Source organism: Quercus suber, unplaced genomic scaffold (genome assembly GCF_002906115.3).
Source record: "Quercus suber isolate HL8 unplaced genomic scaffold, Cork oak 2.0 scaffold_51, whole genome shotgun sequence".
Taxonomy (NCBI): Eukaryota; Viridiplantae; Streptophyta; class Magnoliopsida; order Fagales; family Fagaceae; genus Quercus; species Quercus suber.
This window is the reverse complement of record NW_027069516.1, coordinates 1,365,819-1,423,275: the sequence shown is the minus strand read 5'-3', so window position 1 is coordinate 1,423,275 and position 57,457 is coordinate 1,365,819. Positions and strand designations below refer to the sequence as shown.

Sequence of the window (57,457 nt, the reverse complement as noted above, 5' to 3'; positions counted from 1 at the left end):
AAAATTAATCCAAAAAACAGTATAATGTAAAAAAGTTGAACAAGTAATATTTAATTAATTTTTAATATTAAAAAACCTACTCTTTTTTTTTTTTTTTGCCGTAATCCTTAAAATGTATTAAGTTGGCCATAATTGTAATCCAGTGATACATCTCATATGCCGGCGGCCCCCACCCCCCCCCCCCAAAACACCCCAAACTCACACTGAAAAACACTTATTTTACTAATGCATTGACAGTTTGACACACGAAAGTCGGGAAGAATTTCCATCTCTCTCACAATCCAGGCCAAAAAGAAACTGGGAAGTAAATTAGGGAGATGGAGATTCTTCAACTAAACAGAGAAATAGAGGCCCAATGGTAATATTATGAGCCGAAGAGTTAGTTTATTTGGCTACTAGCCAATGTGAAAGTACAAGAGAGCAATGAATAATTGAATAGGGTTAATGATATTTAGAGCATTGCCTTCTAGAATATAGCTAGTCAGGCCCTCTTCAAACATAAGTTCCACAACAAAAAGAGTTTGCCTTAGTTTCATGGATCAATATAAAGGGACCATAAGAAGAGAATTCCAACCCTATGATTATTCATCGCACAATTGAAAGTATAACAAAGGTATATCTAAGGCTGTTGCATCAAAATTTACTTTCAAAGCCTCCTCTTATTTAGCTTACCATCAAGAATTAGGATTTTTTTTTAAAAAAAAAAAATTTAATGATAGAGACCTGTGAAGTATATACATGGGTCTTAATAATTAATAGCCAAGTGATATTTCTTTTTGGACAGTTTGGCTACAAACTTTGTTGTAATTTAAGACTACAATTGTTATTAAAAAAACTAACATGACTACATATTTTTAAAATTTAACTATTGAATTATATGTTTTTTATGTTCTTAAAACATGTGTCAAATTTTGTGTTAATCAAATGTTATTTACTATATGATCCATAAAATTATTTTTTATACATAATTTTATACTACAAAAATTTGTAATTTAAATAATTGATTGATGACATAGCTACTAATTTTCAATTTTCTAGAAATTTTGCAAGCATAAAGGATACAAGAAGAAAATGTAATCCAATTATGGATTTGTTTAAATTCATATTTAATAAAAAAAATATTAAATGAAATTGTAGCCTTAAGTTACAATAAAGTTTGTAGAAACTTTGTCCTTTCTTTTTTTCTTTGTGAGAAGGCATTGGGTTCTATTCTACCCCTCATGAATTAAAATTTATGTGGTTTGTAATTCATCTATGACTTAATAAAATATTTTTTAAGAAATATATAAGAGCCATATAAATTGTTTTCCAAAGGTAAAAACCAGTAAATTTCGTTGAATAGATTACTTCTTTGATAAAAATTGAAGGTGATTTCTTGAGAAATTCCGGCAAAGTGGAATGGTGGGAAATGGTATAGGCTTAATAACATCAATTGTTTAAAGGCTGAACATTGAAAACCCCTAAAAATAATCTTAAAAAAAAAAAAAAAAAAATCATGAAAAAGGATCTCCAAAAGGGGAAGCTCCGAATACACATTTGATGGTTCTCCTTCCAAGCAACTACTTGAAAAGAAACATATATAACCAATTGAGCTACTTTTTGCCTACAGATACAATAATGGCTCATTGTTTCAATTAAAGACAATTTAAAACGCACATGTATTAGAATGCTGCCTAGCTTTATGAGTTGATAAAAATTGCATAACTTTGACGCTTCACTAATCACCATAACAAATTTCCTTTATAGGGTTAGGGTCACTTTTTATGTTTGATTTGTTTAGGTTTGGCCATGAACTGGATACCATATATACATTGGGTTCCTTTACCATCCCGGCCGTGATTAAAAACCAAGATTATTCTATTCCTTCTCCAATGATCCAAACAATGCTTTCTTCTTCTCTTCGTTTTTGATGGGTACTTATGATAGTTAGAATCTTTTCAATGAAGGAAAATAAACTTTAATTCCCTTTATTGCCTCAGAAAGTCAGAAGTTGATTTAACCATGCGTGCAATGATTACCAGTATTCTGTGTATTCCTACATTGTATGCAACGTTTGTAAAACAAAATCTGTATAGAATATTATGTAAAGTTTAAGCACAAAGACTATGAATCACTTGTTATTTATTGTGTTTGCTTTGTTTAGGCTAGCCATGAGTTGGATACCATATACATTGCATTGGCTTCCAATACCATCTTAAACATATATGGATCCTTCCCCACAACAATCTCTCTCTCCATTGTCATATGTTAATATGCCTATACAGTGAGTTAATAGAATATGGTTCAGTAAAATTTACAATTATAATTTAGTAGTAGAAGCTCCTTGAACAAAGCCAAAGGCAAGGAAGTAGTAGATCCCTTCAATCATTGTCCAACACTAATCAACATTCACCAATCAGTACTTGACAACGTCTTCAAAGGAGAATCCTACAGGGGTTGTGCTTTGTTCACGTTCGAAGAGAATAAATTTAAAAATGTCAATGTATCTTTGCCTATTGGAGGATGCATATATGGGGTGCTTACCGCTTGCCCTATGGTCACGTTCACACCATTCCAAGAAGGAAAGAGTACTATAGCGTCTAAAACTAATAGTTACTTTTGGTCAAAAGAAAATTTTAACTGTACACTGAAAAAATATATAAATAATACTGCAATTTTATGTTTAAAAGTTGCTTCGGAAGATTGTACAAATAAAATTAAAAAAATCAAATAAACTTTTAATTTAATTGCTACTTCTGATTTATTTTCTACTGCCTGAGTGGCATAAGTTGCCAAAAAAAAAAAAAAAACTTGATATGTGGCCGCTTAATACGATTATGTAGCACAAATGCTCGTTGGATCCATATCGACTGCATTCATTTGATGTTCACTAACACTATCATGCCATTCACTAATTTAGCTTGTGCTCAATGGGAATAAATTGTTCATATATGCGGTTATTACAAAGATGTGAAATCCCAAATCAACTTCAAAATCTCATAAACACCATAACATTTGAGATTTGCATCCTCTGAAATTCTTACAGTAGTAGGTACATNCCGCCAAAAAAAAAAAAAAAAAAAAATCCTCTTCTCCTCTCTTCTTCCACAGTCCAGACCCAAGTACTTTAAGACAAGAAAAACAAGGGCACATGCATATTCCTAAGAACAAAAAATCACTCAGCAGCATAATGGCTTAATCCATGTTAGATATATATCCATGTTAGAAAGTCCAGGACATAAGGAGACAAGGGTGAGGCACCTAATGCCATGAAATGAATTCATCCCAAACCTTTCCGTTATCTTATTGAATACCACTTTGTCCCACATGGGAGATGGATTCATAACTGAAACAATAATAAATTTACCTGGGAGTGTAAAAGAATAATAAGTAGAGAAACAATGTGGTTCCCCTCTGTGACAGACACCAAGAAACTCATGAAAGTACAAATGCAATTTAACAGTTAATTTATTGCATAGAACACAATAATATATTTGAAAAACTCTATGTAATATGTTACAATAAATTTTGCTTCTTGAATGAAAATCAATGTTGTAGTGGGCTACCTCACCGGACATTCTATTATGTGAATTTACATGGTGCCTCGTAAAACTTGCTTTAGGCATGAGAATGAGATGGAGGAATGCCAACCCCGTTGCAGAATAGTTCTAAAAAAGAAGAAACCATATTTTTTGATAAATAAATCTCAATTTCATATTTTTTGATAAATAAATCTCAATTTTTCAAGGTGAAAAAAAAAATCTAGAGAGGGAACTCAAGAAAAAATCTTATGCTAGAAAGAGACAGAGGTCCAATTGATGACAAACTATACCACTGGATAAAACACAAAGGAGTCTAAAGAATTACAAAGAAAGAGTATTATGTACAGAAAGGCAACGACTAAAATCCTCAACGGAGTTGCTACTAGTGAAACTCCACGTGCAAGACCAAAAAAAGGTTAGACCAAATCATAAAAGAACTAACTTAAACAAAGATCTGTTCTTTCTCAAGTTAGACAACTAGCCCAGGCATGGATCAGAAGAAGGTTAGGGTATTTGGTGTGCTTAGATAAGTGAAGAAACTAATCAAACCTGACCCTTCTTTTTTATTAGATTAAAAAAAACAAGTAAAGCAAACAAAAAGAACAGACTCAGCAGCTCAAATGCGTAGTTGTTTCCACCAAGAGATTTAGAGGGTTCTAGCAGCACTTTTTTGATTGTTATATCAAGAAAATATCTTCTTAAGAAATTATTTCACCACAAAGAAACTTGAGCTTAAGTCCAGGAAGCATGTTACACTCAAGCATGAAAACAAGAACTTAGTGCTATGGCAGAATTGTATATATGCTATTTTCTAAGATGTCAATAATGATTCACTTAAACAAACCGATATCATGAAAATAAGTTCATTTAATCGCCGCAATCAGCAACACCCACCATCATGTCTATGATAATACTTGAATAATTTTTACCAACTAGCATAAGAACAATGCAAACCATTGACAAGTAATTATAACAGGCAGGACACAAAGGTATAGCACAAAACAAAAGTAAATCTCCATAATTTCCTTCTTCCTCTCAGTAAGCAAATTCATGTTAAAACACCAATAGAGCACAATACAAGTCCATATGAAATCAATAAACAAAGCACTTAGATAGGATCCTATGAAACATATTGCATAAGAGCTGTTCAAACATATGTTGCAATAAATTTTTTTCTTGAATGAAAATTAAAGTTCTAGTGGGCTACCTTACCAAACATTCTAGTATGTGAATTTACACGGTGCCAGCCGAAACTCGATTTAGAGAAAATTGTAGGACAGAGAAGGAGCTACATGAGCTTGGAGGAATGCCAAACACATTACAGGTATAGTTCCAAATATATATATATATATATATATCTGTTGATAAATCTCAATTTCTCAACCAAAAATAAATTCTAGAAAGTGAAAACAAGAAAGAATCTTATGCTAGAAAGAGACAGAGGTTGAATTGATGATAAACTTTACCACTTGATATCACATAGAGGAATCTAAAGAATTGCAAAGAAAGATTTTTATGCAAAAAAGGCAATGATTCTATAAAATCTGAGATGGAGTTACTACTAGTTAAACCCATGCATGAGACCAATCAAAGGTTAGACCAAACCATAAAAGAATTCACTTAACATAGCTTTGCTCCTTTTCAAGTTAGCCAACTAGACCTAGGCATGGATTAGAAGATGGTTAGGGTATTTGATGCGCTTGGATAAGTGAACAGACTAATCATAAACTTATGCCGGCGGCCCCCACCCCCCCCCCCCAAAACACCCCAAACTCACACTGAAAAACACTTATTTTACTAATGCATTGACAGTTTGACACACGAAAGTCGGGAAGAATTTCCATCTCTCTCACAATCCAGGCCAAAAAGAAACTGGGAAGTAAATTAGGGAGATGGAGATTCTTCAACTAAACAGAGAAATAGAGGCCCAATGGTAATATTATGAGCCGAAGAGTTAGTTTATTTGGCTACTAGCCAATGTGAAAGTACAAGAGAGCAATGAATAATTGAATAGGGTTAATGATATTTAGAGCATTGCCTTCTAGAATATAGCTAGTCAGGCCCTCTTCAAACATAAGTTCCACAACAAAAAGAGTTTGCCTTAGTTTCATGGATCAATATAAAGGGACCATAAGAAGAGAATTCCAACCCTATGATTATTCATCGCACAATTGAAAGTATAACAAAGGTATATCTAAGGCTGTTGCATCAAAATTTACTTTCAAAGCCTCCTCTTATTTAGCTTACCATCAAGAATTAGGATTTTTTTTTAAAAAAAAAAAATTTAATGATAGAGACCTGTGAAGTATATACATGGGTCTTAATAATTAATAGCCAAGTGATATTTCTTTTTGGACAGTTTGGCTACAAACTTTGTTGTAATTTAAGACTACAATTGTTATTAAAAAAACTAACATGACTACATATTTTTAAAATTTAACTATTGAATTATATGTTTTTTATGTTCTTAAAACATGTGTCAAATTTTGTGTTAATCAAATGTTATTTACTATATGATCCATAAAATTATTTTTTATACATAATTTTATACTACAAAAATTTGTAATTTAAATAATTGATTGATGACATAGCTACTAATTTTCAATTTTCTAGAAATTTTGCAAGCATAAAGGATACAAGAAGAAAATGTAATCCAATTATGGATTTGTTTAAATTCATATTTAATAAAAAAAATATTAAATGAAATTGTAGCCTTAAGTTACAATAAAGTTTGTAGAAACTTTGTCCTTTCTTTTTTTCTTTGTGAGAAGGCATTGGGTTCTATTCTACCCCTCATGAATTAAAATTTATGTGGTTTGTAATTCATCTATGACTTAATAAAATATTTTTTAAGAAATATATAAGAGCCATATAAATTGTTTTCCAAAGGTAAAAACCAGTAAATTTCGTTGAATAGATTACTTCTTTGATAAAAATTGAAGGTGATTTCTTGAGAAATTCCGGCAAAGTGGAATGGTGGGAAATGGTATAGGCTTAATAACATCAATTGTTTAAAGGCTGAACATTGAAAACCCCTAAAAATAATCTTAAAAAAAAAAAAAAAAAAATCATGAAAAAGGATCTCCAAAAGGGGAAGCTCCGAATACACATTTGATGGTTCTCCTTCCAAGCAACTACTTGAAAAGAAACATATATAACCAATTGAGCTACTTTTTGCCTACAGATACAATAATGGCTCATTGTTTCAATTAAAGACAATTTAAAACGCACATGTATTAGAATGCTGCCTAGCTTTATGAGTTGATAAAAATTGCATAACTTTGACGCTTCACTAATCACCATAACAAATTTCCTTTATAGGGTTAGGGTCACTTTTTATGTTTGATTTGTTTAGGTTTGGCCATGAACTGGATACCATATATACATTGGGTTCCTTTACCATCCCGGCCGTGATTAAAAACCAAGATTATTCTATTCCTTCTCCAATGATCCAAACAATGCTTTCTTCTTCTCTTCGTTTTTGATGGGTACTTATGATAGTTAGAATCTTTTCAATGAAGGAAAATAAACTTTAATTCCCTTTATTGCCTCAGAAAGTCAGAAGTTGATTTAACCATGCGTGCAATGATTACCAGTATTCTGTGTATTCCTACATTGTATGCAACGTTTGTAAAACAAAATCTGTATAGAATATTATGTAAAGTTTAAGCACAAAGACTATGAATCACTTGTTATTTATTGTGTTTGCTTTGTTTAGGCTAGCCATGAGTTGGATACCATATACATTGCATTGGCTTCCAATACCATCTTAAACATATATGGATCCTTCCCCACAACAATCTCTCTCTCCATTGTCATATGTTAATATGCCTATACAGTGAGTTAATAGAATATGGTTCAGTAAAATTTACAATTATAATTTAGTAGTAGAAGCTCCTTGAACAAAGCCAAAGGCAAGGAAGTAGTAGATCCCTTCAATCATTGTCCAACACTAATCAACATTCACCAATCAGTACTTGACAACGTCTTCAAAGGAGAATCCTACAGGGGTTGTGCTTTGTTCACGTTCGAAGAGAATAAATTTAAAAATGTCAATGTATCTTTGCCTATTGGAGGATGCATATATGGGGTGCTTACCGCTTGCCCTATGGTCACGTTCACACCATTCCAAGAAGGAAAGAGTACTATAGCGTCTAAAACTAATAGTTACTTTTGGTCAAAAGAAAATTTTAACTGTACACTGAAAAAATATATAAATAATACTGCAATTTTATGTTTAAAAGTTGCTTCGGAAGATTGTACAAATAAAATTAAAAAAATCAAATAAACTTTTAATTTAATTGCTACTTCTGATTTATTTTCTACTGCCTGAGTGGCATAAGTTGCCAAAAAAAAAAAAAAAACTTGATATGTGGCCGCTTAATACGATTATGTAGCACAAATGCTCGTTGGATCCATATCGACTGCATTCATTTGATGTTCACTAACACTATCATGCCATTCACTAATTTAGCTTGTGCTCAATGGGAATAAATTGTTCATATATGCGGTTATTACAAAGATGTGAAATCCCAAATCAACTTCAAAATCTCATAAACACCATAACATTTGAGATTTGCATCCTCTGAAATTCTTACAGTAGTAGGTACATACTAATTGGTAATTCAAATGCATTCTGTAATTTACTTAATTTAGTCAATCATCCAGTTGATTCACTTCTTGAAGGAGGAGGAGGAGGAGGAGGAGGGAGGGTTCAAGAGGGAGTGCAACCAAAAGGAGAATTAGGAGTTCGACTCTTTGTTGGATTTGGATAAAGAAGGAATTTTATTCCTTTTGGATTATTGTTGTTTGAAGTTATCAAGCTCTATTAGAAATCTAGTCTACTACTTAATTTGAAATTCTTTTTGGAATAGGAGTGATTCTCCTTTTGTGTATGGAAAAGAAGTTTAGTTCTTCTTGGTTTTGGATATGCTAACCGACTGAAGTCTCCTATATAAGTAGAGTGTTGCTGCGGCAAATTCAGAGATTGGGTGTGAGAAAAAGAGGCTCTCTTTTGTTTGGTTTTTTGATATTTTTGGGTTGCAATTTGGAATAATGAGAGAAGTTTGTTGCCGTTTGGTTTTGGTTCTACGGTTTGGGGATTTGCTCGCTTTTGGTGTGTTGCAACTTTTGGATTTGATTTGTGCCTTTCTCTTTGGTTTATACTCAATTCGTATTTAGTATTTGATATTCGTATTTGGTATTTGTGAATCTTTGGTTCTTTGATTTTGTATTTATGAGAGAGAATTATTTGGGTGTATTTGAGATTTGGGATTGTGAGAGTACCTCTACACCAATTTGTATTATCCCAAATTTGATATAGTGAAATTTGTTCGTCGTCACCCAAAGATATAGGCTATTGCCGAACCACGTAAATTCTTGGTGTTTTATATCTATTTTCTTTTGGATTAATTTTCTTTATTTCTATTGTTAATTTGAAGATCTTTCATAAGTCTAAAATATTTTCACAATTAATTTAGGTAATTTGAGCTTCCGCTATTTTATAACAATAAGTACTAAGTGTTTTTAAACGGAACTGCAGCCCCTTGTGCACATAATTTTGGCCGTAAAGATACAAAGAGATGAGGCAGTTTTTGGTTCCATTTTCTATAAATGTACCTCGCATATAACTATATAGAAGAAGTGCAATTAGATAGACTAGTATATATTATGGTATCAAAGGATCATATTGGTCTCAATCAGCTCCATATTATATATCAGGTTTATCACCTTATATCAAGGCTTATGAAAAGAACCAAGAATCCAAATATAGAGAAATCTAAAAATAAAAATTAATAATCATACTAACAAGGCATGGCTTGAAGAAATAAAGAAACTGGTTATGGCATTGAATAATTAGTCATTAGGATAACTCTATAGATTAGGATGCACAACTCAAATAAACTATTACAAGAGAATGGAAAAAATTTAAAAGCAAGACAAAAATAAAAAATTGGGAAGCATTAGCTGCTCTGAATGACTTGCCACAAGACAATATAGGTATTCATATGAAACTAGCCACGAGCTGCATAGAATCTGTCAATGAGTTCTGTGGCTTTGCGGTCAATACCAGGTTCAGCAATCCAAAGTCCTCTGTCTTCATCACTAGGACAAATTCTTCTAACATAGCCACTTTCATCCCAATACTCTTCTCTGCTGCTTCCACATGAGAAACATACCTTGAATATGTTGCATATTGAGAATGAAGATGACTTTCTACCCATCTCTCTGGTAGTGATGATGATCTTCCTTTCTAGCTGTATAGGAGTGTATGTTTTAGGATTTTTGGGTATCTATTACAAATGTATGAGTCTGAAAGACACTATTTTTCTTAACAACTAGGTTGTGTGTAAGCAATAAGCTATAGCTGTGAGTGTGAGGTGGGTGCAAGAGCATGAAATATCTCACTCTATTTATAGTGCTGTAGAGGACAGACATTCCCGCCAGTTGTTGTTGCGTGCTTAATATTAAATGGACAGTCGAGATCCACTGAGATGACAAGAACACAAATCATGGCTGTAAAAACTTAAAGACGAAGGCATAAGTTTTATGGTCCTCTCACTCACCTCTGCTTTTGAATTGACCCAAACAGTTCTCTTTAATTGGTGGTACCGTACCAACCTTTTTTCTTTGTTCCTATTACTTTTCTTTGCAAAAAAGATGCCCTTCCAGACCTTTTAAAATAAAGCCTACGGAAATAGATTACTTGTACTACTAATTTTTGTGTGAATCTTTATCTTTGTGAATATAGTTGTACTTGTACTCCCCCTTTCATTTCATGTGGGTGGGTTTTTGTTTTTGTAATATATGGGAAACATTTCATGTGTGGGGGGTTTTTGTTTTTTATTTTTAATATATGTTTCCCATGGAAGGAGTAGAAAAAAAGGGAATAACAATAATGATTTTATGTATCAATTATGTATCGTTTATTGTATAGGTTCTATAACTGTGTGAAACTCACATATTGTAAGAAAAATAATACGTATATTTAATATATAAAATATCTTTTAAAAAAAAAAGAGTTAACTCACTTATCTAAAATTATTAGCATATGATGTCTCGTTAGCTAGATTACCCTAATTGGTTTTTATTCATTTCTAGTCAAATATATATATATATATATATAATTCTCATGAATCAATAAATCTAGTGACAAAAATTTTAATTTATATATGATTGATGCTTAGTAAAAATAGTCGTGTTGATAGGCTTGTGTGAACATAACATTACTTCAATCACAACTTAACATATTAATGAATTGAAAAAATGTGTGTCTAATATTGTTCTTCACTAATTGATTTCTCTAGAACCCCTCATAGATGCTCTCTAGAGGTCCATTAATTGCTTTGTTGATGCCAAGCTATGATATTTAACGAATCACCTGAATCATGAGACTATAACTAGATGCAAAGAATGATTTGAAGGCCACAACTTGGTCATAAAAAAAATAAATTGCATATATAAATATATAATAGTAGTAGCTAGAGAAACTAAAGTTTCTCCGCGTACTTTCTACCTAAAAGTTTTCTTTGCCAAGAAGAGACTTTGGGAAGATCAAAGATGGAAGTAGAAAATTCAAAAGCATTCTTTTGTTGGTTCTTTCAGTATTTCTTTTTCTTTCTTTATGTATTTATGTAGTTGGGTTCTTTTTCCTTTGAGCAAACTTTTGCAGAAGGCATTGGCTGTTAAGGGCCATGATTTTCGAAGAAAGTCCCCACCTCTTCACTCCTAGCAGTGCATTCAAGCTGTCTAGCTTTTAGGCATCTAAAAAACCTTCACTGAAGCTAGAGTTTGGTTGGTATGCACCTCCTATACTTTAATCAAGGCACAAAATCTGTCTTTGCCTTTAGCGATTGTTTCATTAATCACTACTATATGATTTCAAGCTAGTTGTAATCACATCTCTTATACTATTATTTTCCTTCTGCCATTCACTAGAATAAAAATTTTATAAAATAAGAGCCTAGTATTATTGTATCAACCAAAATGATCTAGGAAAGATCATAAGCAATACTCTTTGAAACGTGTCAACTGATTATAATTCATGCATCATGATGCATAGATGATACTCATAATATATTAGACTAGTTTCAATGATACTCGTCTCTCACCAAATATCCTCCAGAAAGGTTTGCTTTCACATTGATTTGGACAAAAAGCATTTGATTGTCCATTTGTACCGGGACAAAGTTTAATGTATTGCTATTCCGCACATAGAACATTGCACACTATAGACCGCAGTCACCCATAGTTTAAACTCCAAATAACCACTGCTGGATTTTCTTTATTATGAATTGGTGAATGAACCAAACTGAAAAATAGAAAATTTTGCTTATACCGGTACAACCATACTAGCAGCTAAAGCTGCAGAGAGAACTCACAAAGTCACACTGTTTACACTATAATTAAATTACCATCATTCAACATGTGACATCTATGTTCAACAATTGATCAACAAGGACATCTAAACCATGTGCCTATTACGTAACAGTTAAGTATTGGTTAAAAAGCTAATTTTAATCATTTAAAGGGTTTATTACACTTTACCACTTTAACGTTTAAATTATATCTCAAATTACACTTTATACCCTAAAATTTAAAAATGCATGGTTAGTACTCTAACTTATAACTCGTGTTATACTTTGAACTATGTCGTCAATTATGTCATTATCTTGAATAGAAAACCAAAGTTTAAGGTACAAAGTGTAATTTAGGATATAGTTTAAGATGATAAAGTGTAATTTTTTCTATACTTTTAAGGAATTGAGAAGAGAGACAATTGAGTCATCACACACTAACCACATCACACGTGCTGCACATGCGATAAGGTTTTTTTTTTTTTTTTTTGGTTTAGTGTCATAATCTTCCATTCACTAATCTCTTTTCATGCATTGAAAATCTGTGGTGAATTTGAGTTTGTTAAATCCTTAGAAAATTTTCTTTTCAAAATAAAAAAAAAAACATAAAAGAAGGGAGGAAAATATGGTACCCCTATTTAAATTTCAAAAAGGATTAGAAATAAGAGGAATATAAATTGTTGAGAACATAGGTTTAATGAAAGGTTTTAAATTGTGAGCATTTATTTTATGAATTTTTTCCCCTTATTTGTAAACTTGTAAGTGAGCTAAGATTATATATTTTCGAATAGAGATTAAATTCTATAAAGATGTGGTGTAAAATTCATGTTTTATCCCTCCAATCCTAACATGGCACATCATTTTATCACATATTTAAGAATAAACACAATCACACTCAATCAATTCTAATACCCATATATAAATCAAACCAAATTGGGAATCTATTGAGATGTTATTAGGTATGATAGGATGTATTGAATTTTAATAAATTTTAAATAAAATGCTAATGTGGCAATCACTTATTGAATGGTGTAAAACATAGGTTTTACACTCCATCCTTATAGAATTTAATCTCTTTCGAATATTTAAGAGCAATTGCATCAATATATGCAAAATAGAAAAAGTGGTTTTTTTTTTTTTTTGAGAAGCAAAAATGGGGGTCTTTATGGTCATATTACACCCCCGGGCAGGGAGCCAGTAACCTCGATCAGGGAGTCCGTAGTCGGTACCCATTCTGTACCCTCTGTGTGAGAGTCACCTCACATTTTTGTGAGTACACCTCACCACTAACTTTACCCACCAACGAAAGCCTGCGGACAGCGGAACTCGAACCTATGTGTATTGCACGAAGCGTCCAAGCCTTACCCACTCAACCAAGCCCTCATTGGCTAGAAAAAGTGGTAAGTTTTACGCAATTTTACTAAAAAATTACACACATCAACCTTTGTATAACACTGTATATATTCATTTTTGCTACATAGTTATACATATTTTGCATTTTATTTTTTTTAGTATTTCTCTCTCTTCACCTCTCTCATTACTCATTAGATTCTCTATCTTCATCTCTCCCAACCGATTCTCTCTCTTCCTTTGTCAAACTCATCCTAATCTAAAACTCAAACTCATCAAATTACCCGTATACAAATCCACAAAGAATCATCAAAAACCCATATTGCAAAGAAGAAGAAGTGAAGAAGAGGAAGGAGGCAGAAAAAGAAGAAGTGAAGAAGAATAAGGGAATTTAGGTCAAAGCATTGTTCAGGAATGGGTTCTGTTGGATCAAGACCAAGTGCTCTCAGATCGTCCGAGGTTACTAGGTTCTTTCTACAATCGGGGAATCAACGGTTCAGATTACGCCACGTCATGTCTTGTAGGACCCATTTGTTGGTGTGGCCAGTGGTTCTTGCAACATTTTTGACGGAGAGCTGTGTGGAGGAGATATTTTGGGTCAAAAAGATTGGAGAAGGGAATGCATTTTTGTCTCTTCTTTGTTATTTTATTTTTTTTTTTTTCTGGGACATTTTCATATTATTGATAGAAGAAGCAGAAGGGAAGAAGAAGAAAAATCTGCAAAGAAGAAGCAGCAATAGTGGCATAGAGAGAGAGAGCCTTTCAGATCTGATGAGAAACGAGAGAGAATCATTGAATGAAAATAATAAAAAATAAAATAATTATTTAAATGAAATAAAGTGGCTATAGATTTAACGTGAGCGTTTTATAATTCTGACTGTGTGGAATAAAAAAAGTAAGTTTTTTTTATAAAATATATAAGAATTTTTATACGTGAGTGTTATATAAAAGTGATCGTGTAAAATAAAAAAAATAAATTTTTTTTATAAAACATACAAGAATTTTTACACCTCTTAGAGTCAATGGCTTGAAAGTTAGCTCAGAAGCCGTTAAATAGTAATATAGAATAAATAATATGACTTTAATATTAGCTATTATGGTCATACTCTTAACAAAAGGCCTGGTGAGGTCTCTTGTATCAATTTCTTTTTCTTTATTTCTTTCTCTCTTCTATCAAAAAAAAAAAATTGAATGCGTCTCTCGTATCAATTTCAAAGCTGCTTGATTCTCAATAATTAAAAAAAAAAAAAAATCAAAGCTGCTTGCAAAGGAAAATTATTGCAACCCTTTACACATGTTGTTAGTGCTAAATCTTCCATGACAGTTTTTAAAACGAGCTGGGCTCAATGGATTTGACCCCTTAGGTATGCTAATTGAGACCAATAAGTGGTTCAGCATTTCGTGGATGTTAAGGACATAACTCATTGAACAAACTACCGGGCCCATGACAGACGACTTTGTTTACCAATTTCATATAATGAAGCCCAGAACCCATTTGTAGTAGACACCCCGGCCCATCAACACACCCTACCCAATTTACCAGGATTTCTTGCCTTTCAAACAATGTCACTTGTGTTAATTATATGACTAGTGGCTCCCCATATTCATATTTAAAAATAACATTTGTTGGATTATACATTCTCATTATTCTCAACATGAATGCCAAATTTCATGTTATTTACCATTTGATATATAAACTCATTATGGATGGATATTAAAAAAAAAACCCTTGAAATTTGGCATGAAAGGAATTGAAGAAAATGAAATTTGGATGAGAGAGTTAATTTTCTTAATTAATCTTTAAGTTTTACAAGTATGGAAGGGATTGAAGAAAAAAATAATCTAAGAATGAATTTGTTAAAATACATATCCAACACAAAATTATTGATCAATGTAGATGTGCATGAAATATATACAATAAAGTACTCACATATCTACATATTTAGCTTTACTTTTATGGTATTTTGTTACTGATTATATAATATCTTTGTGTTGCAAGTAACAAGGGCTTTACATGCAAAGTGGGGCTAGACAAATTAAATTCAAATCCAATTGGAGCAAGAAATCAAAGGAAATTTGCACCAAATCTAAGTCCAATTCGGATTAGGATTCTAGCTTGCACATCAATTAGTATTTTTAGCATAACTTTCGACTCAGATATCCAATTGAGATGATTCAAATTGGGCTGGAAAGTTAACTTAAAGGGCTACAACTTTGTAGTTTACCAAAGTCAGAATTATGAATTTAAATAGGCCAAAATCGTCAGTTAAATGAAGCCTAAAAATCTGGAATTTTCTCCAAACGGGAATTCAACTTGTAATAGGATTCCTTAACCTATTTAAAAGCTCTTTAGGATAAAAAGAAGAGGGGAGAAACCTGAAAGGAAAAGGAAGTGCGGCATAGAAGAATTTGCTTTTGGGAGTCTTTCAAAAGAGGAGTATCTGAGCACAAAGGCGAGAGCTTCATGTTGATCAACAAATTCAGATGAAAGACATAAGTTTTATTTGTTTTCTTTTCAATTTTATCATGAACTAAATTTTATTTTCTAGAGTATTGATGTAGTCTAGCAATGAACACATAATTTATTTTCTGAGTTATTTTTTTTTAATATCTTCATGATTGAGTGTTTAATTCTTGTTCTTAATGCTTACTATTTTTTTTTACAAATTATAGTTTGATCAATTGAATTACAATGAGACCGAGAGGTGATTTGTAATTTTAGTTCTAGAATTAAACACCATTAGTTGAGCGAAAGTAGAGATGCTTTACCGCAATTAGTGTGATTTTTCAGAAAATTCAAAGTACGTAATGAGTCTCCAGTTAATTAAATTCGCATAGAAATATGGAATTGTTAGTTGAAGATATTTTTGATATTATTCGAGAGAAGATATTGAATAGTTAAGGAATTTTTAATCATCAACGGGAGATTATTAGAATTTAATAATTGGGAAAAATAAATTGTGTAGGATTTGTTAGGTGAAATCAACTGCTCTAGATCCATTCTTATCATATTTTTACACTGTTAGAGTTTTATGCTTTGTTAATTCTTTTTATTCCTAGATTTATTTTTATTAAATAGTTTAATTTAATTTAGATAGTAGAACATTCCATTTGTTTTCAAATTTCCAAATAGTAATTTATTTAGTGAATTTTGGTATTCAATAACATAGTTAATCCTTGTGGGTTCGACATTCGTTTTCTAAAAACACTTTACTACTTGTTACGATTCTGTGCGCTTGCAGATTATTTTACGTGAACAAAATTATCAAAAGTTATACCAATTATAATTTGAATCTAACCCTAAATTTAGCTTAGATCTTATTTCATGATAAATAAGATTGTGTTCGTGTAATGTTTATTCTACGCATGTACAATTGATGGAGCTTGGGAAGGCTTGTTGTAGGTAGCACCTCATCATGTTGGAAATTAATGTAGCTACGAAACTAGACTTAAGACTATGTTTGGTAACTCTAATGCCAAAATGCATTCGTCCAGTATGGCAACATGTAATCCTCTAAAAAATTTGTGTTGGTATATTATACTGAAACTATTATTAAAAAGTAGTATGCAATTGTGAAATTGTGTTTGTTTATGTAATTTGGAGAATACTTTTTTTCCGTTAAATAATAATTTTACTATTAGAATATTAACCAATAACCCAAACACACACACACACACAAATCTATACACAAACGAATTAATTAATATATTTTTTATCAAATAATTTTGTACCATAAAAACCATATGATAGTAACAATTTATCCAATCTCTATACAAATTCAACAAGTTGTACAACTTCTCTATAATTATCTACAATTTTCCACTATTTCTTTACAAATCTCATATATATGCACAAACCATTTTCCTCAAAAAATTTGAGAAATTGAACACATTACACAAATCCGTTTGGCCACCCAGGTCGGCCCTTCCACTAGGTCAATTAGGCCATTACCTAAGACCCCCAAGTAGAAGGAGGGACCTAAAATTTTGGAACATAAAAGGTAGAAGGAAAAAAAAGAGATTTCTAGATGAAATCCCAAAAAACTGCTACATCCTTTTAACTAAAGAACAAAGAAGAAAATTTTTTGCTCTAAACAAAATCAATTGTCTCAAAAATAACATCATTAACCTCTAAACAAACCAAAATTCAATCAGATAAAATACAAATCCAGTCTAAAAATATTAGACACAAAACAATCACAAATTAAAACAAATCAAAAATCTCAAATCTCTAAAATTTACCCACCGTCTCTCTCTCTCTCTCTCTCTCTCTCTCTCTCTCTCTCATCACATCTGAGGACCTGATCTGATCTGAGGTATAGTTTCACTCTTGCCCTCTTTAAAATCTAATTTTTCTATTTTCCTCCTGCACTGTGAAGACTTCATGCGTGGTTTTTGTTTTTGTTTCAATTGAGGTGGTGGTGGACATTTGTGGGTTGTGACTGTGCTATAGGCTTACTATACTAATTGGCTTGTGAATTTTTGGGGTTTTTTTTTTTAATCTTGTGTTTTTAAATTTTTATATTATTTTTTGTTATTGGATTTTTTTTATAGACTTTTTATTATTGGATCTGTTTTGTAACTTTTGCTATTTATTAGTAGAATAGTAGTACTATACTATATACTACAGTGTTACATAGAGCAAGCAAAAATATAATTAAAAAAAAAAAAAAAAACCAATCCAAAAAACAAAAAAAGTGTTACATAGAGCAAGCAAAAATATAATTAAAAAAAAAAAAAAAAACCAATCCAAAAAACAAAAAACTTGTAACTTAGAATAAATATATATAATTTTTATTAGTGTTAATTCTTTGAATAATATAATAAATATGTTTTTATTTATGCAAGTTGAAATTGCTACATACTTATTGTGGGGTTAGGATTTGTGGCCCAAGCCCAAAACAATGAATTTGTAGAGAATGAGTGAAAGAGCTAGACCGACTATGGAATTAACAACAATTAATTACAACCTCCAAGTATAAATCAGCATGAAGTTACACATAAAAAACGGAATCAATTGGTGCCCGAAGAGGCATATCATTGATTATATAATGGTTACAGTTCTTAGAGCTACAGTAAAGTTTTCTTTTCTTTCCTATTGCCTTCTTTCTTCCCTCCCCCTTCTTTCAGGAGCCTTCTTCCTTTATATATCCTCTTTTCCCATCATCTCCGTCGTCCACTTGTGCTTCATCTGTGAGCCTACTTGAGTATATGTCACGACAAGCATCTCCTTTAGCTCTATGTGAGTGGCGGTAGGTGAGGTTACACTGTTCAAGAGTCTTCTCCACATAAATGCGGTCAGAAAAGTTGCTGTAGAGCCTTAAATACGGTGGTAGCAGCTTTTTCTTTAGATATTTCTTCATGCTTATTGTCTCCAAGTATACTCAGAGCTTATTTTGATAAGGAGGAATGCTCGGAAGATCATTCTGACCTTTTATACGTTCAATTGATACGTATTATTCGCGTTCGAGGAATAAAAACTCCTCGGACGGACAGCGGTCTCCTCGGACTGCAACTATCTTTATTTCTGGGGATCCTTTTTCTAGATGGGCCTTGCCCTTACCATCTCCTTCTCTTCAGACGCACAGTAATCCTCACATGGGGCTCTAGGCCCACTATGTTACATTGGGTCTTTTCCCCCCACACTTATGATTGCTCGCTGAAGCTATATTAGTACTTTTTATATATCAAGTTCTATCGCTCTACACTTGAAAACTATTTTTTATTCCAGTTATTATAAATATATTATAGATGGTGTTTGATTTATTTGTAAATATAGTTTGATTAGTAATGTCTACTAGAAAATATGCATCTAGATATGAAAAACTAAAAAAAAAAAAAAAAAAGATTTTAAATGAAATATATTATAATATATAGTTAATTGGCACTGTAGCTACAGTCTCTAAATTTTTTTAAAAAAATATTTATGTAAACTGATATATATATTGTTATACTAACGCATAAAAAGCGGCTATGCCGCTACAGTGCTTCAGCATTGTGCACTCAGTGTATTTGCATTGTGCAAGCACTGTAGCAGCAACAGTGCTTGGTTTCGTGAGTCTTTTTTTTTTTTTTCCCTTCTCCGGTTTGTTTTGTGCTTTTTGTCTTTTCCTTCTTCTTTATATATAATGCTTGTGGTATAATTAATCGGCACTGTAGCTACAATCCCTAAATTTATTTATTTATTTTTTAGCTGGTATATATATTGTTATACTTCTTTAATAAAAAGCACTTATGCTGCAACAGTACTTCGGCACTATGCACTCAGTGTGTTTGCACTGTGCAAGCACTGTATCGGCAACATGCCATTTTTTTTTCCCTCAGTTTGTTTTGTGCTTTTTGCTTTTTTGTCTTTTCTTTCTTCTTTATATACAATGCTTTCGGTTTAGTTAATCGGCATTGTAGCTACAGTCCCTAATTTTTTTAAAAAAAATATTTATGTAAGCTGGTATATATATTGTTATACTGACGCATAAAAAGCGATTATGCCGCTACAGTGCTTCAGCATTGTGCACTCAGTGTGTTTGCACTATGCAAGCACTGTAGCGGCAATAGTGATTGGTTTCATGAGTCCCTTTTCTTTTCTTTTTTTTGCTTTTTTTTTTTTTTCTTTTCTTTCTTCTTTATATACAATGCTTTTGGTTTAGTTAACCGGCACTATAGCTATAGACCCTAATTTTTTTAAAAATATTTATGTAAGCTGGTATATATATTGTTATATTGATGCAACAAATTTCACAATATTTTCACAAGTATTGACCGAAATTATAGTTACAGTGCCTAAAGTTTTTTTTTTTCCCAGTAATCGGTTTGTATTTTTTTTCTTTTAAATATTTATGTAAACTAGTATATATATATATATATTGTTATACCGATACAACAAAGCGCATGTACTGTAGCTACAACAGTGCTTTTGGTTTAGTTATCGACATTGTAGTTACAGTGCCTAAAGTTTTTTTTTTTCTTTTAAATATTTATGTAAGCTGGTATATATATTGTTATATTGACGCAAAAAATTTCACAATATTTTCACAATTGTTAACCGACATTAGCTACAGTGCCTAAAGTTTTTTTTTTTGGTTTGTGTTTTTTGTTCTTTTAAATATTTATGTAAGCTGGTATATATATTATTATACTGACACAACAAATTTCACAATATTTTCACAATTATTAACGTGTCAATTTCTTACAGACAAAGTTTAGCTACAAAATTGGTTGTAGTCTTAGGCTACAAACTCACTCAATAAAATAAATATTACTGCATATTTTGAAAATCTAACTGTTGAATTATATGTTCTTTACACTCTTAATACACATGACAATTTTTGTGTCAATCGGATATTATTTACTATATAATCTATAATCTTATATTTTATGCATAATTTTAAATTACAAAAACTTGCAATTTGAAAATTTATTGATGACATAGCTATTGATCTTTAATTTTCTTGAAATTTTGCAAACATGAAGGATATAAGAAGAAGATATAATCCAATGGTAGATTTGTCAAAATTCACCTCCAATAAAAAGATATTGAGTGAGTTTGTAGCCTAAAACTACAATCGATTTTGTGATTAAACTTTATCCATTTCTTACAAATTAAAATAAAATAATAAAATATGAGATTGTGACCAACCACAACTAAAATTAAATGTTTTGAGAAAATGTTACAACACTTATTATGTAGTGCTTTTGCTTTATCGCAAATGCGCTTATGCATGGTAGTTACAGTGCTTTTGTTTTAGTTAACTGGCACTGTAGTTACTATATATAAAAGCGCGAATGCGCTAAAGCATTGTAGCTACAGGGCTTTGGTTTCGTGAGCAACTTTTTTTTTTTTCTTTCTTTCCAAGTTTTGAACAATAACTATAGTGCCAAGTGGCATTATAGTTACAGTAGTTACAGTTTTTTTTTTCCTTTTAAATATTTATGTAAGTTGGTATATATATTGTTATGCTGACACAACAAATTTCATAATATTTTCACAATTATTGATGTGTCAATTTCTTACAAGTCGAAATAAAATAATAAAATATGAGACTTTCACCAATCACAACTAAAAATAAATATTTTGAGAAAATGTTACAACACTTATTGTGCAGTGCTTTTGGTTTATTCAACTGGCACGATAGCTATAGTGCCTAAAGAGTGTTTTTTTTTTTTTTTTTTTTTTTTGATCTTGAGGACCTGCAAAGCTTATGTGAATAATTTTTCAGTCTTCTTTCTTCTTTTTAATTGAGAAAATCAGTGGACTTAATTTTTGATACAATATAGAAATTCTTCTCTAGCTTAACGTAAGTGTATGTATGTGAAACTCTCTCTTAAAAACTTGAATTCCGATCTTTACTCCCTATACCTCATAAGCATTTATATTTGTAGAGTGATTACCGCACCACACCGCACCAAGAGTGTGCGGTGGCTATGAACATAATTTTTAATTATGGGAGCATTGAAATCTTTGAATTTTTAGTAATGAAAATTTTCAAATTTTAAAGCCTCTGTGTATTCTTATCCCTTTAAATTTTTTTTTTTTGATAACACCTTTAATTGTTTCTTTGTTTTAAAACAATTCCCTTTTCTTTTTTCCTTTAATTGTTAATAAAGCAACATAATACTCTAAAAGTATATAGTATATTTTTTCGCTGAATAATTCGTCTCCTCCTCAGTCATCATACTTTTCCCATGTGGCCAAAACTTTGCAAAACAAAAGTAACATAAAATATCTATTCAGCAAAAAGAAGCGTGGCACCGAATATCTTTTGATTTAGACAAATCATTTGATAAGCTAGTACGTTATGGTAAAGTTCTCTGATGTGCACACCCTCACTAGTCACTACTCACGCATCGTTTGATGCCACCTCAACCCTCAACGATCAGAATGGAACACAATTATGACTTTAAGGCGACCCATCGAATTTCAAAATCTTTTTTTGCAATTTGGTGACATGACAAATTATAATTTGTAGTATGTAACCGTTTCATAATTGATATCAATTTAAAAAAGAGTAATTATACAATCATAAATTATTTTATAATATATTTATAAATTGTTGTTGTGGCAAACTTTTTATTGGTTTTTATCTAGCCCCACTAAGAACATCTCTTTTTTATTTACCAATAATTTTTCCTGACATTAGTAGTTTGTAAAAGTTTTTGTAAAAAAATTTATATTCCTAGCATTTAAAATATATATATATATATCTAAATTGGTAGTTTATTTTATTGCTAAACTTTCCATTGCTCTTAAAACTGGTTTCTCTTATAATAATTGCAATGTAGCTCTTGCGGTTTTGAAATTAGTGATGTGCTGCTTCATATTTTTAATGAAATTGTAGTTAAAAAAAAAAAAAAAAAGGAGACAACTTTCACAAGGCAAAGTTTATAGGCAGTGAAATTGACTTTTTATGTCATTGTGCTATTTCAACTATTATCATTGTTTTGCTATCATATATAATTTGGCAAAAATACTAATGACATGTTTGGATCGAGGGGAGAGAGAAAGGGAGTGGAGGGGAGTAGAATAGAGTTAATCAAAAAACTGTTAATTTTTAACTAACCCTACTCTATTCTACTTTTCATTTCCGATCCCTTAATCCAAATAGTCCATTATTAGGTGGTAGGGTAATGGGGCATTTGTGTTGAAGCTTTTATAAGGTTCTACACTACCATTTAGGGGAAACCTTTGGTAACTTTATACTTTCTCCATTTTGGCCAAGAAAAGTATCTGAAAAACTTTCTACGTATCTCATCCTGCCGCAATTAAAGAATAACGTGCAAACAAATATTTTAAAGCTGCAATAATATTTGAGAAAATATATCATCTTCTGTGATTTTTTTTATTAAAATATTTAAATACTACTTTTTGTTGAGAAAGTAAATATTACTTATAAATAACTTTTTATAGAATTTTCTTTTAATATGATTCACCATTTGTTTTATTCCAAACGTTTGCAAAATTTATATAAAAATAATAATTTGATGACTAAAACAAATATTTGCTTTTACAATTTAGCTTTAATTTAATAAAATAGGATTCTCATTTTTTTTTTAAATAAAATAGTGTTCTACGTTCTTTTATAGTACTAAAATATTTATAATTGATTATATATTAAGTTTCCTAGTAATCTCTTTTTCTTTTTATATACATATTTAATGAAATAATCAATTTGCATGTAATCCTAAAGTTTTGCTTTAGTAGTGGCAATGGTTTAAAGTATTTGGTCTCAAATCTCAATCCTCTTTTTTTCCTTAAAAAAAAAAAAAAATCTCAATCCTCTTTTACTGATATGGAAAATACCTATTTTCTTAAATTCAAAATTTGAGTTTTTTTATTTGTAATAAGTAATATCATATTTCACTAAAAATAGCGCAATAATTTCTAGATCTTAAGCACCTTTTTCTCTTAAAATATGTATTAATTAATGGGTGATAGTTCCCTCATAATTTACTTATACCTGAAACACAACAGATTAATTTTAAAAATTAATTATATATTAAAATTAAAAGATTTGTGAAGCATGATGTACTTTTAAATTACTTTAATCATAATCAATGTTCTTCAAAAGTTGAGGATTTTTCTTTTAGAAGAGAGATAATTTTAAAAGGGGATTTAGTAATTTACCAATTAAATACTGATAAAATATAATAAATAGATTAACAATAGAATAATGTTAGAGATACACACTATTTTACAAAAAATTTTACAAATTGTTGATATGGTGAGTGATTATTGGTAAATGAAAAAATGATATTAATGGTGGATTTAGATGAAAACCAATAAGAGAGTGATCACATTACACATCCTTAATATGGGGAAAAAAAATTCAATGCATTTCAGGATTTATTATAATAAGTTTGGATTTTTTTTCTTCTAAATATTCATATGTAAATTGGTGTAATTAGGAATTAAGAAGTATTTTACTTAGAGCATGTGGAGGACATTTATAATGATGGTTAAATTAATACTCAAGCGTTGATGTGATGGTCACTCCCATAAGTATAAGTGCTTTTGGAGTATGGAAGGGAGCAGAGGTCAAGGTTTAAGACATCAAGAGAGAATTTCACTAACATATACACTTGAATTTCACACACTTGTATTAAGTTATAGTAGAATTTCTATCTTGTATTAAAAATAAAATAAAAAATACTCACGCGTTCCTGAAAAAAAGAAAATAAAAAATATGAATAAAATAAGATCTAGCAAAGAGGACGACAATTAAACGTGTGTGTATATATATACTATATATTATAAGATGCATATACAATCTTATCTAAAATATAGTATAGTGAATTATTATAATAGTACTTGCATGTTGCTAACTTGCTATTGGTGTTAAAAAAAATTATAAATTTGCTGGCTATTAAGGACCGCACAAACTTTTTATTTGTTGTCGGACGAAAAAAAAAAATTGATACAATTTTTTATTTGTGCCATAAATCCAATTTATTGTATTTAGGAAAATTGAAAAAAACGACGTGTAATGATTTATTTAGTTATTTATTTGTTGATAGAAGTCGTGTAATGATTGTGACAATGGAATACTTTTCCATTTCCAGGACCTTCCTATCATTTTCTTGGTCAAGAAATAAAATAATTAAATCTTTGAAGCCATTTAAAAATATATATATATATATATATATATATCATAAATGTGGATAAAACCGTAAAATCATGTCCTCATAAAAGTTTTTATTTTTATTTTTAATTATCCGATTAAGACACTAATTGAGAGTGAACTCAGATCTCGACTCTACTCTCAAAAGACTTTATCAATGGGAGAAACTCGTTGCCTTTTAGAAGTCGAGTACGTAGGGCGGTAGAGGAAATTAATTAATTAATTTTAAAAAAAAAAAAAAAAAAAAGGCAGAGAGATAGGCTAAGGTGTGACGTGTAGGATATTACTTTATTTGAATTGAGAAAAAAGCATGGTAGAAACGTGTAGGGTTTGCTAGTTTTTAGTCCTATATATATAAACCAACGCTCCTCTCAGTTCTCATATAACACCATACCCAACCCAACAACAAACCAATACTAAAACCAAGAACCTCCATTACCCTCTCTCTCTTTTTCTTCTTTCTTCTTCAAAATTTAAGGTATCAATTTTCTTCTTCTTCATCTTCTTTTTTATATATATATATTTTTTTAGTTTGAATTTAATTTTCCATTTATATTGTTCTCTGCGCCTTCTGTGGTTTTTCTAAGCTTTGATTTTCTTTTGCATCGTCTTTGATTGCTATTGCTAGTAGCTTTTATTATTTGGATCGTATACTAGTTTGATGCAACGATGTTACTTTGTTCAATCGGAACATAACTGTTACGTTTTTCTTAATTAATCTTCTTCGTTTTTTTTTTTTGTTTTTTTAATTATTATTGGAGTTGTCGTAGATCTTTGTGCAAATTTAATTATTTTTTGAATTTAGGGTTTTGATCTGAATCTGGATCGTTGATTATTGTTTTCTGCTTGACTTGGATCTAAAAATTTGGATTTGGAGTACTAAACAGTGTTGTTTTATTGTTGAGCTTGGTATTACCTATAGTTTTTCCTCTGATGTATTAAATAATATTGCATCAAATTTATTGAATAATTTGAATTTAAACATTACTTAAAGTCTTAATCCCCTGTTTTTTTATCCATGGTTGTATCATCTTTAACAAAAAATTATTGATAATATTTGGGCTGGGTTGAGTGAATTAATGCTAAAATACTTTTTATTTAAATAAATTTAGTGCCCATAAAGATTTTCACAGCTTTGTTTTGGCAATTACTGATGTGAATTGGTGCCTTGTAGCTCAATCGGCACCTTCTAGTGATTCCAATGCAGACCCACCTCCCCATATACGGAATTAAGAAGAAAAAAAAAGCACTTAGTTTGTGTCTCTAACATTTCCCCTTATCACTTCTATGTTGTAAACTTGTCTTTTTAAAATAATAATAATAATAATTAAAAAGTAATGGGTTCTGAATTCACATTGCTTGCCACATGATATTTTCAAATAACCTGTTTTGATTCTATGATTATTGTTTCTATTATGTTTCTTGCCACATGATATTTTCGAACAACCTGTTTTGATTCTTTGATTGTTGTTTCTATTCTGTATGATTAGGTTTTGACATGAAGTAGTTGGAAATATATTGGTTGGTTTTGATGCTTAGTTCATTGGAAGGTTTTTTGCCTGCATTGACGTTTTATTGTTCGATTGGTCTAAACAGTGTCGTTGGTTATGTGCGTGTTATGTTTATAAATCTGTTTTGGGCCTTGAACCTGTATGCCTGCTGGTATGCATGGAAGCTTTACTATTTTCAGATATGAGTTTGTATTGCTATTTTCTTTGAACTGATGCTCCATTGAATTTATGAGAAACTGAATTAATAAAATGGTGCATGAATGAGAGATATAGACTTAATTGTATTATACATTTGGACTTTTTAGTTCACAGTGACAAATAAATTGCAAGTTGATACTTGTGATTAATTCAAATTGTGTTTTGGGCTGGATGAAATATCTTTTAGGCTTGCTATGAGTTTTGTTTATGTTTGTAATCGTACTCTGTATCAGTTCAAGAATCCTATATAACTTTGTTATTTTCTCAGGAAGTTGGCAATTTTGTCTGCTATTTCTGCAGCTCACCAAAGTGGAGAGTTTAAAGTTTGAAGCTTCTTTTATGTCTGAACGGGCTACTCTCTTTTTGTCATCAATTGGCTTGCTTGGGGAGTACTGTCCAAAATCAAGAAAAAAGAACAGACATACAGCTGATAAAGTTGGCTGCATGCATCTTGGCTTATCAGAGGGCTATAACACACACTGTTTGGGTAGCCAGTTTTTCCGTCCTTTTCCAATTGCGAATTTTACTGGTAAAGGAGAATCAAGAAATACTGCTGCTGCTGACTTGTGCATCTTCTGATAAACTTAATCCTGCAGTTTGACACTGTTAGTAACAAGATGGCATTGCAAAACATTGGTGCTGCAAACCGTGATGATGCCTTCTACAGGTATAAAATGCCAAAAATGATAACTAAGATTGAAGGTCGTGGAAATGGCATCAAGACTAATGTGGTTAATATGGTTGAGATTGCAAAGGCCCTGGCTAGACCTGCTTCTTACACGACAAAGTACTTTGGGTGTGAGCTTGGAGCCCAATCCAAATTCGATGAGAAGACTGGAACTTCCCTTGTTAATGGTTCCCACGAGACTGCAAAGCTTGCTGCACTTCTTGAGAACTTCATTAAGAAATATGTTCAGTGCTACTACTGTAAGAACCCTGAAACTGAGATATTGATCACTAAAACGCAGATGATAACCCTGAAATGTGCTGCATGTGGAGCTATTTCAGATGTTGATATGAGGGACAAACTGACTTCTTTTATTCTCAAGAACCCGCCTGAGCAGAAGAAGGGATCAAAAGACAAGAAGGCAATGAGGAGGGCTGAAAAGGAGCGGCTTAAGGAAGGGGAGGCTGCTGATGAGGAGCAGAAGAAGCTTAAAAAGGAGGCAGTGAAGAAGAAAGGTACCTCTGGTGGTTCAAAGGATGTTGCTTCCAAAGCATCAACAAAGAAGAAAAGCAATAGCTCTGATGAGGATCACTCCCCAGCCCACAGCCAGGCTGGTGAGAATGACCAAGCAGACGACGACGACGATGATGTCCAGTGGCAGACAGACACTTCATTAGAGGCAGCTCGGCAGCGCATTCAGGAGCAGTTAAGTGCTGCTACTGCTGAAATGGTCATGCTTTCTACCGATGAAGAGAAACAAAAGTCTGCAAAGAAGTCTCCAGCACATGAAGTGAAGACCGAGGTCAATGGACACAAGGACGGAAATGGTCTTGCCACTGCCCATGGAAGCCTTGTTGATGAGATTAGGGAATACATGAAGAAGGGTTCCTCTGCAGGTAAGCTGAAACCCTTTTTGGGTTCACTCTCTGGGACTCCCCAAGAAGTCATGGATGCCCTATTTGAAGCTCTCTTTGAGGGCCTTGGAAAGGGTTTTGCTAAAGAGGTGACCAAGAAGAAGAACTACCTTGCAGCAGCCACTCAAGAAGAGGGATCTCAGAGGTTTCTTTTGCATGCTATAGAATCTTTCTGTGCTAAGGCAAGTCCTGAGGCTGCTAAGGAGGTAGCACTTGTTCTTAAAGCGCTTTATGACCATGATGTGTTGGAGGAGTCGTCTATAATGGAATGGTACCAGCAGGGCTTGAGTGGTGGCAAAAAAGCCTCTCAAATTTGGAAGAATGTCAGACCCGTCATCGATTGGCTCCAGAGTGCTGAGTCTGAATCAGAAGAGGAGTGATTCTCAATGCCTTTACTTCACTTAGTTTGCTACTAGTCTATAAAAATAAAATGTTTCAAGTGGTTCGGTTTTGTGTTTGATGTTTAGTTGTCAATTTGGTTTGGTTTCAGTATTATGGTACACTTACTAGCATTGGGATGGCTTTTATGGGCCTTTAAGCTGCCCAATGTTACGCTCTTTTCGTCGTCTTTACTCTTTGGTGTTTTGTTTCTTGTGTGCAGGCACGTGTATTTTACTTAAAAAGAGTTAAGACAGTGAATGCTTGTATTGTATTGTGTTAAGTAGAGTGTTTGTTGTCTCGGCTAAATTTGCTTTTATATCTTTTTGTGTGAATTTTGCTTTGCGTCAAATGATGGTGATTTTAATTTTTATGTTCATTCTCTCGCGGCAATCGAGAAACTCTGAAAGTTATGATCTTTGACTTTAATCTTGGGTAAATGAAGGTGTCTATGCTCCTAACACACACTGACGCATTCGCCCTTAAAAATTGTGGACCAACAACACTAATTAAAGTTCGTATAAGCTAGTAGAATGTTGGGAAAGGATCACCTTCAGTTTTAATACCTCCAGTTTTCTTCCATTTTAATCCAACGGTTTGAAAAAGAAAAACTCAACAGTTTCTCATCTTTCTCTTACCTCTGCTTTCACCGTCTTTAGAGCCAAACTAATGTACCAAACATACCGCCGTTCAACTCAAGACTACCGCTACCTTCACCACCTCCACAAGGCCTCTTTGCCATTGCATCCATGCTATGAAAAGCCACAGCCGTCACACCATTAGTTCGAGCCTCCCTTGAGATCTGTTAGTTTTTCTCCATCCTTTCGCAAAATCGACGTTGCAAATCTCTTCTTTGGCCTTCGATTTGCAAAACCCAAGAGTTCGATCTCCATTTTTGGAGACACGCACTACCACACGCGGTGGCTGTCAACCCACGCGCTATCACAGATTTCTCGTTGATTGGTGTTTCATGAAACCAACACCACGAATCTCTTTTTTGGCCTCTGATGTGTAAAACCCAAGAAGTCAACGTCCATCTTCAACCTCACGCACCTCCACGCGTGGCCTGAAGTTTTGTGGTCGACCCAAACGTTGTTGAAGACCGTCGTTGACTGTGTTGCTTTGATTCCAAAGAACCCACTGTTGGTTAAATCTGGTTTTGTATCTCATACAAAACACATAGCGGAAGCAATAAACAAAGATCTATTTCATTCATGATTGATAACTTGCATTATGTAAATTTCAGAATTAGCGTACCTTGGTGCGGTGAAATTCAAAAACAAAAGATTATAAGTCCTTGGGAACACTTTCAATCTTCACTCCAATTCCACTTTACGCCCAAGAAGTGTGGTCTCTCAATCAATTTCCAAGGGAGAATAATTGAGTGGTTTCACTCGCACATACACACCACTTCACAATGGTGTCTCACTTTTTCTCTAATAAAAATTCTGTATGTCTTTCCCTTTATATATAACTGATTATCTAATTGGGCCGGCCTATTGGGCCTTTCCAATTGGGCTTTAATGTGTGGCTTGGAGTGGGACCAAAAGGACCAATAAGACACTAGCTCCAATGGGCCTTGGGCTTTTCTGTCAACTCTTGACAAGTCCAAAGTTACCATTAATTATATTTAATACCACNTAGTTAATTGGCACTGTAGCTACAGTCTCTAAATTTTTTTAAAAAAATATTTATGTAAACTGATATATATATTGTTATACTAACGCATAAAAAGCGGCTATGCCGCTACAGTGCTTCAGCATTGTGCACTCAGTGTATTTGCATTGTGCAAGCACTGTAGCAGCAACAGTGCTTGGTTTCGTGAGTCTTTTTTTTTTTTTTCCCTTCTCCGGTTTGTTTTGTGCTTTTTGTCTTTTCCTTCTTCTTTATATATAATGCTTTTGGTATAGTTAATTGGCACTGTAGCTACAGTCTCTAAATTTTTTTAAAAAAATATTTATGTAAACTGATATATATATTGTTATACTAACGCATAAAAAGCGGCTATGCCGCTACAGTGCTTCAGCATTGTGCACTCAGTGTATTTGCATTGTGCAAGCACTGTAGCAGCAACAGTGCTTGGTTTCGTGAGTCTTTTTTTTTTTTTTCCCTTCTCCGGTTTGTTTTGTGCTTTTTGTCTTTTCCTTCTTCTTTATATATAATGCTTTTGGTATAGTTAATTGGCACTGTAGCTACAGTCTCTAAATTTTTTTAAAAAAATATTTATGTAAACTGATATATATATTGTTATACTAACGCATAAAAAGCGGCTATGCCGCTACAGTGCTTCAGCATTGTGCACTCAGTGTATTTGCATTGTGCAAGCACTGTAGCAGCAACAGTGCTTGGTTTCGTGAGTCTTTTTTTTTTTTTTCCCTTCTCCGGTTTGTTTTGTGCTTTTTGTCTTTTCCTTCTTCTTTATATATAATGCTTTTGGTATAGTTAATTGGCACTGTAGCTACAGTCTCTAAATTTTTTTAAAAAAATATTTATGTAAACTGATATATATATTGTTATACTAACGCATAAAAAGCGGCTATGCCGCTACAGTGCTTCAGCATTGTGCACTCAGTGTATTTGCATTGTGCAAGCACTGTAGCAGCAACAGTGCTTGGTTTCGTGAGTCTTTTTTTTTTTTTTCCCTTCTCCGGTTTGTTTTGTGCTTTTTGTCTTTTCCTTCTTCTTTATATATAATGCTTGTGGTATAATTAATCGGCACTGTAGCTACAATCCCTAAATTTATTTATTTATTTTTTAGCTGGTATATATATTGTTATACTTCTTTAATAAAAAGCACTTATGCTGCAACAGTACTTCGGCACTATGCACTCAGTGTGTTTGCACTGTGCAAGCACTGTATCGGCAACATGCCATTTTTTTTTCCCTCAGTTTGTTTTGTGCTTTTTGCTTTTTTGTCTTTTCTTTCTTCTTTATATACAATGCTTTCGGTTTAGTTAATCGGCATTGTAGCTACAGTCCCTAATTTTTTTAAAAAAAATATTTATGTAAGCTGGTATATATATTGTTATACTGACGCATAAAAAGCGATTATGCCGCTACAGTGCTTCAGCATTGTGCACTCAGTGTGTTTGCACTATGCAAGCACTGTAGCGGCAATAGTGATTGGTTTCATGAGTCCCTTTTCTTTTCTTTTTTTTGCTTTTTTTTTTTTTTCTTTTCTTTCTTCTTTATATACAATGCTTTTGGTTTAGTTAACCGGCACTATAGCTATAGACCCTAATTTTTTTAAAAATATTTATGTAAGCTGGTATATATATTGTTATATTGATGCAACAAATTTCACAATATTTTCACAAGTATTGACCGAAATTATAGTTACAGTGCCTAAAGTTTTTTTTTTCCCAGTAATCGGTTTGTATTTTTTTTCTTTTAAATATTTATGTAAACTAGTATATATATATATATATATATTGTTATACCGATACAACAAAGCGCATGTACTGTAGCTACAACAGTGCTTTTGGTTTAGTTATCGACATTGTAGTTACAGTGCCTAAAGTTTTTTTTTTTCTTTTAAATATTTATGTAAGCTGGTATATATATTGTTATATTGACGCAAAAAATTTCACAATATTTTCACAATTGTTAACCGACATTAGCTACAGTGCCTAAAGTTTTTTTTTTTGGTTTGTGTTTTTTGTTCTTTTAAATATTTATGTAAGCTGGTATATATATTATTATACTGACACAACAAATTTCACAATATTTTCACAATTATTAACGTGTCAATTTCTTACAGACAAAGTTTAGCTACAAAATTGGTTGTAGTCTTAGGCTACAAACTCACTCAATAAAATAAATATTACTGCATATTTTGAAAATCTAACTGTTGAATTATATGTTCTTTACACTCTTAATACACATGACAATTTTTGTGTCAATCGGATATTATTTACTATATAATCTATAATCTTATATTTTATGCATAATTTTAAATTACAAAAACTTGCAATTTGAAAATTTATTGATGACATAGCTATTGATCTTTAATTTTCTTGAAATTTTGCAAACATGAAGGATATAAGAAGAAGATATAATCCAATGGTAGATTTGTCAAAATTCACCTCCAATAAAAAGATATTGAGTGAGTTTGTAGCCTAAAACTACAATCGATTTTGTGATTAAACTTTATCCATTTCTTACAAATTAAAATAAAATAATAAAATATGAGATTGTGACCAACCACAACTAAAATTAAATGTTTTGAGAAAATGTTACAACACTTATTATGTAGTGCTTTTGCTTTATCGCAAATGCGCTTATGCATGGTAGTTACAGTGCTTTTGTTTTAGTTAACTGGCACTGTAGCTACTATATATAAAAGCGCGAATGCGCTAAAGCATTGTAGCTACAGGGCTTTGGTTTCGTGAGCAACTTTTTTTTTTTTCTTTCTTTCCAAGTTTTGAACAATAACTATAGTGCCAAGTGGCATTATAGTTACAGTAGTTACAGTTTTTTTTTTCCTTTTAAATATTTATGTAAGTTGGTATATATATTGTTATGCTGACACAACAAATTTCATAATATTTTCACAATTATTGATGTGTCAATTTCTTACAAGTCGAAATAAAATAATAAAATATGAGACTTTCACCAATCACAACTAAAAATAAATATTTTGAGAAAATGTTACAACACTTATTGTGCAGTGCTTTTGGTTTATTCAACTGGCACGATAGCTATAGTGCCTAAAGAGTGTTTTTTTTTTTTTTTTTTTTTTTTTTAGTAATCGATTTGTGTTTTTTTCTTTTAAATATTTATGTAAGCTGGTATATATATTGTTATACTGACGCAAAAAATTTCACAATATTTTCACAATTATTAATTGGCATTATAACCACAGTGCCTAATTTTTTTTTTTTTTTGCTTTGTGTTTTTTTTTTTCTTTTAAATATTTATCTAAGCTGGTATATATATTGTTATACTAACATAAAAATTTCACAATATTTTCACAATTATTGTCGTGTCAATTTCTTACAAGTCGAAATAAAATAATAAAATATGAGACTGTGACCAATCATAACTAAAAATAAATGTTTTGAGAAAATGTTAGAACACTTATTGTGCAATGCTTTTGGTTTATTCAACTGGCATGGTAGCTGCAGTGCCTAAAGAGTGTTTTTTTTTTTTTTTTTAGTAATCGATTTGTGTTTTTTTTTTTTTTTAAATATTTATATAAGCTGGTATATATATTGTTATACTAATACAAAAAATTCACAATATTTTCACAATTATTAACCGGCATTATAGCTACAGTGCCTAAAGTTTTTTTTTTTTTTTTTGGTTTGTGTTTTTTTTTCTTTTAAATATTTATGTAAGCTGGAGTATATTGTTATATTGACACAACAAATTTCACAACATTTTTACAATTATTGACATGTCAATTTCTTATAAGTCGAAATAAAATAATAAAATATGAAATTGTGACCAATCACAATTAAAAATAAATATTTTGAGAAAATGTTACAACACTTATTATGTAGTGCTTTTACTTTATCGCAAATGTGCTTATGTACGGTAGTTACAGTGCTTTTGTTTTAGTTAACTGGCACTGTAGCTACTATACATAAAAGCGCGAATGCGCTAAATTACTGTAGCTGATTGTGCTAAAGCACTGTAGCTACAGGGCTTTGGTTTCGTGAGCAAATTTTTTTTTTTTTTTTTTTGGTTTCTTTCCAAGTTTTGAACAGTAACTACAGTGCCAAGTGGCATTGTAGCTACAGTAGTTACAGTTTTTTTTCCCCTTTTAAATATTTATGTAAGTTGGTATATATATTGTTATGCTGACACAACAAATTTCACAATATTTTCATAATTATTGACGTGTCAATTTCTTACAAGTCGAAATAAAATAATAAAATATGAAATTGTGACCAACTACAACTAAAAATAAATGTTTTAAGAAAATGTTACAACACTTATTGTGAAGTGCTTTTGGTTTATTCAACTGGCACGGTAGCTACAGTGCCTAAATTGTTTTTTTCCTTCAGTTCTCGGTTTGTGTTTTTTTTTTCTTTTAAATATTTATGTAAGCTAGTATATATATTATTATACTGACACAACAAATTTTACAATATTTCACAATTATTGACATTTCAATTTCTTATAAGCTGAAATAAAATAATAAAATATGAGATTATGACCAATCACAACTAAAAATAAATGTTTTAAGCAAATATTACAACACTTATTGTGTAATGTTTTTGGTTTATTCAACTAGCATGGTAGCTATAGTACCTACAGTTTTTTTTTTTTTTTTTTAAAATATGTATGTAAGCTGGTATATATATTGTTATACTGATACAACAAATTTCACAATATTTTCACAATTATTGACATGTCAATTTCTTACAAGTCGAAATAAAATAATAAAATATGAGACTGTGACCAACCACAACTAGAAATAAATGTTTTGAGAAAATATTACAACACTTATTGTTATCACAATATTTTCACGATTGTTGAGATCTCAGTTTCTTATAGATCAAATAAAAAAATGCTAAGTCCACAATATTTGAACATTAATTTCTACAGTGCCTAAAGTTTTTTTTTTTTTTTTTTTTTTTCCAGTTATCGGTTTGTGTTTTTTTTTTTCTTTTAAATATTTTTGGAAGTTGACATATCTATTAACTATATAAAAAGAGCCAAAGGCTTATGAATAGTGTTTTTTTTTGTTTATTCAATTAGCGAGATGCACTTTTTATTTTTCTTTTTTTCCCCCTTCAAGTATGCCAGTTGGTTTGAGCTTTGTTTTTGTTTTTATTTTTGTTTTTTTTTACGATTTTTATATGTTTACTTTGTACTTGCAATGCAAGTTTACATTGTAATACTTTTAGAAGTCGAGTACGTAGGGCGGTAGAGGAAATTAATTAATTAATTTTAAAAAAAAAAAAAAAAAAAAGGCAGAGAGATAGGCTAAGGTGTGACGTGTAGGATATTACTTTATTTGAATTGAGAAAAAAGCATGGTAGAAACGTGTAGGGTTTGCTAGTTTTTAGTCCTATATATATAAACCAACGCTCCTCTCAGTTCTCATATAACACCATACCCAACCCAACAACAAACCAATACTAAAACCAAGAACCTCCATTACCCTCTCTCTCTTTTTCTTCTTTCTTCTTCAAAATTTAAGGTATCAATTTTCTTCTTCTTCATCTTCTTTTTTATATATATATATTTTTTTAGTTTGAATTTAATTTTCCATTTATATTGTTCTCTGCGCCTTCTGTGGTTTTTCTAAGCTTTGATTTTCTTTTGCATCGTCTTTGATTGCTATTGCTAGTAGCTTTTATTATTTGGATCGTATACTAGTTTGATGCAACGATGTTACTTTGTTCAATCGGAACATAACTGTTACGTTTTTCTTAATTAATCTTCTTCGTTTTTTTTTTTTGTTTTTTTAATTATTATTGGAGTTGTCGTAGATCTTTGTGCAAATTTAATTATTTTTTGAATTTAGGGTTTTGATCTGAATCTGGATCGTTGATTATTGTTTTCTGCTTGACTTGGATCTAAAAATTTGGATTTGGAGTACTAAACAGTGTTGTTTTATTGTTGAGCTTGGTATTACCTATAGTTTTTCCTCTGATGTATTAAATAATATTGCATCAAATTTATTGAATAATTTGAATTTAAACATTACTTAAAGTCTTAATCCCCTGTTTTTTTATCCATGGTTGTATCATCTTTAACAAAAAATTATTGATAATATTTGGGCTGGGTTGAGTGAATTAATGCTAAAATACTTTTTATTTAAATAAATTTAGTGCCCATAAAGATTTTCACAGCTTTGTTTTGGCAATTACTGATGTGAATTGGTGCCTTGTAGCTCAATCGGCACCTTCTAGTGATTCCAATGCAGACCCACCTCCCCATATACGGAATTAAGAAGAAAAAAAAAGCACTTAGTTTGTGTCTCTAACATTTCCCCTTATCACTTCTATGTTGTAAACTTGTCTTTTTAAAATAATAATAATAATAATTAAAAAGTAATGGGTTCTGAATTCACATTGCTTGCCACATGATATTTTCAAATAACCTGTTTTGATTCTATGATTATTGTTTCTATTATGTTTCTTGCCACATGATATTTTCGAACAACCTGTTTTGATTCTTTGATTGTTGTTTCTATTCTGTATGATTAGGTTTTGACATGAAGTAGTTGGAAATATATTGGTTGGTTTTGATGCTTAGTTCATTGGAAGGTTTTTTGCCTGCATTGACGTTTTATTGTTCGATTGGTCTAAACAGTGTCGTTGGTTATGTGCGTGTTATGTTTATAAATCTGTTTTGGGCCTTGAACCTGTATGCCTGCTGGTATGCATGGAAGCTTTACTATTTTCAGATATGAGTTTGTATTGCTATTTTCTTTGAACTGATGCTCCATTGAATTTATGAGAAACTGAATTAATAAAATGGTGCATGAATGAGAGATATAGACTTAATTGTATTATACATTTGGACTTTTTAGTTCACAGTGACAAATAAATTGCAAGTTGATACTTGTGATTAATTCAAATTGTGTTTTGGGCTGGATGAAATATCTTTTAGGCTTGCTATGAGTTTTGTTTATGTTTGTAATCGTACTCTGTATCAGTTCAAGAATCCTATATAACTTTGTTATTTTCTCAGGAAGTTGGCAATTTTGTCTGCTATTTCTGCAGCTCACCAAAGTGGAGAGTTTAAAGTTTGAAGCTTCTTTTATGTCTGAACGGGCTACTCTCTTTTTGTCATCAATTGGCTTGCTTGGGGAGTACTGTCCAAAATCAAGAAAAAAGAACAGACATACAGCTGATAAAGTTGGCTGCATGCATCTTGGCTTATCAGAGGGCTATAACACACACTGTTTGGGTAGCCAGTTTTTCCGTCCTTTTCCAATTGCGAATTTTACTGGTAAAGGAGAATCAAGAAATACTGCTGCTGCTGACTTGTGCATCTTCTGATAAACTTAATCCTGCAGTTTGACACTGTTAGTAACAAGATGGCATTGCAAAACATTGGTGCTGCAAACCGTGATGATGCCTTCTACAGGTATAAAATGCCAAAAATGATAACTAAGATTGAAGGTCGTGGAAATGGCATCAAGACTAATGTGGTTAATATGGTTGAGATTGCAAAGGCCCTGGCTAGACCTGCTTCTTACACGACAAAGTACTTTGGGTGTGAGCTTGGAGCCCAATCCAAATTCGATGAGAAGACTGGAACTTCCCTTGTTAATGGTTCCCACGAGACTGCAAAGCTTGCTGCACTTCTTGAGAACTTCATTAAGAAATATGTTCAGTGCTACTACTGTAAGAACCCTGAAACTGAGATATTGATCACTAAAACGCAGATGATAACCCTGAAATGTGCTGCATGTGGAGCTATTTCAGATGTTGATATGAGGGACAAACTGACTTCTTTTATTCTCAAGAACCCGCCTGAGCAGAAGAAGGGATCAAAAGACAAGAAGGCAATGAGGAGGGCTGAAAAGGAGCGGCTTAAGGAAGGGGAGGCTGCTGATGAGGAGCAGAAGAAGCTTAAAAAGGAGGCAGTGAAGAAGAAAGGTACCTCTGGTGGTTCAAAGGATGTTGCTTCCAAAGCATCAACAAAGAAGAAAAGCAATAGCTCTGATGAGGATCACTCCCCAGCCCACAGCCAGGCTGGTGAGAATGACCAAGCAGACGACGACGACGATGATGTCCAGTGGCAGACAGACACTTCATTAGAGGCAGCTCGGCAGCGCATTCAGGAGCAGTTAAGTGCTGCTACTGCTGAAATGGTCATGCTTTCTACCGATGAAGAGAAACAAAAGTCTGCAAAGAAGTCTCCAGCACATGAAGTGAAGACCGAGGTCAATGGACACAAGGACGGAAATGGTCTTGCCACTGCCCATGGAAGCCTTGTTGATGAGATTAGGGAATACATGAAGAAGGGTTCCTCTGCAGGTAAGCTGAAACCCTTTTTGGGTTCACTCTCTGGGACTCCCCAAGAAGTCATGGATGCCCTATTTGAAGCTCTCTTTGAGGGCCTTGGAAAGGGTTTTGCTAAAGAGGTGACCAAGAAGAAGAACTACCTTGCAGCAGCCACTCAAGAAGAGGGATCTCAGAGGTTTCTTTTGCATGCTATAGAATCTTTCTGTGCTAAGGCAAGTCCTGAGGCTGCTAAGGAGGTAGCACTTGTTCTTAAAGCGCTTTATGACCATGATGTGTTGGAGGAGTCGTCTATAATGGAATGGTACCAGCAGGGCTTGAGTGGTGGCAAAAAAGCCTCTCAAATTTGGAAGAATGTCAGACCCGTCATCGATTGGCTCCAGAGTGCTGAGTCTGAATCAGAAGAGGAGTGATTCTCAATGCCTTTACTTCACTTAGTTTGCTACTAGTCTATAAAAATAAAATGTTTCAAGTGGTTCGGTTTTGTGTTTGATGTTTAGTTGTCAATTTGGTTTGGTTTCAGTATTATGGTACACTTACTAGCATTGGGATGGCTTTTATGGGCCTTTAAGCTGCCCAATGTTACGCTCTTTTCGTCGTCTTTACTCTTTGGTGTTTTGTTTCTTGTGTGCAGGCACGTGTATTTTACTTAAAAAGAGTTAAGACAGTGAATGCTTGTATTGTATTGTGTTAAGTAGAGTGTTTGTTGTCTCGGCTAAATTTGCTTTTATATCTTTTTGTGTGAATTTTGCTTTGCGTCAAATGATGGTGATTTTAATTTTTATGTTCATTCTCTCGCGGCAATCGAGAAACTCTGAAAGTTATGATCTTTGACTTTAATCTTGGGTAAATGAAGGTGTCTATGCTCCTAACACACACTGACGCATTCGCCCTTAAAAATTGTGGACCAACAACACTAATTAAAGTTCGTATAAGCTAGTAGAATGTTGGGAAAGGATCACCTTCAGTTTTAATACCTCCAGTTTTCTTCCATTTTAATCCAACGGTTTGAAAAAGAAAAACTCAACAGTTTCTCATCTTTCTCTTACCTCTGCTTTCACCGTCTTTAGAGCCAAACTAATGTACCAAACATACCGCCGTTCAACTCAAGACTACCGCTACCTTCACCACCTCCACAAGGCCTCTTTGCCATTGCATCCATGCTATGAAAAGCCACAGCCGTCACACCATTAGTTCGAGCCTCCCTTGAGATCTGTTAGTTTTTCTCCATCCTTTCGCAAAATCGACGTTGCAAATCTCTTCTTTGGCCTTCGATTTGCAAAACCCAAGAGTTCGATCTCCATTTTTGGAGACACGCACTACCACACGCGGTGGCTGTCAACCCACGCGCTATCACAGATTTCTCGTTGATTGGTGTTTCATGAAACCAACACCACGAATCTCTTTTTTGGCCTCTGATGTGTAAAACCCAAGAAGTCAACGTCCATCTTCAACCTCACGCACCTCCACGCGTGGCCTGAAGTTTTGTGGTCGACCCAAACGTTGTTGAAGACCGTCGTTGACTGTGTTGCTTTGATTCCAAAGAACCCACTGTTGGTTAAATCTGGTTTTGTATCTCATACAAAACACATAGCGGAAGCAATAAACAAAGATCTATTTCATTCATGATTGATAACTTGCATTATGTAAATTTCAGAATTAGCGTACCTTGGTGCGGTGAAATTCAAAAACAAAAGATTATAAGTCCTTGGGAACACTTTCAATCTTCACTCCAATTCCACTTTACGCCCAAGAAGTGTGGTCTCTCAATCAATTTCCAAGGGAGAATAATTGAGTGGTTTCACTCGCACATACACACCACTTCACAATGGTGTCTCACTTTTTCTCTAATAAAAATTCTGTATGTCTTTCCCTTTATATATAACTGATTATCTAATTGGGCCGGCCTATTGGGCCTTTCCAATTGGGCTTTAATGTGTGGCTTGGAGTGGGACCAAAAGGACCAATAAGACACTAGCTCCAATGGGCCTTGGGCTTTTCTGTCAACTCTTGACAAGTCCAAAGTTACCATTAATTATATTTAATACCACTATATAAATATAATTGCACTCTAGGCCTTATTAATAAATTATATCCCAAAACTTTATTATACATGCAACCCTTTCATAAAATATTCGTAGTAATTCAAAATCATAAATACAGACTGTCACTTTGAAGATTACTATGTTTTAATCCTTGAGTACCCGGTTTAATTCTTTTAAGTTATTCATTATATATTTATGAAATCCAATTTCATAAATATATACTTTAGTAATTTCTTACCAAAGTGGTTAGGCCTAACTCTCTGAATAACTAAACCCATTAAACTTATCTCAAGGGAATATTTTAAATCTCTATTAAGAGACTATGAATTCCATCTTGAGAATATATGTTCCATCAACACGAAATGTGGTTGCCCAACATACTGAGGTTTTGACCGTTAGATCTCAAGATCTCACTCCTGATATATCAAAGCAACCTACACTTCATGATTAGGTCCATTATTCTCTCAGGATTAAGAGTTCATGCAAATATAAGTTGTGAGATTTATTATTCAATTGACAGTCGTTAGAAGAATAATAAATCTCACAGCGGTCCAGTTCAATATGTCTTAACTCTTAAAACATATTAACACATCAACTAGAAGTCTCCACTTCCATGATCAAGACAAATCATCATAATTGATATGTTATAGTCTTCGCAGATGAAATGCCCAATTTTATCAAAGACGACGAATTAAAATTCTGAGTTTACAAATAACTTGTGACTTATATCTTCTGTGACTAAATCACATAAATCACATACTATGCATTTCATGGACTATATGATAATGTCCAAATATTCTTGTTACCATTATTTCAGATAATAATAAAACAACTTTATTAATCACAACATTAAGTCATACATAATGTCATACATAGCATCATACAATAGGATTTAAGGGCATTAATCCTAACACCCACGCCTTCTTCCTATACTTTTATCTTAAAAAAGGTTTAATTTTGCTTCTATTTTTGAAAACACAAATTGTTAAGTTCCTAACCGTTGGATCATTGTTTTTACACGTCACTTATCTACTTTAAAATGGGAGGAAATTGAAGGTTTTGAAACTGGAGGTGATCCTTTCCCTAGAATATTTTACTAGGGAATTAGATGTTTCTATCCTCTTCTCATAGTTTGTATAAATAGTAGAATTAATGCTTAGAAAAAAAAAAAAAACTAACAGAATTAAAATTAAAAAAATAAAATAAAATAAAATATTCTATTAAAGAATGAGAGACTATTAAACATGGATTTTACACCTCCTCCTTACCAAATTCGAACTCAAAATGAGATTAAATTTAGTAAGAATGTGGTGTAAAACTCATGCCCTTTACCCCTCTAATTACAACATATCATATCATCTTATCACATATTTAAGAATAAGTACAACCAATCAATTCTAATATCCTTATATAAATTCAACAAAATTGAGAGTTTATTGAAATGTAATTAGATATAATAGGATGTATTGATGATGTGACAATCTATTATTGAATTGTGTAGAACATGAGTTTTAAACGTGAGACATTTAAAGGATATTATTAGTTATTCGATGTATTTAGTATTATTTAAACAGATTCAACAACAATGTGAATGTGTGCCATTGGTGACCTACTAGTAAGTAGAAACAAGACATTGCCCCAACATTGGTCTTCAACTCCGTTTCCCAAATATTGTCTCTAATTCAAACCTTGGGGCCTTACTGTAATACCAATGGTTGTGGTTCTGTGCCACCAACTTGTCCAAAACCTATTCAGCAAAAAAAAAAATAAAAAAATAAAAAAACCTTGTCCAAAACCTACGCCCCACACCTTCTTTAGTTCTTTGTCTTTAAAATGTGGACAATAAGTTTGGAGAGGGAAGGGCCCTGAATCCATTTCAAAAAGGAGCCCAATTGATAAATGTGTCCGGTGAGCTTGGGTTTGACTTTGTCAGGTACATGCTAAATTTGATAGGAGTCAAAAACGGGTCCACCTAAAACATGTTGCGAAACCTAGCCATGACCTTTACCCAGTCTTTGATAGGTGATCTCAATCTCATATGTTCCAATTTGCTTGGCCCAAATAATATAAAACATGGTTATCAGAAAGACTAATTTGTACTTTACACCCTTCAAGTTTGAAATAGTTTTCATTTTATCTTTTAAAGTTCCAAATTTGGATTCTTACCCTTAAACTGACGTGTGACATTTGGATTTAAGCCCTTTCATTCATGAGTCATGATAAGGTGTCTGTTAAGTGTCATCTTAACTCAAAATTACGTAATTTAATGAATTCAAAATTTGAAACTTTAAGAATAAAATTTCCAATTGCCACAAACTTTTAAGGTGTAAATTGTGAACTAATGATTAAAATAACGTACTTTTGGAAAAAAAAAACAATATATATTTTTAGCTTAGTTAGCACTTAATAGACACCTAATCATGACCAATTAATGGAAAGACTTTAATCCAAACGATAAATAATGTTAGGAGTACAAATCCAATATTTGAAACTTTACGTGAAAAGATTAAAATTTTCTCAAACTTTATTGATTCAACAATTATATATATATATATATATAACGAAGATAAACTATGAAAATTGAGATGATATTCAATTTAAATTTAACGTTTAATATGCAAGTATACCAAAGATTGAAATTAATAGAATATTATTGTTCAAATATTTTTTTTATATATAGAACTTAATTTTTTTTAATATATAAATAATGACTAAAATAGGGAACTTGAATTGATTTTTTTTTTTTTTTTACCATTTACATTTACATCAAGTTTAAAAGCAAAAGGCTTAAAAACTCATGAATGAAATAGCAAAATTGGATGAAAGTATCGTTATTTGATAAAAAAAAATTAAAAATAACTCAACATTAAAAAATCGGAGAATAAAATTGTATGGTTCTATATTTTTCTAAAAAATCGCCGGTTTTTCATGGTATAATAAGTTTTTTAGGAAATTCATTATTATCGTCATTAGAGTAGTAGTTGTAGGTGCAATAGTAGCAATTCCTACAAGTAAAAATTAGAAGTTTTTAGTAAGTTGTTAACACAAATCTACAAGTAGTGATATTCATAGCTAATGTAATGAATAATGATAGCAATTGATGATTTTATCACCGCGTTAAGTATCGAAATGGACGTTCTTGCAATAACTGGGCTCAGTGTCTCTTGCAGTCAGTTCCTACTTCCTAGTTGTATATCTTTTTTTGGTAATAAAATATTTCCTGATTATCAAAAAGAAATGAATGTTGTTGTGGTTTCATAATTGCTACACGGTGATTTATTTTTATAATCTCACTACACAATGATTTTGCTACATTGCTCAAAGATTAATGTTACATGTTATCTAATGTCCTCAATTGATTATGTGAGAATATTATAACCTAAATTTGAGTTTTTTTTTTTTTTTTTTTGAGAAGGACCTAAATTTGAGTTGTTTAAGGAAAATTCCAACAAATAGTTTTCCCTTTAAAAATCTGTAGAGAAATGCACATTTGTTATTTGGGATGATACTTCTTTTCCCGAATTTTAGCACAAATATAATATACAAGTAAAAAAAATATAAAGTTTTTTTTTTTTTTTTTATATTAGAGGAGATGGGGTTAAATAATCTCATCATTGAACTGGATGCCTTAAGTGTTGTTTTGCTTTTGAACAATAATACTGCCAACTTGTTAATGGAGCCATTGTTAACTGATTGCAGGAACCTGGTGAGAGAGATTCCCAACAAGCAGATAATTCATATCTATAGGGAGGCCAATCAATGTGCTGATGCGTTAGCCAGACTTGATGCTACTAGTTTAGCTTCTTTTGCTATCTTTTTGAATCCACCGCCTGTGGTGGATAGTATATTAGCTTCTGATAAAGCTTGTCTAAGGTGTAATAGACTTATTAACTCCTACGTTTAATGTTATATCGTTTGTTGACCAAAAAAAAAAAAAAACATTGTTACTTTCGCAGCAAATCTCAATTTTAAAAAGTCAGCATCACCAATTGACGGATAAAGCATCGCATTGCATTGCAAAAATGTAATGCCAAAATATTGTAAACATATTACATTCCAAAAATAATGTTGAATGACCATTAATGCAAAGCAAATCATTGTTACTTTCGCAAAAAAATCTCAATTTAAAAAAGTTAGCATCACCCATTGACGAATAAAGTATCGCATTGCCTTTACCAAAAAAAAAAAAAAGAGTATCGCATTGCATTGCAAAAATGTGACAATCCACGTCTGGAAGTTAAAACTTAAAAAAAGAAAAAAAGAAAAAAAAAGAAGATCAAATTGCGTTGCAAAGAGTGCCCCCCACCCCCCCCCCCCAAAAAANAAGTTTTTTTTTTTTTTTTGGAGATAATATGTGAAGTTTTTAACAAGTCATTAACACAAATTTTCAAGTAGTAATATAAAATTCATAGAAAATGATAACACTTAACAAATGTCTCCTACTGTATACATATCAACACAAATCTTTGCACAAGTTAAATTATTCGTGCCGTTTTATTGACCCAAAAAAGAAAAAGAGGAAACTAAAACCTTACAGTGAGTCGTAACTCAATGTGACTTGTGATTGGAGAAAAATGCTAATTGAGTGATGCATAGAATTTTTGTAATCATAGGTGGTTAGTTGTTGTTGATTTAAATTTGAATCTAAAACTAATATTACTTTTTTGCCCTAACAATAACAACCAATAACAACTTGCCACTTGAAATTTGTTGTAAAATATTGTGAAAATGTTTTAAACATGTTATTTCTCTTTTAATAAATGAAAGAGTTGAGAGAGGGAGCGGGATTAGTTAATAAAAGTTTAAACAATGATTAAAGTATAGTGAAATGTTATGTCATGTTGACAATATTTTCGAAACAAATTCTAGATGACAGATTATTATTAGTAGATAAGAAAATAATTTCAATGGTAACTTTAGATTAAAATTTAAAACCAGTAATAACCTGACTTATAATTTGTTGTAAAAATATTATAAACATATTATTTTTCAAAAATAATGTCTAATGACCATTAATGCAAAGCAAATCATTATTAAGTGAAGCATTAAAGATAGTGTTGAATTTTTCTTAGTCGGGTTGAATGCTAAGTTGCCGAAAGCTAAAGCTATGATTGAAGTGGGTTGGGAAAAGCCTCCAATGGGGTGGGCATAGCTTAATTCAGACGGGTTTGCATTTAGCAATCTTGGGTGTGCAGGAGGAGGTGGTGTTATTAGAGACCATGATGGGCGTCGGTTGAAAGGCTATGCAAGGCCTCTTGGGTGCTCTAACAGCTGCATGGCAGAGCTGTGGGCCCTAAGAGATGGTCTTTTATTAGCAAAGGAGATGGGGTTAAATAATCTCATCATTGAACTAAAAAAAAAAAAAAAAAAAAAAAAAAACAGAAGCTCAAAAAATTCACCGCCAAGTTTGATGGTCCAAGTATCGAATTTCATTCTTACATTACATGGTAGTTTTTTTTTATTTTTTATAGGACATTACAAGGTAGTTGGTTGGCTTGCCATGTGACCGTGTAATTCGGCATTGAAGGTACCAAATTCCTAAAAGAGCAATACTAGAGAGACCTATAATTCACCCTTATTTTTTACAACTTGTAGGAGCATTTTTAATATTAAATAAATAAAATAAATAAATGTAATAACATAAATGTAAAGATGTGGGAGTAAATATGGGAGATGAGGAGTTAGTGTAAATGTTTAATCCCACATTGAAAAGGAGATAGACTTTTTTATTCTTTTTAATTGTGGTGATTAATGGGTTAAAATGTATTGACTCAGATATTGGGCTAGATACGTGCGCAAGGGGGAGGTGAAGAGTGGAGGTATCAAAATTGGAAATGAATCAGCCTCTTGGATCCTCAGCGAGTGCCGCGCCTCAGTCCAAATAGTGTTGTGTAATTTCTCTTTACGTTAATAATATTCAGAAGTATTTTCAGTTTCTCTTTGTGTTATTTCTATTACCATTGTATTTGCACCAACACAACTTATTTACCAAATGCCTAAAAGCGCGAATGACAACTTATATATTTGTAATTTGATTAAAATTTAAGTTAGTTATTTATAATTTAAAATTTGACATTTCATCCACTTGAGATTAGTTCAATTAGAGTTTTGTAACTCACATTTATTTAAAACATGGCTAAATATGTAATTTTGCTCAATTTTATGTTTCTCTCTTCCAAAAACACAAAAGACATAAAAATACAAGATCAAAAGGAATCCAATAGGATTTCAAACTACGAGTAGGTAACTTAAATTTTGGTTAAATTTCAAGTGCATAAAGTGTCAAATTTCATACTATAGGTAGGTAACTTAAATTTCGGTCAAATCACAAATAGGTAAGTTGTAATTTGCCATTCCTAAAATATATAAATAAATTAACAAGGGAGATAATGTTTCATATATTCCTTATTCACTCATAAAAAAGACAAGAAAGTATAATTGTCTCATATTATTATATAATTTAAAATGACTTCATTTTTATTTATTTAAAATTTAACATGCGCATACATATTATATATGACAATAAGATCTAATTATTTAAATTATACAAAAAAGTTAATATAAAGAAGTAAATTGAATATCATAATAGAAATATGAAAATATTAACGTTTAACATAAATTGTGAAAGACAAACTAAAAATATGTATTTTGATCATCTTATTGTTTTACATAACGATAGACTCATAGACCTTTATAAAGTAAACGGTAATATATTGTCATTTTTAAGGCACAATTATACTGTCATTAAAGTATTGAAATCACATCAAGTTGAAATATTTTTAGGGAAAAATTTTATGAACGCTGCCTCTAAGGGCATTGATTTATAAACTATTTTTAGGGATTTTTTATTTTAAAAAAAAAACTAATTTTTTGACCCTTTTAACATTTTCATTAAAATGATGTTATCACTTTTCTAAAAATGGCCAAATAACAAATTCTCTAAAAGCATGTATTAACAAAACTCGTATTTTTATAGGTTTAATTATAAAACCCATTTTTTTCATAATATTTTTGTTTAGTACACCAACCAATAATTTTTTTTGAGGTATGCACATACATAAAATACAAACATAATTCAATCTAATCAAAAGCTACCATCGTACACATTTGGTACAACGGTCACTCCACAAGTATAAGTGTTTGTGAGATGTAGGGGTAAGGGTTGAGATTCAAGTATCTAAGAGAGAGTTTTGCACATATATACACTTATATTAGGCTAGAATAATCAAAATATAAGAATTAAGTTGTATCTAGTTGCATCGATTACATTTATATACACTTAAATTAAGTTAAAAGAATCAAAGAATAAGAATTAAGTTGTGTCTAATTTCACCAAACTCATTCATCATTGCTATTTTTTTTTTGGGTTTCTTCTACAAGGGATGCACAAAATCTTGGTTCACACTCTCTATCAAAAAAAAAAAAAAAAAAACTTGGTCCACATCCTTTGGGTACTTCCGTACTTGTCGGAACCAAACCAAGTTTTTATTTTTTATTATTTTTTTCAAAAAAAGGAAAAAAAAGAAAAGAGTCCTGTCTGCACAAAACAAATAACGACAGCACAGCATAATAATCCGGTCCGTGCTAATGTGCTATCGCATTCGGTTTTCAAAATCAAATTTCCTCTCCGATTTTCATTCCCCCATAAACGATTTTCTCTCTAACGATTTTACATTTAACAGACAGTCAACAACAACAACTCTTATTAACACCAAATCTCAACCACCTGATTCGTTGACTTCTCTCCATCTATCACTGCTTTCATTATCATTCATTGATATTTTTATTTTTTATTATTGATAATTTTTTTTTTGTGTCTCATTTATTCCATACACTACTGTGACTGCCACTAATGCCAAGTGGCACTAAGGATAATTCTATCAATGGGACAGGGGCTTCAAAGTAATTTGGATAATAGACATGCGTATGTTTTCCTCATTATTATGAGATCTCTCGATATCATCGTCAGCAGATAGGGCCGTATCGTATAGCACCATTCTGTTCTGTTTCTGTTTGTACCCTCTAAACGGTTTTTACTACTCTATTATTCTCACGTATCTAAATATTCCCTCACAAATATACACACACTTTCCCATCCCACTACATTGGAAGTTGTGCTTGGACCCCAAAAAAATAACACAATTTTGTACTACAACTAAACATGTGACAAGTTGTGATTATACCCTCCAAACGGTTTTTACTACTCTATTTATTGTTCTCCCAGATCTAAATATTCCCTCACAAATATACACACACTTTTCCATCCTACTACATTGGTGTTGTCTAGGATCATAAAAAATGATACAATTTTGTACTACAACTCATTACGTGATAAGTTGTGATTGGTGAATATGTGTCCCCACATGACCCATGGACACACCTTCACCAATTACAACTTGTCACATAGTGAGTTGTGGCACAAAATTGTGCTATTTTTGATAATCTCAGCATTTTCCTACTACATGGTACTTTCTTTTATTTTTTGTTATGACAAAGCTCGAAACAAAAATTTAATACCACCAACTTTATGAAAAAGGAAAAAAAATAATTTTATTTTTTGACTTTTTTTTTCTTCATAGAAATTGTATTAAAACTTTCATAAAATGATACATTGGTTAAATACACATATTTCCCTTCTAGATTGTTATATAAATAGTTCATTGATTATTTTACAATCTACATTTATTTTGATAGATACGATAAATTTTTAACTTATGACATCTTGTGTCTGATGATTGCTCATAATCATTATCAGACACCAATTAGTTGAGTTAACTGGAACTTACAAAATTTATTTGTTAATTATCTTCACCACTCATTATTATCAGACACCAATTAGTTGAACTAACCAAAACTCAAAAATTTATTTATTACTTATCTTCATCTCTCATTATCATCATCAGACACAAATCAGTTGAGCTAACTGATACTCACAAATTTATTTACACTATTTATCTTCTTTTTCTTTTTTTTTTAAGTCCAAAAAAATTAGTAACTTTTGACCCTCAAATTTAGTTTTAAAAAAAAAATAATTAACTTGATTTGTAAACTAGATTATTTTAGATAGATCATACTGACTTGTGACACCCCAACATTTGATCTCAAATTATTTTATTGAATTCTTTTTATACAAGATAAAATTTATACTCTAACTTAATCTAAATGAATATGTGTGAAGTTTTTTTGAAAACTTCACTACCAACCTTTATTTATATGTGTGACCACCAAAAGGATATTTTCTTAGATCTTTATTTATCACATACGTAGTGTACGCGAAAATAGTGTCAGGGTAGCGTTAAATAACATAAGCGATATATACTTAAAAGAATAAAAAAGGATAATTATTGCACAGAGTTACACTTACATCTGAACTGCATCTAGTACAAAGCTTACCGTATTTGTTAGAAACGCGTAAGGAAAGCGCGCCTGAGGATGAGAGTGGGATTATGATATAGTTACGATGTCGTGGCTAAAACTGTAATTTCCTAACCAATCAGAGGGTATCCTTTTAATTTGCCACTACTACGACTCTCTCCCACGGCTTTTGCTTCTGTGCCCGTCTCCGACCCATTCACATACACTCACTCACGGCACTCTCTCACAGCTCAGACACTTTTTAGAGAGAGACGGACACAGTTTTTAGAGAGAGAAAGACACACTCACAATTACACTCACACTCACACTCACTCACACACACAATCCTATTCACACTCATTCTCTTTCTCCTTCTTACACTCGCACTCGGAGACTTTCTTTATGTATAAATTCGTCGTAACCCCAAATCCAAAACCAATACAAACATTTTTATTTTTGCTTCTTCAAATCTTTCTTCCAAATCCCTAGAAGAAGAAAAAAAAAATAAGATTGAGATTTTGCGAGATGCCACCTCAGCTTCACCCACCTTCGCCGCCGGGCAATCTCCGCCGCCTCGACTCCAAAATCTGGCGAGCCTGTGCCGGCACCTCCGTCCAAATCCCCATCGTTCATTCTAGGGTTTACTATTTCCCTCAAGGCCACGTGGAGCAATCCTCTCCTCCTCCGACTTTTCTCTCCCCTACCGTTCTCTCCAGGCCTCTCATTTCTTGCCGAATCTCCGCCGTTGATTTCCTCGCCGATCCGGTTACCGACGAGGTTTTCGCCAGGCTCCTCCTCCATCCTATTCACTCTCAACAGAGCTTCGTCGACTGCCCATCGGAGCCTTCTAGGAGCCGAAACGACGTCGCCGCCGCTGCGGGTGAGGATAAAATCTTGTCCTTCGCGAAGATTCTCACGCCGTCCGATGCCAACAACGGCGGCGGATTCTCCGTCCCGAGGTTCTGCGCCGACTCAATCTTTCCTCCGCTGAACTACCAGGCCGAGCCGCCGGTGCAGACCTTGTCCGTCACCGACGTTCACGGCGTGGTCTGGGAATTCCGCCACATCTATCGCGGAACTCCGAGGCGCCACTTGCTCACCACCGGCTGGAGCAAGTTCGTCAACCACAAGAAGCTCGTCGCCGGCGATTCCGTCGTGTTCATGAGGAACACGAGGGGCCAGATGTTCGTCGGTGTCCGGCGCGCCGTGCGGTTTAACAATGACTGCGCCGCCGCCAGGTGGAGCTCGCAGATAGGCGGCGGGACTACGAGGCTGAAGCCCGAGGACGATAATGCCTGTGCCAGAGACGGATTCTCGAGGATCGGGATGGGGAAGTTAACGGCAGAGGCGGTGGCGGAGGCGGCGGAGTTAGCGGCCCAGGGCTTACCATTCGAGGTGGTGTATTATCCGAGGGCCGGGTGGTCGGACTTTGTGTTGAAGGCAGAAGTGGTTGAAGAAGCCTTGAATGTGTTCTGGACCTCTGGGATGAAAGTGAAGATGGCAATGGAGACTGAGGATTCTTCCAGGATGACGTGGTTTCAGGGAACGGTTTCGGCTGCTGTTGTTCCGGATGGTGGGTCATGGCAGGGCTCTCCTTGGCGCATGCTTCAGGTATAATACATACATACACATACATTCATTTGTTACATTGTTTTTTGTACTTATGTGTGATTGGTTTGTTTCTGATTTTTATTCCAAAATTATTGAATATTGATAGAGGCTGTGCTGTGTTTAGAATAGTGTGATTTAATGTCCTTTGTGGTCTGCCCGCCTACACCATTGGCGTATTGGTCCGACGAAAATGAGCAATAATCATGGAGTGGGCCATAGGTTCAAATCTATCATACCTATCGAAAAAAAAAAAAAAAAAAAAAAAAAATTTTTTTTTTTTTTTTTTGGGGGGGGAGGTGGGGATATTTTTATTGATGAGGATTAAATTGCTTTTGTGTTTGGATATTTGACAACGATGGGCTGTTTTTGAATCTTCCAATGCAATGGCGGAGGATAAAATAAAATATTTATTGTTAATTGCACATTTCCTGTTTACCTTATGATTTATGTTTGATGTGAATAGACGTTGTAAGGGAATGAGACTGTTTACATCCTATAGAGTTCTCTTTTCCTAGAATGAAGCTGATTGGAGTTATTTTTGCATTAGCTGCAGTCAAGATTAGTTTATAGGTCCTGGATGAGCATTACAAGGTCAAACAGTCGTTATAATTATGATCTAGATTTGGGGATGTATTAAGTCTTTATACATGCATATACATTTGTGCTTCTGTGTGTGCTTGTGTGAACACTGTATAACTATATTTTTGAGCTGTTTGTGTGCGATATTATTATATCTTGCTGATTACCTTTTGAGATTTGGAAGTTTGCAAGCTTTGTTGCACTTTTACAAACCTAACAATATTGGTAGATTAAACATACACTTGTAGTGTTTATGCTTGACATTTATATGCTCTGATTATCTGAATTTATGCTTCTGATTTATAAACTATACAATGAAAGTGAACTAATGTTGATGGGGGTATTCCTTTGCTGCCAAAGTTTGGTTTTTAGAATGGTTTATGATGCTGCTAGTGTCTCTGCAAAAGTTTCTTTGGTGCTTAGTGAATGGTCAAGAGCTTTGGCATCCTGCCAGATTAGATGACTTAGTTATGGTGCAGGGAAAGACTTAATGAGATTCAACTGGTGGGGAAGGATAAGGCAGAATGGTTGACACCTACAAATAAGGTGTTTAGTTGTAGTGTGAAAAGATCCTGTGTTGTTTGGTGGAGGCTGGTTTGGTCTCCTAAAGCTATTTCCAAGCATGCTTTTCTATGTTGACTAGCTCTGAAAAATAGGCTTTCCACTAGGCAATGGCTTGCTGGTTGGGGATATAAAGGAGATTTGTTATGTGATTTTTTTTGTAGAAGTAGAATTGAGCTATTGAACATATTTTATTTCTGTGCTCGTTCTCTAATTGGATATGGTGTGCTGTTTTAAAATTTTCTTCTCAACAGAAGAATTGGAAGTTGGCTTGAGGAGATTCATTGAGCTGTGAAAGAGCTTAAAAGGAAAAGTTTTCAAAAGTTGATTGGGAGGGTGGCATGGCTTGCTGTGTTAAACCGTATATGGATGAAGCATAATGCTAGAATTCATACAAACAGTGCTTGTTCTGAATGTGAAATTCTTAAAGATATTTAAGAAGGATGTTAGATACAAGTTAACAGTGAGTAAAGTTTTCTAGTGCTCTATTCAGAATAAGTGTCTTTGTAGCTTATGGAGAATTCCTTTTTCTGTTTTTGATAGGGGGAAGTTTGTTTTAGCTTGTTTCTGGTTTCCAGATTGTTCTCTTCGTAGCTTTTTTTCTGCTCTGTTTTTTGATGAATGAATTTTGCTTATTCATTAAAAAAAATGTTGATAAGGATACTGGCAACTTGCTTCTTTGCTTTATGCTGTGAAACTTGGTTTCAGCAGTATAATTGTCTTTCTAAGTTAATAATATGGGTATGTGTGTCTGTATTTAGTTACTTATATAAAAAAAAAAAGGTGTATTTAGTATGGTTGTGGTGACATGTAGATTATGACTTTTGATATACCTCTTACTCTCTTAGAATTATTGAGATAATATTGTAATACTACAACAAATCACAAAATTTCTTACCTGCTTTACGTATTGACTCATTCAGTTTCTGTAATCCTTTCTCTATATTATAGGTCACATGGGATGAACCTGAAGTTCTGCATAATGCCAAGAGAGTGAGTCCTTGGCAAGTTGAGGTTCTTTCACCAACAGCACCTGTCCACACTGCATTACCCCCCACAAAGAAATTCAGAACCCCTCAGAGCGCTGGTCAGCTAACTGACGGAGAGGGTGATCTTTTCTTTCCTTTCTCAGGATATACTAATTCAACAATGGGACACATGAGCCAAACATTGTTGAATTATAACAATTTTCCTGCTAGCATGCAGGGAGCCAGGCAAAATCTATTCAGCAAATCCAGTTTATCCAACTTCATATGTGAAAACAGTATGTGCATTGATAATTCCTTTGGCAACAACATGGTGCCAAAGTTGAAAAGTGTGTCTACTGAGCTGAATATTGGAAGTTCACAGTCTGAAAACTTATCTCCTGATAGCCAGAGTAGTATGCACTCCTCCTTTGGAACTGAATTCGTTGGAACCCAATACTGCAGCTCACCAAAAGTTGGTACCGGGTCCTTTCAGTTGTTTGGTAAGATTATTCATACCAATCAGCCTGTTGAAAGTGGGTTCGATGACATTGGTTGTGCAGAAGATGATGGCAGTAAAGGGTACAATGAAACTGATGATGTAAACAACCCACTAGATCATTCTTTGAATTACACAAAACTGCTTGACAGGCTTGATGTTCAATGCCAGAGAGCCTCAGCTGTTGGGGCATGTAATTTGTGAACTAGTGGTTGCATCTATGTCATGCAGATAAATAGCTGTACAGGTACGCTATTTGCACACTGGACTTGACTAACCTGTAGGTTCACATTTGAAATCAATTGGTGCTAGTACCCAAAGAAATTTTGTACAATTAGTTGTAGTATCAATCTTCTCTAGTTTTGTACATGTCCTTTTGTGACAGCAGGTACATGTGGGTTGTTACTAACTTAGTGTCATATTAGGGCTACTAATAATTGTCCATTTTAAATATTTTACTCGGTGTTTATAATTTGAATATTCTATCACTTACTTCTGGCACTACGTGTTACAGAATATGCTTTCCATACTATGCCCATCTAGAGCCTGAATTTTGTGCAACAGAATACTGTAATTGCTTAGTGAAACTGTCTGAATACAAATTCATTTCCAATGTTACATACTTAAGAAGTTAAATTGAGTGTCTTGTTCAATGCACAGAAACTCAGGTTCATTTTAATTTATGGTATATAGATGGATATTATGAATTACTAAACAGTGGAAATATCATGCAATAAAGTCATTACCAGCTACCTGTTTGAAGTCCAAAAAAGTTGGCTACTCCTTCCAGAACTTAAAATTGTCTTGGCTTGTCCTTAAAACATTTTAGAAACTAGCATGTAAGAAATTTGACTGATACTTTAGTGTGAGGATCATAAAGTACAGCTGTTGAAGCCTTACTGATGATTGGCTTTGAGGTCAGTTTATCCTTTGATCCAAATTAGAGTGATAAACTAAATGTTGGAGCTCATAGGTTTTAGAACACTCATAAATATGTTTGGGTTCATCAAAAACAAAAAAAGAAGGTTTGGGTTAGAAAATTCACTTTCAAATAATAAGTAAATCTCCTTTACCCCTTATATATATATATAATATATTAAATTTTGGTGTGTTGAGTTTAAAAGTTGACACATAAGTTGGTAAAGCCTATGTAGTAAAATTTGCAATATCCATAGCATTACTCAACGGTTTTGGTGACCTATATTTTTTTTTCCCTCTTTACTGCAGGTACTTAAGGCAGGCAGGAGGAAGCTGATTACCATTTGACTCTTCCAGTGGTCACTTCATTATGTTGGTTTATTTTAGTTTTGCTTTGTTGGGAACTTGAAACTGTGGTAGACTTGGTTTTGGTTGTTTAACTCAAGGGTTAGATGTCAGTGTGAGAGATGTTATGCAATATATCTAATTGTGGTAGTTTGCCGTATTTGTGGTTATTTGGTCTTATATGGTTGTGAATGGTAGGGATTAAAGCCTACTATTCCTTAACAAAATGCATTCGAGAGTAATTCACATTTCAGTCATGTGAATATCATTTCATTAGGCAAATATGTCATGTCAATGCATCCAGAGTAGATCTGCTTGCGCTTAATAGGAACGTGTTTTCTTTCTCGTTACTGTCTACCACATAGTATTTGCATGTTCTGGAATGGAAGCTGTTTTCAAAATTGTTATTCTGGAGGACATGGTTTACTGGATCTGTAAGTCGCCATGCGATGGTTTTGAGGAATCACCAATTATTTGACAATTCATAAATCATAACGCTGCTTATTAAATTGGATAAACTAATCATATGACTCATTTAATAGGCCATATGATTTAAAATACATATGGATGGTTGTTTGAATCACCACATAGTGGATTTTGGATGTATTTTCCTTTAAACCAATCTAAATTAACTTTTTCATTGATAAAGTATTGAGAAGAGGGCAAGTCCGCATTGCTTGGGTAGTTGGGAGGACTGTTTTGAATCATGATTTGTAGAAAATTGTATTAGGAATTATTAAAACTTCGAGAGAGCCAGAGCCAATTCAACCCGATATTTGGCAGGAATGGAGTAGAGAAAAGGGGGAACAATTAATAAAACTTTGTGTAATTCCATATAAGTAATTTATTTCGATTTGTTGGTAATCACTTTCTCACTCTTAAGCATGCGTTGCTTTCTCTCTCTATCTCTTTGTTGAATGGTTGCAACTTGATTTACGATGAACAAGTCATAAATGAAATACAAAGTTTAATCAAGCGCTTTGTTTTAGTTACCACTGCATACTCTTGTTGCGATTGTCACTCCATAATTATAAGTATTTGTGGAGTGTGGGGGGTAAGGGCCGAGATTCAAGTTTCTAGAAAGAAGCTTCATACACATATACGCTTAGATTATGTTAGAGTAAAATTTCTATCTTGTATAAAAATAATAATAAAATAAAAGAAAAAAAAGAAAGAAAAAGAAGCTTTGTTTCGGTTAAAAAAAAAAAAAAAGAGTAATAGAATGAATAGTGTATGGATGAAAGGCCTAGACAAGGATATTGGGTCGTGGGCCACACTCGAGGCCGTTAAAGATCTTGACGACAGACAAGTTTTAGTGAAGGTAAGTTAGTTATTGGGTCGAGGAAGAGGCCTGGTCATAATAAACAGGTGACGTTGTCCGAGGAGCCTCCTTTCCTCGGCCAACAGAATGGAAGCCTGAAGTTTGACCACCCATCAAGTACTTGCCCAACCGTGCTTAGGAGGACAAGCTTCAGAGAGAAATGAGTCAACAGAGAATTGAGAAATATCTGGAAAGAAAGCTGCTACCATTACATTGAATGCTTTGCACCTAACTAAATGACTGTATTAATGTGGAGGTGATACCTGAATAGTGATTTCTAATCTCACAGCTACCCACAAAAATTTTAGGAAAGTGCTGATGGGACAAGTATCAGGGAGATTAACAATTTGATTTACATGTGGACGGCTAAGATGAAAGAAGGAAATGAGATAGAAAAGGAGGAGGATTCCATCACAAGGGGGATCATCAGAAAACCAAAAAAGAAATTACTATGTAACCAAGAATTTGAATATTTGTATAAGTTTAAGAGAAATATATAAGAACATACCATCCTTGGGCCTGACCAAGGAGCATTTTTCTTTTCAAACTGTTTGTCTTATTCATTTTTACACCAACTAGCCTACTGTGATCTATACTTTAACTCATTGAAAGTTCATTAATAAGCTCACTCTCTAACAAACTTATTGTTTTTGGCTTATTGGGCCACTGTCCAAATCTCTTAGGCTATGGATCAAAATGCGTCCTTACAAATAGCATGGAAGCATAAAGGCCTTAAGATTGAAATAAGTTCATAGTTTGGAAATTTAATTGAAAAAATTGAAAACCTAAGACCTAATATGAAACATGATATAAACT

The 57,457-nt window shown here is 32.7% G+C and overlaps 3 protein-coding genes across 5 annotated transcripts; all 3 read left to right on the top strand.

Moving 5' to 3' along the window:
- The first annotated feature begins 25,192 nt into the window (after nt 1–25,192).
- LOC112025047 (probable eukaryotic translation initiation factor 5-2) lies at nt 25,193–28,830 on the top strand. 2 transcript variants are annotated; one of them, XM_024057700.2, is made up of 2 exons: nt 25,193–25,321; nt 26,853–28,830. In XM_024057700.2, exon 2 carries the CDS (start codon nt 27,170–27,172, stop codon nt 28,511–28,513), a length of 1,344 nt encoding a protein of 447 aa, XP_023913468.1. In that variant the 5' UTR covers nt 25,193–25,321; nt 26,853–27,169; the 3' UTR covers nt 28,514–28,830. The 2 variants fall into 2 exon arrangements, with proteins under 2 accessions (XP_023913468.1, XP_023913467.1); XM_024057699.2 differs by having other exon boundaries at nt 26,821–28,830.
- A 6,705-nt stretch (nt 28,831–35,535) lies between these two features.
- Nucleotides 35,536–39,173, top strand: LOC136066898 (probable eukaryotic translation initiation factor 5-2). Of its 2 annotated transcripts, none has more exons than XM_065771935.1 (2): nt 35,536–35,664; nt 37,196–39,173. In XM_065771935.1, exon 2 carries the CDS (start codon nt 37,513–37,515, stop codon nt 38,854–38,856), a length of 1,344 nt encoding a protein of 447 aa, XP_065628007.1. In that variant the 5' UTR covers nt 35,536–35,664; nt 37,196–37,512; the 3' UTR covers nt 38,857–39,173. The 2 variants fall into 2 exon arrangements, with proteins under 2 accessions (XP_065628007.1, XP_065628006.1); XM_065771934.1 differs by having other exon boundaries at nt 37,164–39,173.
- Nucleotides 39,174–50,021: 10,848 nt separating this feature from the next.
- On the top strand, nt 50,022–55,490 carry LOC112025063 (auxin response factor 17). Its single transcript, XM_024057728.2, has 3 exons — nt 50,022–51,453; nt 53,545–54,304; nt 55,285–55,490. Exons 1-2 carry the CDS (start codon nt 50,368–50,370, stop codon nt 54,259–54,261), a joined length of 1,803 nt encoding a protein of 600 aa, XP_023913496.2. The 5' UTR covers nt 50,022–50,367; the 3' UTR covers nt 54,262–54,304; nt 55,285–55,490.
- The last annotated feature ends 1,967 nt before the right edge of the window (nt 55,491–57,457 follow it).

Bases quoted from the DNA above. Each gene is read 5' to 3' on its own strand.
- LOC136066898 (XM_065771935.1), top strand. From the start codon at position 37,513: ATGGCATTGCAAAACATTGGTGCTGCAAACCGTGATGATGCCTTCTAC.
- LOC112025047 (XM_024057700.2), top strand. From the start codon at position 27,170: ATGGCATTGCAAAACATTGGTGCTGCAAACCGTGATGATGCCTTCTAC.
- LOC112025063 (XM_024057728.2), top strand. From the start codon at position 50,368: ATGCCACCTCAGCTTCACCCACCTTCGCCGCCGGGCAATCTCCGCCGC. The intron at 51,454-53,544 runs GTATAATACATA...TCTATATTATAG, and splicing joins CTCCTTGGCGCATGCTTCAG to GTCACATGGGATGAACCTGA.